Source organism: Arachis hypogaea, chromosome 5 (assembly GCF_003086295.3).
Source record: "Arachis hypogaea cultivar Tifrunner chromosome 5, arahy.Tifrunner.gnm2.J5K5, whole genome shotgun sequence".
Taxonomy (NCBI): domain Eukaryota; kingdom Viridiplantae; phylum Streptophyta; class Magnoliopsida; order Fabales; family Fabaceae; genus Arachis; species Arachis hypogaea.
The window spans coordinates 9,473,631-9,545,719 of NC_092040.1; the positions used below are offsets into that span (position 1 = coordinate 9,473,631).

General features: G+C 34.8%; 7 protein-coding genes across 22 annotated transcripts in view; 2 read left to right on the forward strand and 5 right to left on the reverse strand.

Annotated features, from left to right (window-relative positions):
• Positions 1-10,477: 10,477 nt before the first annotated feature.
• Positions 10,478-21,766, reverse strand: LOC112800642 (histone-lysine N-methyltransferase SUVR5). Of its 16 annotated transcripts, XR_011881774.1 has the most exons (14): positions 21,182-21,427; positions 20,845-20,944; positions 17,824-18,254; positions 16,923-17,225; positions 16,681-16,791; positions 15,869-15,979; positions 12,758-15,601; positions 12,411-12,572; positions 11,842-11,958; positions 11,639-11,742; positions 11,423-11,560; positions 11,236-11,323; positions 10,828-11,123; positions 10,478-10,733 (listed from the first exon to the last, which is right to left on the reverse strand). XR_011881774.1 is itself a non-coding variant. In XM_072236668.1 (13 exons), the coding sequence occupies exons 3-13, from the start codon at positions 18,289-18,291 to the stop codon at positions 11,016-11,018; spliced, it is 4,554 nt and encodes a 1,517-aa protein (XP_072092769.1). In that variant the 5' UTR covers positions 18,292-18,367; positions 20,845-20,944; positions 21,182-21,294; the 3' UTR covers positions 10,742-11,015. The 16 variants fall into 16 exon arrangements, 9 of the variants coding, with proteins under 9 accessions (XP_072092769.1, XP_025698779.1, XP_025698777.1 ...); XR_011881772.1 differs by lacking the exon at positions 20,845-20,944 and having other exon boundaries at positions 10,851-11,123; positions 17,824-18,367; positions 21,182-21,720; XR_011881771.1 differs by lacking the exon at positions 20,845-20,944 and having other exon boundaries at positions 17,824-18,367; positions 21,182-21,696.
• A 5,554-nt stretch (positions 21,767-27,320) lies between these two features.
• LOC112800643 (uncharacterized) lies at positions 27,321-32,199 on the forward strand. The gene is made up of 12 exons (XM_025842996.3): positions 27,321-28,029; positions 28,123-28,204; positions 28,345-28,411; positions 28,657-28,722; positions 28,898-29,014; positions 29,197-29,610; positions 29,870-30,273; positions 30,365-30,464; positions 30,579-30,638; positions 30,732-30,818; positions 30,983-31,111; positions 31,212-32,199. The coding sequence occupies exons 2-12, from the start codon at positions 28,131-28,133 to the stop codon at positions 31,512-31,514; spliced, it is 1,821 nt and encodes a 606-aa protein (XP_025698781.1). The 5' UTR covers positions 27,321-28,029; positions 28,123-28,130; the 3' UTR covers positions 31,515-32,199.
• LOC112800644 (STS14 protein) lies at positions 31,674-32,177 on the reverse strand. The gene has a single exon (XM_025842997.3). It carries the CDS (start codon positions 32,175-32,177, stop codon positions 31,674-31,676), a length of 504 nt encoding a protein of 167 aa, XP_025698782.1.
• An 8,195-nt stretch (positions 32,200-40,394) lies between the features above and the next one.
• Positions 40,395-41,168, reverse strand: LOC114927743 (uncharacterized). The gene has a single exon (XM_029298671.1). The coding sequence runs from the start codon at positions 41,166-41,168 to the stop codon at positions 40,395-40,397; it is 774 nt and encodes a 257-aa protein (XP_029154504.1).
• Positions 41,169-45,153: 3,985 nt separating this feature from the next.
• LOC112800645 (uncharacterized) lies at positions 45,154-57,933 on the reverse strand. Its single transcript, XM_025842998.3, has 5 exons — positions 57,024-57,933; positions 56,314-56,383; positions 55,730-55,799; positions 55,227-55,479; positions 45,154-53,006 (listed from the first exon to the last, which is right to left on the reverse strand). The coding sequence occupies exon 5, from the start codon at positions 50,572-50,574 to the stop codon at positions 48,883-48,885; it is 1,692 nt and encodes a 563-aa protein (XP_025698783.2). The 5' UTR covers positions 50,575-53,006; positions 55,227-55,479; positions 55,730-55,799; positions 56,314-56,383; positions 57,024-57,933; the 3' UTR covers positions 45,154-48,882.
• A 10,900-nt stretch (positions 57,934-68,833) lies between these two features.
• Positions 68,834-69,271, reverse strand: LOC112803237 (uncharacterized). Its single transcript, XM_025846747.1, has one exon. It carries the CDS (start codon positions 69,269-69,271, stop codon positions 68,834-68,836), a length of 438 nt encoding a protein of 145 aa, XP_025702532.1.
• A 776-nt stretch (positions 69,272-70,047) lies between these two features.
• Positions 70,048-72,089, forward strand: part of LOC140184661 (uncharacterized) — a 3,621-nt gene continuing 1,579 nt past the window's right edge. Inside the window, exons 1-2 of the mRNA XM_072236673.1 lie at positions 70,048-70,213; positions 70,952-72,089. The exon at positions 70,952-72,089 is cut by the window's right edge and continues 1,579 nt beyond it. Coding sequence (XP_072092774.1) covers positions 71,132-72,089 — 958 coding nt within the window. The 5' untranslated portion in view covers positions 70,048-70,213; positions 70,952-71,131. The remainder of the gene's footprint in view (positions 70,214-70,951) is intronic.

Genomic DNA, 72,089 nt, shown 5'->3' on the forward strand with positions numbered 1-72,089 from the left:
TCTTTCAAACAAGTCGACTACGCACCCGAGTTGAATACTTGAACCCAAACTTTAAAGAAAATTTGGGCTCAAGTAGGGGCACTGTTCATACCCTGGCCCAATACTAAGGCCCAGGTCCAACTAAAAGGCCTAATCTAAAGGATTAGAGCTTAGCTAAGTACCGGCCTTTACATAAGAAGTCGGTATCAACCACGACTTGGTCAGAAGAGGTCGGATGCGAGATTAGCTGGCAGATGAACACTCATTCGAATGAGTAACCGCCCCTAAAATCTCTCTAACCGCCTCATAAAGCCATATCTTAACCTCCCCATGATAATAGGGACGGTTACCACCCTAAAGATACGGCACTACACCAACGGTGGTTATTGGCTCGCCTCTATAAATACCCTGACACTCCTTCAGGTATCTCTAAGTCCAATACTCTCTAAGACCTGCTTACACCCTTGCTAACTTAGGCATCGGAGTGTCTTTGCAGGTACCACCCCCCATTCCCGCGCGAGCACAAGTCGGACGGAGCCTCCCGAGTTGCGGACACATCCGGAGTTCTCCTCCATCACACACTTGGGCCGCCAAACGCCATTCGTCGTATTAATCTCCGGTTACCTACCGTAACAGTAAGCATCCCCAAATTAATATCTCTCAACCACAGAGTATCTTCTATTTCTAGAGGTTCATTTTGCCATTGTTATCAGTGTTTAAAAAATAGTGTTTAACTTATTAAAAAAATAAAAAATTAATATTTAATTTTAAAAACATAAAAATAAATAATTTTTAAATATTTAAAATTTATTATAAAAAATTAAATAAAAATTAAATATCAAATAATAGATATTATAAAATTCACCTTGTCATTTTTACTAATTGATTTGATTTTATTAAATTCTTAATTAAATAATTACTAAATTAGTAGTAAAAGTTTAAAACTGATTTACTTTAATTCTATATTTTTTTTTGAAACAAAAAAAGTTTAATATACTAAAGTGGAGCAACAAACAACAGAAAAAAACATAAAAATATCAATTTTCGGTCATCTTTAATAATATCATCAACAACTAAAAGGATTAAAATCAATCCATTCCTTGTAGTTCAAAATCGTCCCTCCTTAAATGTCCTCAACATCTGCTTCTCTTTTGTTAAAAATTCTGTCATTTCATTTCAATCAAATATTCTACATCACTGCAAAGAATTTAGTCATTAAAATTTTCTATTCCTCTCTACTATTATGCATGCTAGTCCAATTCTCAAACTGCTCTCTATATTATCATTCAATAAACTTTAAGAAGAATTTGTTATGGAATTTATAGGATTTTCCACTCGACACATTTTATTAAGTTTGTAGTGTTTATATTAATTAATTTTTACCATGGGATCCAATGACAGGAAAAAGAGCCATCCGTTTCATAATCTTTTCCCTCCCTTGTATGTCCTACAATTAATTTTGATAAAGAGATGGAGAAAAGGGACGATTAATTGAGATCTCCTTGTTAAAAATGATTAAGGTATGGAAAACTTTAAAATTTCTTGCCAACTTAAGAAGTTTATTAGAAAATAGAAACTCATCACTTTAGTCTTGCAAATAAATTCTTATGGTTAAGGCTTTTTTTTTTTGGTTGAACAAGAAACTAAAAAAAAAACAAGAAAGAAAAGGAAAAGAGAAACTAAAAAGATACGAGAATAAAGATTCTTAAGAGAGTTTGGAGGTTCCATGCAAATTATTTCGGTAGACACCACCAACACACCATGTTGAGCTAACCAATCAGCTACTTGATTAGTATGTCTGTCAATCAACTCAAAGCAGACTAACCATGTAGAGGAGAGCTTCAATTCAAAAATTTGAACAATTACGTCAAGTTTTGTATGATCATTGATCGATAGAATATATTATGATCAATTAATATTGATTAAAATTATTTAATATATTTAAATATTTATTATATAGTATTACGTTTTTATTATGTTGATGATTTTCTTAGTCCATATTAATACCTTTTTATATTATATCATTTTACATAATTTGAATACACATATACTTGTTTTTCTTTGGATGAAATCAATGTATTTTTCATACTTTTTTTATGCCATTTTTTCTTGTTTTTGATCACTTTTATGAAGTTTTTTACCTTACAAATTAGTCTATCATATCCGTCTTGTGTCTTTCCGAGTCTAATAAATCAAATACCAATGTCATCTATTTCTTACCTATTATCATGGAGAAACTATATATTTTTTGTCACCTTTAGGCAGTTTGTTATCCTCTGACATTTTACCATCTTTTCATAGTTTGCCACTTTTTTGGTAGTTTTCGGGTTGCTCACCATCTTTCTGACAGATTGCCATCTTTTCTGTAGTTTTTTTGCGGTTCATCACTCTTGCAGCAGTTTCGTCTGCATTTTTCTTGTGTTAGTTTCGTCTGCGTTTTTTTTGCAGTAGTTTCGTTTGCACTTTCCTTGCGACAGTTCCATCTATGCTTCTTTGCGACAGTTTTATTTGCACTCCTTTCCGACAGTTCTGTCTGCACTTTCTTTCAGCAATTTATGCAGTTTTTTCCTTTGTTTCATTGTTTTAAATGAGTTTCAAACGTAACTTGAGTTTTTTTTTTGTGACTTAAATGTAACTTGAGTTTGAGGGAATGTTAGAATATATTATGATCAATTTGTATTTATTAGAATTATTTAGCATATCTGAATATTTATTATAAAATATTACATCTTTATTATTTCGATTCTCTTAGCACCTATTAATAATATCCTTTTATATTGTATCATTCCACACAACTTGAATACACCCAAACATTTTCTCTATCATTGTCTCTTACCTTTCTAACAATTATGGGGAATCTTCCTATGGAAAATGAAGGAGAAAGTCTCCGACAAATCTGTTTCACAAATAAGATGAGAACAACCTATCTCATGAGCCGAACAAAGACCACGCTAGATGCCCCAAAGCTCATCTCTCAAATTTCTACCCTGCGGCACAGACTCAGAGGCACCATGCACCCAAGCACCAATACTATTTTTGATAACAAAACCATAATAACCCGTTTCCCCAGAGTCCTCATAAGAACTTTCATCATAGTTCAATTTTAAAAAAATCCTCTTCATGACAAATCTAAATAGTAGATGAAATAATGTTACTATGAATTGGCAATACAGATGTCGCAGAATGAATCTCCTTCGATAACAAACGAGCTCAGAAAGCCACCTCCACTGGAAAGTTAGAGTTGTTGTTGATGACATACTCATTCCAGTCTATTCATATGGCCCAAAGACAAGTCACAAAACACCACTCATCCTCATCCTTACAACCAACCTCCACCCATTTTTTGACATCTTGTAATTGAAAGAAATTACGACCAGAAAAAACTAGAGATCTACCAGACACGAGAAGTTGTCATGCAATTCCTGAGACAATGAATTAAAGACTCAGCGAAAAGAAGGCAACATTGCCAAGTCTTGGAGGTAGTTATATCCGAGTGAAAATGGATAGTATGTAGAGGTAGGAAGCGCATTATACAAGCATAACTAGATCAACAACTTCATCTTTCTTGATACATTTAACTTCCAAACCCAACTCCAACTGACAAAGTCATCCCACCCAATTTTACATTGCAAAAATCATAAATAACCTATAAAGCACGCTCACTTTATTAAGTTGCAGTGTCCGCGTGTCGAACACATTTTGATACGACATTCATCGACACTCGTTCGACACGCATGTCTGTTGTGTTCAACTGTGTCTTGATAAAAAATAAAAAATTATTCTCCGGATACATTTGAACACACCTAAATACCATCATGTGTCAGCGCGCTTAACATTATTTTTAATATGTATTCTTGAAATAAATTCAGAAATAATATATATTATTATTTATTAAAATAACAAAATAATTTAAATATTTTATATAATTAAAAATAATTTAAAAATTTAATTTATGTTCTAATATCAATAAAATATCAAAATATCATTACGATTTATCTAAAAAATAATTTATATTTTATATGTATACGTGTTCTTGTGTCCTATAAGATTTTAAAATTTGAGTGTCGGCGTATCCCGTGTCGTGTCCAGTATCCATGTCAGTATCCGTGCATCATAGTAAATAACCATTTTTAGCCATATAGCATGTCGAGTTAGAACTTGCCCATCTCTACCTAGGGACCTCGTTATGATACAACTCTGGATTATATCTCGAAACTGAGAAAGTATAGGTAAACAATGTAAATGTTGAACAAGGTGAACAACGGTTAAAAAAAAGGTTAAATTAATTATTAAAATCAGATTTTCAATTTATTAGAATAATCAATTTTTGAATTTAAATTATTAGGGTTATATAATGTAACCTTCTCCATCACATCATGTTCCCATTTCATCTCAACCCTCCTCCCCCTCCTCCAACTCACGTTTTCTCCTCCCACCACGCTGTGACGGAAACGGCGCCGTAGCTTCAACCACCGTAAGGTGCAGCATCGTTGAACGCCGTCCACCATCGCGACTTCCTCCTCGCGCGCCACAGCTACACGCCACTTCACGATCCGTAGTAGCGTCACCTGACTACTACAGTCCTTCTCCACTCTGTAATTTGCAACAGCAAAGACGACCACCGTAACCCCTTTCTCTTGCGTTGGCAGTTGCGCCCCCAACCACCGTAGTAACCTCTCTCTCTCGTGATTCGCAGCAGCGCCGCCCGACCACCGTAGCACCTCTCTTCTCGCAATTCATAGTGCTGCTGATCACTGCAGCACCCTCCCTCTCTCTCTTGTTTTCACCTTGTTGTGGTCAACCTATAATATCTTGCATGGTCATTTTAATAGGTATGCGAATGGTTATTTTAATTCTTATGTGGATGATTATTTGATTAAAATGAGTTTAGTTATATACAATTAAAATATGTTGGATGTTCAATTCATTGGGTACGCAGATGATTATTTTTATCTTTAAGTAAATGGTTATCCTTAAGTGCCTATGAGAGTCCTTGTTGACGAATCAGCGGCGACGATGGGGCTGGTTGGTGACCAAGTGATGACGTGAAGAACCCAGTAGGCGACGATGATGTCTAGTGAGGGAGAGAGTGACGCTAGCGAAAGGGCTAGTTGGTGAGGCGGCGATGGCAGATGGGGGTTTGGGGGAGAAGCTGGTGTTTTGGTAAATTAGGGTATAATAGATGGTTAAAATTTTTGAATTATTGAATGGGATTTTTTGATTGGGTAATTTGGGTGGAATATTTTTTTTAGTTTCATTGGACCAAATTTTCAACCCGTTGTTCAGATTTTCTGTTGTCTACTTAGCAGAGGCCCTCAAATTTTCTGTTTCTAACTTTCTATTAAATAACTCTTTTGCATTAGCTAAGGACAACAACAACAAAAAGTCTCACATCAGTCCATAAATTTAGTCTAATAAAATACATAAATGATGCCACAATTTTAATTTTTATTATTTTTAATTATTCTTATCTTTCATAAATTCAATCCAACAAAATATATAAATTATACTCTATTTATATTTATTTTTATAATTTTTCCATCAATCAAAAAATACAATATTCTCCCTCTTTTCTTTTCTCTTTTTTTTTTTCACAATTTTATTAATTTCAGCTCACGAGGAATGATAGAATAAAGATTATTCAAGTGGCAACTCCTATAATGATACACATCTCGAATGCTGAGGTCGGATTCAATAATTTCTATGATATCAATTTTGCTTCCAACCGAACTAGACGGAAGTCAATCATTAAACCAGAATGAACCGTTAATGTTGCCTGTGTCCCAAATGAAGCCATCTATCCTTCAATGTATTCGCACCTTTAGTCAGAGCTTTCCAAATTATCGAATCCGATCCCATAATCTTATTAGTGAAAAGATTATTTTTCTTCAAATATTTGTTAGTAATCACCTGCACCAAGAGCCTATGAGTAAGTTAATTAATCTATTAATTTTTATTTTAAAATTTATTTTCCTTCACTAGCTAGCATACTTTTGTGAAGATAGCATGTGATGGAAGATGTTGAAGAAATAGCTTACAACGGTGAAACATTTCATTGTGGGAAGAAGCTAAAAGGCCTCACCGTAGGGCATAGATATTCAACAACTTTAATTTGACTTGCTTCTTTTGATTTCTTTTATGCAATTAGGCATGGCTGTTCATCAACTTTAGTACAATCATAGAGGGTTGCAATGATTCTGTCTAATTTCTTAAAGAAAGCCATAGATCAGAGGTGATAATTAATAGAGACTAGAGTGATGATAGAATCAACAAATACTATGTTTGGTTACTTTAAGAAATAATTCTTAATTTGTTCTTTTTAAAGACACATACGTATTATTGAAATGAAAACCTTTTCTATATCCATAATGAGCGACCGAACATTATTAATATTAGTTAAATTAGTTGAAGTGCATTAAAATGTCAATTTTGTCACTAATAATAATAATAATAATAATAATAATAATAATAATAATAATAATAATAATAATAATAATAAAGGTTTAGCTAACATATATTTAAAGATACAAGATAAGATTACTATTAATAAAATATTTTAAATATTTTTATTTAATAAATAAAAAACAAATGTATTAAAATTTAATTTTTTTTACTTTTTAAAAAAAATTAATTTATCATCTTAATATGTATTCTTAAAACATAAATTTAATAAACTTTAATAATAACTCTAATAATAATAATAATAATAATAATAATAATAATAATAATAATAATAATAATAATAAAAGCGTCACAAGGAATCAAGTTTTAATTTAATTTAATCACATGCTAGGTGGCCTATGGTGGCGTGGAATTGTTGGGTTTGGCCCACACAAAAATCAGAGCTCCTAATCAATCCTAAGGTAGCTTGCAGGGTACTTATTAGTCCCAAGATTTGGTGTCACTAATTACCAAATTAAAAGCTCTACCATGTGCTACACTAAAGTTGTAGCCCAACTAATTCAGAAATTTGCATTGAACTATACGCACCTAACCAATCATTAATGTCAACAGTACAGTTGACTCATTTTGTGTAGGTCAAGGAAATGGTCACTTGCTCATAAAGACTAAACCACCAATGAATTATATTATAAAAGAAAGAAAATCTTAGGTGAATTATGTCCAACCAAGAATGTAAGCCATGCAATCATCGTTTTTCATAATAATATATCTAATTAAGAAGCTCCTCACCATGAGAAACAATTTGCGAAACATATATTTATAAAATCAGTTTAGTGAAATTTTCATAGGGAAAAATTCTGTATTTATGTATTTTTTTATACAGTTGTTAACCAAATAATTTTTTTCATACGCGCGTTTTCTGTTTCTCATTCGTTTGTCATATACGCGCAACGTAAATTTTCTGTTGCAACGTAAACATCTTCCTCCTCCTCCTCCTCTTCCTCTTTTTTTGTTCGCATTCTTCTTTATTGATCTACATTGTCTTCGTCGTACTTCTCTGGTCGCGTTCATTTTCTCGTTTTCTTATTTTGATCTGGTTACGTTGCATTTGTCTTCTTCCTATTCTTCTTCGTTTTCTTCTTCGATCTGCACTTCTGAATCAAAACAATAAATGACTCAACTTCAAATCAGGAGAGCAATTTGGATTACTCTTCTGAAACGAATCAAATTGACAAAGTTTGGATTATTCAATTTTGAATCGAATTGAATGAAATGCAATTGCTAATTTGAATTGAATTAAATGGACGGAGGTGTACTGAATTGAATTGAATTGAATTGAATTGATAATATGTAAATTGTAGGCAGAGTTATTTGAATTTGATTTTATATAATGGATTATGTTTCGTTCACTCAGTACTGTGTTCGGTTCACCATGAGTACTGTATTCGGTTCACTATGAGTACTGTATTCGGTTCATTCTGCAAAAAGCTGTTTGAATTTGATTTTATATAGTGGATTATGTTTCATTCACTCAGTACTATACAATTGTATTATGTTCGGTTCACTATGAGTACTATATTCGGTTCACCATGAGTATTGTTTTCAATTCACCATGAATACTGTGTTTTCGGTTCATTCTGCACTATTCAAAACTCTTCTTTCTCACCTTCTACTGCTTTTTCACCAGAGAGAGAAGGAGGAAAAGACAAAAAATACAGCAGCAACAACAACAAAAGAATGACGATAAAGAGAAAATATGTGAAAAAGGAGGAACGCGAAAAAAGAGAAGAAGGAGGAACACGAAAAAGAAGACACTCCGTGCATAAACGAGCATGAAAAGAAAAAGAAGAAGAAGAAGCGCAGGATAAGAAGAAGAAGCGTAGGAGAGAAGAAGCGTTGGGCAAGAGCGATTTCGTGTGTGTTAAACACGTGTATTTCACGTTTCATTTAATGATATTAGATTTTTTTAGTATTAAGCCAACTTAATTATATGATTACGTAAATGTGTAGCATCGCCGATTTTTATATTAGTCTTTTGATTAATGATTTTATTACAAACTTTTCTCATAATTAATGAAAAGGTTTATTCCTCTCATTATCCAAATTCCAAAGTTGCATAATACCCCGGTCCCTAACGACTCTGACTTTCTTATCCACTATTTTTGAAATGTTGCTTTCGTTACTATATTATGCTGCACCATGGTCCCTCTGCATACCCTCTGCATACCATAAATCGAATTTTGAAGACGAATGACATCATCAACACGACAAACATGACCAACACCTTTTTTTTTTCTTCCCCGTAGATATTTTGTGGTTGTATAGCACTAGCTAGTGTAGAATACATGCATGCATGGTGTATTAATTTGAAGATGGAAACATATAACATCGATATACCTAAAGGTAAATAATTCGACAAATTAAATGAGCCTGGACATGCACGAAGATTTTTGCAAACATGCATACTTTATAATTTGTAGAGTTTATTAAAACATGTATATTTATAGTACAGTTTAGTGTGTGATCAAAGTTTGACCAAAGGGTTCGGTGTTTTTGAGTGGGTTCAAGAAGATTTTTTTTTTAACTATCCAATTTAATTAATAAAATTACTATTTATACATTAAAATTAGTTATTATATATTTGATGTATAATTATATGTATTATTAACTTATTTTTAATATATATTTTATATTTTAATATTATTTTATACTAATAATTAATTTTAATAGTTAATTTTTATATATACCTAAGATAAACTATTTTTGTATTTTTTTCCTTTAATCCTAATTAATTCAATCGATTTATTAATGGGCTGATTTGGGTAGGTCCTATATATTTAATATTTTAAAAAATATTATATATATAAAAGAGAATTATCTTTTAAGTTAAAAAATTAATATAATTAAATATTTATAAGTTAACTAATATAACAATAATTCAATAAATCTGAATATATATATATATATATATTAAAAATATTCATAAGTTTATGAAAATATCCATAAATCTCAATAGAATAAGGTAAATTAAGTTCTACCGCCATTTTATTTTCTTTAAAAAAAGGGAATACTACTATTTTTTTTAGGAAAACTATATACATATATATATAATATTCTTCTCTTTAATATGTTAGATGAGTTGAGCGAGTTGTATGATGAGTTAGAAAATATTAAACTCACCAATCAATCAACGACAATTTTTCAAACTGAACCAACCTGTAAATTCTAACCAACCATAGATTTCTGGTTGATTGGGCCAAAATTGATAAGTTCCAAAACCAATGGAAACCCGTGGTTTGACCAACTAGTTACTTGTACAATAATAACTTTATTAGTCAGATGGTTATATAAGTCATGAGATGACTCGGATGGCATAATATAATTGACTCGCAAAAACCTAGACTCTCTTTTGGATTTCCAAAGTCAAGGGGGTTTATTCATTTGAACAATGTTAGTTGAGTTATTATCCATTTAGTCATCAGATACCATACAAAAATAATGCGAGAATTATTATTTAGTGTCTGGTGTCCTGCTAAAACGTGAGTTTAGGAAACATTTATCTTTTGGATTAGTGGTAATGTATTTTTCTAATTGAATTCCTGTTGAGTTGCCTTTATTTGTGGGTGTAAGTGATCGTGTTCCAAGTTGCATAGATTGCAATGCTAATGTGCCTTCATCATTAATCCCAATAATTGCACCATTTGGATCGAACTGAATAGGCAAATTGTGATTATTGCTGGAACCATAGCTTAATTGTTTGTCATATCTATGATGGTGCAGATGGAATTGCCATGCATGTGCTCCAATTCCAAATAAATGATAGGCAGATGGAATTCTCATTTTTAGTAAAACATCATGATGAGATTTAATAAGAGAAAATTAAACAAATTCATCCTCTCTCTCTCATTTAATTTAGTCTTTTTTTTGGTGGTCCTACAAGGAGAAACCAAATTCTGCTTCCAATTAGACCTGTATTTATATTTATATTTTATAGGACATGAGCTGAAGTGTTTCGAGCTTATGGCCGTTTCATTACCCCATACATAAAAAAAATGCACGAGTGGCAAATCCCATAGACCCATACATACATAACGTATTGGTGTAAGAATAAGGATTTAATTAAATTTATTCAGATTGTTCTTTAGCTCCGGCCCTGGACAATACAAAATTATGCATATAATATTCTTTTGTAATTTTATATATAATTATATCATTGGAATATTTTAGGTGAATCAGACAAGTATTTTGTGCCTACCATACCATTATACCAACCGGACATTAGGATTTAGGTTCTCATGCATGCATATATCCGGGGCTCTTGGATTCCATGATCATTGAGCAGAATCGGTGAACTATGCAATTTACAGGGAAGATAATTAGATAATTCTTCAAACATATTTAACAAGGAGCAAATTAGGATAAAACAAAACATTGTACTATATTTACATTTCCGCATCAATAATTAGTACCAAGAAATTGTGCCACAGAGATCCCGCTTAAAACAATGCAGTCACATAACAGTTGCCAATCGAAGGAAGAAGCATTGTACAAGGTAATCTCTTAGAAGACATCAACACTAACAGAAGCCTTCAAAGTTAGAGCCTACTTGATGACCGCTGGTTTGTGTTCGTGTCCTAATAAAGGCGTCCCCTGCACTTGGAAGCGCCGCAAAGGCAAGGAGTTCCTTCTCCAGACACAAGCTTATAATGATAGTCATGTGTCAACTCTTCACCCAGAGCAATCTGTCAACAACATACAGAATGAAATGTAAACCATCAAGTACAAGGAATCCCCACAGACAGTGGATCACTTTCGACAAAATAGTAGTTCCTATAGATAGAGGTGACTTCTTACATCCCGACTTGCATAAAGACCGATGTGCGCACGCTCGCAATCCATGCTCTCGACTAAAACTTGGTGATTCACAAGATTCGGCGAGCAGCTACAGTAAAAGCAAATTGTAAGAGGAAACCAAACAGGTGTTTAGGAGGGAGGGGAAAAAAGTGTCTATGGACAAAATTTTGAGGAGCTACATGCTCACCTATGATTGATGAACCTGGACACATTTCCATATTTAGTAGCATCTATTATATAGTGCGCCTGTCCTTCTATCAATCTGCTCATATCGTTAACATGATCATCGATGTCATAGAAATAACTGCAATGTTCTGTGCCATATCTGGAATTGATGTACACCAATTCAGTAAAAGAGAAGGAAAAACAATGGGAAATGAATTGCATTTTCAAGAAATAAAACCTCTTGCGCCTGTTATGTGCCTCCTGAACATCTAAAACCTCTCCAATGTACTCGCATACAAATGTGCCACGTAGGATAGCCTCCCCAGCCCTTACCCCCCATCCCTACAAATAGCATGAGAAATGTCAAATAGTCAATGTGATAAGCCTTACAAAGAATCTGAATCAATCAAATGGATTAGAAAAAGAAATGAAAAAAGTTACCTTATTCTCTGTTTTAAAGACTTCCAACTTGACTCGTACTCCATTCTGTAATATTCTGTTTGGACAGGACTTATTGCATCTGCACCTTCGGTTACACTCATAGACAAGGTAACCTTCCTGAAGTTTTGTATGACAATCCCCACCAAAGGACAAATAAAATAATTATAAATAACTAAAAATGTAACAGACAATAAATAACAGGCAAATATCTGCTGTATACACATGCCACCAAACTATCAAGGGAACTGAAAAGGCAAAGCTATATGATTTTGAAATACACTATATAGGTCATTACCCAAAATTTGAGAGCATGCTGATGTTGACAACAGCTAAAGTCAGCACATATAAAGCAGCTATATCCAAACAAAAATATTTTGGATATTGAAATGATAAAAAGAGAGATTTAGAAACATACAAACCCAGAAATAAGTAAGCAGGAAAAGATACTATGTTCACGGTATAAATGACTACTCAACATACCATCACCAAGCAAAGGCAAACATCAAGAAGTTAATTTTTAGATCAGAATTTTGGATAGAGTGGCAGTCTATAATTGACGAAAGTATTACCTCTAATATTATTCGACCATTCTCGTCATATGGGAACCTGCCACGCATTGGTTTCCCAAATATGTCGTTCGCATCCTCATAGTCATTACCAAAAAGGTATACATGGTCACATGTTTCAGGACAGCATGAAGAATATGAGCAGGAACATCCCAATTGCAGACTCTGCAAATAAAGTAAATATGATAAAGAATATGTTAAATATGCATATTTTACAGTGCGTGCGTGTGTGTGTGGTGTTTTTTTTTTTTTTTTTGGGGGGGGGGGGGGAGGTGTTGAAAGAAGGAATATTAGAAGTTCAACCATGTGTGCCTAGGAAAGTAAATTTCAAGATTCACAGTGAGAACTACCTCCGAATCAAGACTAAGGGATTGATCAAGCATTGCCTTTGTAACATAGGTAAAGCTCTTCCAAGGCATAGCAGAGTCAGTATCTTGATCATTGGAATCATTCTTATTGATAGAATGCAAAAGTTCTTGATCTACTACACAAATCACAGGAGTTGATTCCTTCCCGAAGCTTATATCATCACAAAAGATTGAAGATTTTTGCAGTGACCCTAACTTTAGACCATGTGAATTGATGATGCAATGAAATTCATCCAGTTCCCACTCATCACTTGCATGATCTGATACATTTACAGATTTTGGCCTCACAAAACTATTAGGAAGAGATGATAAGGGAGAGAGCAATGCTTGATCCTTCAAACCATTGCAGCCTCTAGGACAAATAAACCCCTCATGATGCCAATTTACAATAATATTATGCTCAGCACAAAGTTTTGCTGCCTTCAAATATATTCTTTTAGGTAGAATTCCAAATTTCTCCTCAAGTGAGGCTGCAAGACTAACTTTGCAGCAAGCAGTGTGAGCAATTGATAGAATATCAAGATTGTTGGGCCGAGGTTTAGTCTTCTGAATCTCAGAAAATAAAATTTTTGCAACTCCCGAGCACTGATGTTCCACGAATTTACTAATCTTTGATGTTTCAGTTACATGAGGCTGTAAGGATGTTGTCACCTGAGGTTGTAATGATGTTACACGAGGTTGTAAGGACATGTCCCTCATGCCAAGCGATTTTGTTGCTTGGATACCTCTCTTTAGATTAGCATTAGCCCTGTTTCTGATCCTATATGATGCTGCTGCCAAACCTTTTTTAAATTTAGGACGGCTAAGTCTGCCAGATTTTAATCTATATGCATAGTAGCGAACCCCCTTCTTCGCAGGGTGGTTGCTAACTAGATTGGGTCCCATATGGGCAGCTTGGTGATGTCGACCAAGGTCAGGTAACAAATCAAATTTCAACCCACAAAACCTGCAAGTGAACTTCCGCAAGACACCCGGATTCTCAGAATTATTCTCCAAAGGAGCAGAGTTTCCTTGGACATGTTTTACTGGAGAATCTTGACCAGCTCCAGCAGGGAGAGTTTGCCGCTCAGGAGCTTTTGATGGCTTTAAATCAACAGGATGAACTGATAAAACATGCTGCCATAATTGCTCACTGTTTCCGAAATGACTACCACAAGGAATACATTGTAGAAGCATACACTGTTCAACAAACTGCACATGGTGTCGCTCTTGAACATGTGTTTCCAACAGTTTCTTGTTAGTAAAAGAATCCAGACAAATGGCACATGCATAACCCCTAAACAGCCACTGTGCTTCCTTTTTATGACTATCCATCCAATGGTTACCAAGAGCTTGGTCATCACTGAATTCTGCAGAGCATATCTTACACTTAATGGCATTTTCATTATCGATGCTATCAGTGGTTGTGGATGGCAAAACTGGTGGTTCTTCCATGATAGGAGATACATCCAAGTCATCACCGAATCCCCAAATTAGTTTGATTCTAGCCTTCTCAGTATGAACCAACTTTGTAAAGAATTCTCCTACACTAGTATCTTTAGAGGCTTCAGTCAAAGCCCACTGGAATTGAACATCCTTAGGAACTGGGTTTCTTAGTGATAAAATGCTTTTGAACAGCCTGTAGAAAAGCTCACATGCTTTATGCAAATGCACCTTTTGCTCCCACGAGTTGCAGTCCCTCAAAAGTTCTGTGAACACTTCTTTCGATACGATTCTACTCTTCCCATTTCTTGCACGTTTAAGCCAGCTAGGAAGGTGATTTTCACAATACAAGCAATATCGCTTAGGAGCTTCTCTACATGGATTCTTGTCATCAAAGGGAGGAGAACCAATACAGTGCAGACCCTTCGTTGCATCATAATTATCAGGATGTGTGGGATTCTCACCTAAGCTGCTTTTTCTTTGAAAGTAATCATCGCCAATGAATGACACTGGCTCCACTTCCAGTGGGCTTTCAGAATTTACCAACACAATGTCTCTGCAGGTGTTCACTGAACCAGCATAATTTTCTTCAAGTTTCCTTTTCAGTGTACTTTGTGGTGAATGTGAGATCTCTGTTTCATCATGAGGCTTGTGTTTCTTACAGAATAGAAAACCAGGTAGGGCTCGGTGCTTGCATTTTGTACCCAGAACAGTAGTACCTTCACACATAGGAGTATCAACTGGAACCAGCTTCTCAGCTTTTTCCGAGCTGCCCAAAAATCGAGAGGACAAATGTACACAACAATAAACATCACCATCATTTGCCCATCTCACACACTGTCTTCCCTTTGATTCAATATAGGCTATACATTGTCGATTCTTACTACCGGGCTCTACTGATTTTGAAACAGCCATTTCACTCACAGGTGTTAATTCCATTCCTTTGGTATGCAAGCAATCCGAATCGGCAGCCTCAACTACAATTTCATTCCATTTATTGGCCACATTACTAGTTAAATCGTTCGCAGCAGATACCTCCCTAACATCTTCATGTTTACCATTCTCAGCTGCTAATAGGCTCAATGTATCCTGATTCTTAAAGAACCCAAGGTCAGTCTCAAGAGCAACAGACTGATTCACATCTTTCCTTTCCGCTTGCGAAGCATGTGTATCTGCCCGACGAACTTCAAGTTTGGCCCGTTTTCTAGAAACCTGAAGGTTTGCAGCATACGAAGCATCAGGAGTCTGTGGCTGTGTGTCTTTGCTGCAAGATAAGGAAGGTGAAGTTGTAAACCATTTCATTACATCATGCTTCCAGGATTTCCAGTCAGAACCTAACATTGGTTGTGCCGGTGTCCTCCAAAGAGAGTTGACATCATTCCATAAAATAGAATCAGACAATTCCTGAACAATAGGATAAGGAATTCAATCAGCTAAAAATACTGGCAAAACATTGTAATCGATGTTTTAAACAGTTTCTGCATTCATCGTTCCATGTGCATTGACATATGTTCTCAATAAGCACCTTAAAAGAAGTATCATTGAAATTTCTTAAGGCATCCTTCAAGAAATAAAAATGAACACTTTTAATGTTTTACACCTTGTTTTGAAAGAAGTATCCTTTTTCTGGATACAATAATACAAGAATTATTAGCCAATATTACAAGGTACCTCCTTCAGCAGCTCTACAGATTCGGCACTATTCACAATATGACATCTTTCAGCCCAAGAGTGAGAAGAATGCTGTAACCAATCAGCATTTATGTAGGGCTGCAATATGCTCTGTAAGGAAAAAGGTAGGACAATACTTCAGTCACCAAAGAAGTAACTTCTTAAGAAAATTTCTGGCTCGGAGTATAGAATAAATGTATTTGTATAAGGAAATATAAGAATAATAAGATTTAAACATTTTTATAACTGTAACGCAGCTCAACATAAATTGCACTAGCTAAGGAATACATGACTAGAAGGTTTAGATTTCAACTTCAACTATATGTTGGTAATTCAACCATCAATGAAATCTAACAATCACTAACTGAATTATCAAGTACAGGTAATATATGCTCAGGCTCAGCCCAGGAGTTGGTGTCAAATTTAAAAGTGAAGAAGAATAAATGTGCCTCTTTAAGAACAGTACAGAAAGAAAAAAACAAAATCATGCGCAGACAAGTATGAAAGCAGTATTTTTTTGAATCTAAGAGAATGCAATCCATAGAACCATGTAGCAGTAGAAAAATGCCAGGGCCAACAACATATACAAAGTAGCTAATCAGATCCATGTCATAAAGAGTAAACAAAGTTTTTAATGTTGGCTGTTGACAACCTAATACAATAATAAGTTAATAAATATCAACCATTAGCATTTCACCATGTGATTATTTTAGCAGTATTGTCATGCTGAATCAATTTGGTGTAAAGCTCATGTTGAACATTATTAGCCAAAACACCCTAACCATCATAAATCATCAGAAATAGAAGTTTACATTGTGCAGCTTTAGAAGCATTCTTCCAAATTCTGAATAACCAGTACAATGGGAAGCACCCATGGCAAATTCCTTCCAGCCCTTCACATCACGGGCAGTTTCTGTCAGTGCCTACACCCATTGCAAAGAAGTCAAATTAGCGCTTCTATTTTTTATAAAAGTATTCAATTTAGAAATAAAAAGAAAAATCAAGACTACAAAAAGAGAGATGGAGAACAAGAAATAGGACCACCACCACTTACATTTGGATGAAGCTGATCAACAATATTCAGCATTCCAATAGCTAGCTTCTGCATTATAAACCGCCGTGCAATAGTCAAGTCACTTACCATTTTTAATCCTACCCAATGAGTCTTATATGCAATAGGATGGGGAAACTCATCGATTGATCGGACAAGCAGCATATCTGCCCAAGAATAATTCCTTGTGTGTGGAAAAAATATGACAAAATATTTCTTCCGTCCATGAGTTGGTTTTGCTCTCAAAGTTGATAATGGCCGGTCAGCTCTCGCACATCTGATGCCAGTCTGCCACTTTCCTCTCCACTGAAAAATCCGACAAGTCACAATACAATGAATGCAAAATCAGAAAAGCTTGAAGTATGCATGAGCACGTGTTTCACACAAAGGAATTGTGTGATTTTGACAGCTCAAGGACAATTATGATATGGCATTCCAGATCAATCAGATACGTAAAACGAGGATTTTGAGTGACTAATAGTAAAACTTGAGAGAAGCAACAGTAGAGTAATGAGCAACCAACACTCTCATTGTATGGAGAATTATAAACAATCATTAAAAGACTATCTAATTAGAGAATAAACAACTAAAGATTTGACAGCATAATCTACCCCTCAACCGAGCTTAATAGAGGCAAATGAATGAAATCACAATTTAACAAGTTCCCTCAAGCAAGAACGCTTTGGGTGTGGAACAAGGAGAATACACCACGAACACCTACCTATATTGTGCAAAAATACAATTTATTTTATTTGGACAAATAGAAGTGAAAAGATTGAACTTTAGGCCACTTGGTAAAAGAAGTTCTGATATCATACCATTAACCATCTCCACCAAAAACAAACATTAATAGGTAACAGCAAATGAATAGCTTTGTATCTTAACAACAACAAATATGGTTTACCTTGACCCATAATGCCACAGGTTCATCCCCCTCTAGCCACTTGGGTTCAGAAAATGATAAATCTCCTTCCCTGTTGTTTGGTGATTCGCTTTCAATCGTATCCACAACCAAGAGAGAATTTTCAGATGTTAAGCAAGGTTCATTTATCAAATCATCATCAAGATCATCGAGAGCGGAGTCTTCCTTCTGGTCTTCCCCCTGAAAGCCACAACCTGAATCTCTGCTGCATTGAACATCCGAATTAGTCGACAAATGACAGACAGTCCATTTTTCTTCACCTTGCTTTTCTATCTGAGACCCTTCCATTTTGTGTGATAATTCATTCAGTTGACCGTCTCCAAATTTAACTTGTTGACCATTTTCAGGGTAATTAGGTTCTCCCTGATATAAAAAGGCTGTCCCTGGACTCTGTTGAGGACGGTCAGATTCCCCTGTACATTGAACACCAGAACAGGGAAGTACTTCCATGTTACTATTTCGGAAACAGACAGTATTACACGATACACATGCTCACTGATCACTGGTGATTCCCTATCTCACCACCCTGTTCAATTCATTGCATGCAAAACTCAGTTTTGACGTAGTAGTTCATGAGTTGTGGTTGAAAATATCCAAACTAAATGGCAACAATGTGTCAAATAAAAACTGCAAAACCATCATCATGTGATCCACAAAGGTCAAATGTACACAAGTTCATACTGAGTGCCAAAAGACTGTTTCCTGACATTAAGAAAGCCATACTAAAATTTGTCTAGATTAGTCCAAATTCCAAGCAAAACGAAATTAGTAGGCAGGCAAAACTATATGCTAATGAAATTCTATCTATAATTCTCTATGGATTAGAAATGCTGTAGAATCATATAGTAAATATATTTACAGTCCAACTATTAAAATCTAAATTTTTCTACATTATTTTACTTATAGTTTTTCTTAATTTCCCAATACCTCTAGACATAGCTACCACCAGATAAAAACAAATAATTACAGATATAATGTATATTATAAATCATTTAAACTTCAAAGACACAGGACTATAGTGGCAGCTTGTTTTGTGACTAACTAAATACTCTTACCCACATAGCACTAAATACTAATAATAGTAATAGAGTTATACCTTGAAAAGAAACATCTCATATTCATTATACTTTTAGTGTAATAATCAATAATGAATTTTAAGAAACACAAAGATGTTTAGCAATGAAGCCCAATTGTTTTTAAAAACGAGCTGAACAAATGCATCTTAGTTTGTTGAGAAGTTTCAGAAAAAATTACACACGCCTCACTTTTGATGAAATTCAACCCTCTCCTAAAATTTAGGTACTATTATTCTCGGTATTTTTCTATTCTATAAAATGTGACACAGAACACCACTATAAAGATAATACAGAACTCTCCTAAAAGGTGAATTTCACAGTCAATTTCAATGTGATTTGGGCAAATAAAAGGAATTCACAATAAATTTAACCAAACTTTAGGAGGGGTCAGTATAATTTTGCCCAAACTTCATTGGATTCCATGTCATGCTATTTAATTTCAATTTCTTGTTGGAGCTTCAAAACTAGTATTCAAATATAAAGTAGTATGTAAAAGAAAATTATTAATTCGTTCATTACAATATTTGGCGATGGATTGTTTTCACAAGTTCAATATAATTTGATAAATAGAACCAAATAAAATATAGCACAAAATCAAAATTATAATCAAATACAAAAATGTGAAAATATATATATAGTTGACACAATATATGATTATGATTCACTGTTAAGACTCCACTACCCTCCTGTTAAAAAATTAAATAAGGACTTCACTACCCTTCCTCCCACCTGTTGTTTTATTTATATATTTATTACTTTTTTCTCCCGGACCTCAATTAAATGGAAGCGTAAGCAGAGGCTAATCAAGCATGTTCAATCTCTGTTTCAATTAGTTCAATGTGAAATAACAGAACAATCTTTATATGTTCTTCAATTTCAGTCAATCACGTTAAGATACATCCGTACACTAAAACGTGGACAAATCTTTCCATTGGAGATTGAACCATGTTTATCACCCTCATCCCGCCATGCCTAACCCCCATTGCTATCATATGAAAATTTTTAATTTTTGAATAATTTCTGGGATGAAAAAATAAAATAATTCACATCTAACTTCATAACGGATTAGTATTACGGACATTTGAATAATACATAAAATGCGACTAGCTGATTTGAATAAAATTTATCTAGTATTAGCATTAGAAAATTAAATCTTTCAGTTTAAAATCTTAAGGAAATATTAACGGACAAGTTTTATGTATAAATTTGCATATCAAATTAATCGATATATATTTTTACCCAATTATTACACATCCAACAGAAAATGGAACCTTAAAATTCATACGAGAATATGATCCCACAAAAAAACCCGACCAAAGAGAAACGAACAGCAAACATTGGTGATTCTGTGTTGCCAATTAGTAATGTGAACAGAAACAGATAACCAACAATGACCAATTGCATCGTTATCTGTTAATTGTCACAATGTTAATAAAAGGTTTTTTTTTTTTCAAAAAAAAAAAACAAATCCTTTGTGTTTCAATTTTATTTTTCCCAATTAGGGCACGAATCAAATGATGAGATTGAGAGCCACCCAGCAGAAAAAAATCCGTCACAGCAATACATTACTGAGAAGCAGCAAGATAAAGCTTCAAACTTTGAAGCCCGCACACGCAAAATCAGCACAGGAACATGCTCAATTTAAAGTCTAGCTCATAGAAAGGTGAAAACCCTTAATGGCGAAGACCCAATTGAAAAAATGGAACTAAATCGCAGCATTATTATTGTGGTTAGACAGTAACACAAGATGATAAACCCTAAGCACATCCACAGTGTGTGAAATCAATCATACGAAGATGCGGAACTTGGATGTATTATTGTAATTGTAACTAACTGCATGTCTCAAAATTGGAAAATTAAAATTTAAAATTGAGAAATTAAGTGCTGCAGAATCATAAAAAGTAAAATCGGGCATCAGTTATATAACCTCAACATATAATAGAGAGTGCTCCTTAAAACGTTGAACCAAATAGGGGTAAGATCTTCACTCCTGCCATTACTAGTACGTCTTTTTTTTTTTCTGTAACCTATAGATTTTTTTATTTTATTATAATATATATAGACATAGACATATGTTTGTATTAGACATAAGGTGCACAACATGTATAAGGGGGTCGGGGAGTTGAGCTAGCTAGGTCAGACACAAATAAAAATAAAATTGAGACACACAAAAAATGTGACATGAAAATAGAATATACATTGTGTTAGGGAAAATAGAGAGATAAATAAAAGGGAGGTAAGAAAAGGGGCAAGTGGTAATGTACCTTAAGGAAAAGAGTTAGGGAGGGAAGTTTATGCAGTGAGATGAGGGGCACCTTGCGCACTTGCAGAAGGGGGTGGGTGGGTGGTTGAAAATGAAATTGCCTCTCTCTTTTTTCTTCTTTTTTTTTTTAAACAAAAAAAAAATTGGTTTTTATGTGAAGTGAAAAAATGTTGTCTCCCTCTCGCAGCACTATTGGTTAATGGTTAGTGATAGGTAGATGGGGGCATAGAAATATAGATACAGATACAGGGTTCTCTTTATTTTTTAATAAAATATATATATAGCAAGTGTGGCTCTTGATTTTAGGCATGAAAAGAAAGAAAGAGGGGTGGTCAGCTGAGGCCCCGTGCCCAAATTCAAAGACGACTCAATATTTCCATTTTTTTAAGACAAAGGGAGGGAGAAGAATAGAGAAAAGGGTAGTATTGGTAATAACGAAAAAAATGGGTCCTTACCTTAGGGGTAATGGCTGGGTTAGAAGTTGCCAAGTTGGGGCTTCCTTCTGCAGCCGAGAGTGGTGAATTGCAGTCACCTCTCTTCGGATGTGTAATAGAAATACTAATGATTTTTTAGCTAAAATTTAATTAATAATGTAAAGTGTGTAATATATATTATATAATATAATGATAAGTTTGGATGGGGCAAGGGAGAAGCGGAGTGAAGGATAATCAAAGGGAAAGGACAACAAAACGCATGGTCGTAACGATAATGGCAAACCCAACGACGTCGTATCACGACTTCTTTGTTCTAGAATCTAGATCAACATTCGGTGTAATAATTACTTCTTCGATCTGTTAATGGTAAATTATTACAGTATTATTTTTATTAATTATTTTTAATCGTTTTCTTTCTATTACTTTAAATAGTTATTTATTTTCAAGTTTCAACTATTTGGAGGGTATTATGGGAAAATGAACATCTTACCCAATAATCTTCCTGATATACCACAAGTCCACAACACACCACATGACATATCTCATTCATTAGAGATTTTCCAATTCGATCTAATACATTTACTTGATTTTTTTATTTAAAAATTAAATTAATGCTTTTAATTTTTTTTTCAAAGCATTTACCTAACTTTCCTGCAATTTGTGAGTTGGGTTTGGTTGAAGTCCATAGATTGGTGTGGGTTGACCCAACAACGCAATGGATACCTCTAATATAAAGTCTATCGTATTGGTTTTTGTTGGAAGGTATATTTTTGTTTCGTTTTCGGGTATGTCATCTAAATGGGTCAACGCTCTCTTTCATGTTTCTTTTACTAACAAAACAGGACCCTAAAAAAAACTTGCGTCAATAACAAACCAAACATTAGATATAATTTGTTCTTAGCTTTATTATTCCTTTTGCCTTGTTCTAGGAGAAATTACTCAAATTAGTAAATTACTAAAAAGTGAAGCACAATCTGCTAGCTAAAATTACATGTAAATAATATTCAATAATGAATGTAGTTAAATAACGTATTAGTTATTAGTTACAACTTAGATGCATATCATAATTTTGAATTTTGATGTCTAAGTGACAGATACGATAGATGATAAAAATAAAAATAGGTTAGATGACCTATTAAGAGTTTATTTTTTTATTTGATTTGAGATAAAATAAATTTAAATTTAAGGTGTTTTGAACATCTAAATTCATAAATAGATTAAGTCTATTTATTAAAATATAAATAAGTATATAAATAAATTTTTCATAATTAAAAATATTAATTTTTTAAAAATTTGTTATATCTTTTTATAAATACATTTTCATATTTTAAATACTTAAAAATTAAAATATTATTACAAATATTAAATTTAGTATATTACATATAATGATATAAGTAACTTTTTGATAAGAAAATTTTTTTTAATATATGTATATATTTTTCTAAAAAAAGAAAGTACTAGGTATTTTAATAAATTTCACGCTAACCAAACTTAGTATTTTAAAATGAAAAATCTATAACAATACCATACTCAAGTTAATTAATTAACTATATATATTACATATGTAGCTATTACGAACGAAGACTGACGGGGCTATTTCTATCCCAGTGAATCGACATAGTAGAAGTTAAAATCTTTACTGCAGCTATGATTAACTCATGATTTCATTATTATGTAACTTAGTGATATCAAGGTGCATGAATGCATGGTGTTGCCGTCACATGTATGAAAACTACAGTTGCGTAGGTAAGAAAAAAAAGAAAAAAAAAAAAAAAACCTGAATGATGATGTTTTTGCGCCATGTCTACAAAGGATAAAAGCCTGTGGATACAGCAACTTGTCAACAGCACCTTATTAGTTGTTAAAGATATAAATATACATGTTTTTTCTTTTTATCAATTTAAATTTTTAGAAAAGATAATATTATAATATAGTATCAAACTATTATGTTAGTAAGATTTAGAGTTTGATTTTTGATAAATTCTAAAAAATTTTAAAAATAATATAAGACAATTAAAAAAATTGTCTATATAAAAATTAAACAAATACAACAAAAAAAAATCTTACTTAAAAAAGAATATTAAATATATAAATATTTATATTATCTCCTTTTATCAATTTAAAATTTTGAATTTAGATTTTTTAAATTTTAAATTTTTATTTAAAGAGTAAAGTATGATCTTTCACTATTTATTTTATAAGTGGGACAAAAAAAATATAAGAGAGAGACTATTTAAAAATGAATGATCACACGTTACCTTCTAAAATAAAATTCAAAATTTAATGGATCCAAATCCTAAGATTTTATAAGTGATATCATCACATCCGCTTCTTTCAAAATAATCCATATTTGCAAATTACCTATCTCACAATTTGTTCTTGCCACTACTGCCATGTGATCGCTTTTACCTACTACCTTCCTTAATTAAGTTGGAGCAGTTTTGCTTAATTAAGAACACACACATACGAGTTGTCATTCTGCATAAACTAGAAGCTTTAATTATTTGATGAAGTTGAAGAATAGAAAGTATGTGGTAATAAGGAAATAATTATGAAGATCAGAGAATGAAAAGTAGTTAAATTATGGAGGTAGAAGTGGGGACAGATAGAGAAATAGGAGGAAAGATGCTTTAATGATGGTTATATATGATTGGCATTGACTAGCTTGTCCTAACCTCTTTGGAAAGTTCGCCTTTTCTGTCACACAATTCCGATTCTACATTTTAAATAATGTACTAATGTGCCCATATTAATTAGCCTCTTACACAGACATTTAATTTGTACCAAAATGTTATGTAATATGTAATGTAAGTTTTGCTAACTCGAGGCACCATTTTCGGATGAGGACTATTGAGAACCAACCCCACAGGCCCCCTCTTTTCACTGCTACACCAAAATTTTGATTCACATTTTGGATACAATAATGCTTATGATGTGCTCTCTTCCTGGGGCTATTAATTATTTCCCCAACATATTTAAAACTCTGTTTGAATAGTCACTTTCTCTCTTTCTTTTATTTTCATTTTCCATTCCCATATAATATGGCAAGTAGTTGTTACCGCTCTCTGTGTCCTAGATTGTTATATTCCATAAGGCAAGGGAATCATTGTTATTATCATCACTATTAACAAATGCTGCATGCATTTGTGATTCCTGTCATACAGAACAAAAAGAACAAAGACAATGAAATAATAAAGATGCGTCATTTATGTGCATGTGTTTATTTTCTTCACGTATTCAAATTTGTTTCAAAATTCCCATGCATTAATTATGCTATGTATATAGTATTCTATAAACTTCAATTTTTGCAAACACTTCCAAAGAGGAAGTAATTAAGGAGCCATTAATTCCTAAATATCGTATTATTAATTATTACAGATGGTGAAAAAAAGGTAGATAAATACAAAATAATCAAGCACGTAATGATTGTGATCTTTCCAGTAGCTAATGTCACTGTTTGAGACAAAGTACTTCAGTCTCAAAGCTTATACGGTCATATGAAAATCAACTTTAGTTTGCTTTTAACAATGATGTGTTTTCAAAATTATTTTGGTTTGTTCATATGAAAACAAACAAACAAACACTATAAGCTAATGAAATATAGCTGGCAAGTGGCAACAACGACAAACCTATCACATAAATATAGCAAGTACCATTCTTCATACTCGTTTGGAAGCCCTGAGCTTCAAGCTTCCTTTGATTTCAATTATTCTATATAACTTCTAATTTGTCTTCTTTTATCAATTTCATCCAAAAAAAAAAAAGAAAAGAAAAAATAGAGTGTCACAGTCAAATCATTTTTTAACTTAGGTAAAACAATTTTACTATTTAATATTTGCTTTTGCTTGAGTGTTATTAAATCGATAAAAAATATCTTTTTTCAATTAAAAGATTTTTTTATTTTTTAATATATTTAGCAAATTTCTAAGAATAAAAGTAAAAGCACTAGAAAAATAAAAAAATAATTTTTTTGATAAACTATAATTTATATATTTTTTTAAAAGATTTTTTTCTTAAAAAAGATATTTTTTACATACTAAATGAATAAAAAAATATTTTTATCTTATTTTACCCAAACAAAATTGATAGATAAAAAAATCGTTTTACATGAGATATTCAAATATAAAATCACTTTTACTTTTATAAAAAATCTTTTAAAAAAATCATTAAAAACTTTTTTTTTCTAAAAATAACGTCCAAACAAATCCTTAACTATGTATGTTAATATGGTTCAGGGTTCACCTATCTAATCTATCCCTTGGATTTGTAAATTGATTTTATTTAATTAGTTTGTGGAGAATCTTAGTGATATAAAACTATGTGAACTTTTATCTTCATTATAGGGATGCCATAGATTTTTGTAATTTATATTAATCCTCAATTAAAAACTATATATCCTTACATAAATTTTCGATAATTACATGGATCTAGGAAGCATGTTTGTCTGGATTGATTTGAATATTGATCCATTTGCTTGATCTGAAACCTCATAATAAGCATATATAATTATATGCTTAATTTATGTTTAGTATTTGGTCGTTTCTGGCATTGAACATTGGCCTTCTGACTTGTATGCAGTGTATAGTAAGATAAAATAGAAGTTTCATTTGTTTATTTATTGAAACCAGAAACTTTGAGTCTGGATTTAAAGCTTAAAATATCATATCCTTCCAAAGACTACCTCAGCATGCATGTTGTTTTGTAGTTCCTAGCTTCACAGTGCTTTTTTGTCAAATTTGTCACTTATATATTTTAATGTTTCAAAAACTAATAATTACACATAATCTTCTTTATCAGGAAAATAGATAATAAGGTTGTGTGTTTTTCTAATACAGTATCATGCATTTATTATAGTCTCTCTAAACATGTAGCTTGAGTTTCAACATGGTTCTTCCTCGGTGTCATTTATCTTTTCTCTTTTAATCTGTCTCCGCATGTGTGCAACGTTGTTTGTCAGTAGAATTTGTGAGAAGACAATAAGGGAGAAACAGGTTACATTACCTCACTCCAATCCTTTTCTTCTTGTATTGGTTATGCAAAAGGTTAAAGGTCAAATACCCCACCATTAAAATATTATATTATATTTGTGGATTCTTTGACAAACATTAGTCCCTTAAATACTCAAGGACAATATGGGTATCTCCTCTAAAAAGCCATTTTTACAAAGAGAAACAGAAACCCCACAATAACTCTCTATTCCTTTCAAAGTATCCAATGTCCTTTATCCCTTACCTTTCATCCCTTTTGAGGTAACTAAATCCTTGCTTTTCTTTCTTGCAATCCAGTTTTTTGTTACCATCTCACTTGTTCTCTCTTTTTATCTGCCAAAACTATATACTGAAAAAATAGTGTTGAAGTAAGGTTAGATTTGTCTTTTTATTTTTTAGTCTTACAAGTGAATTTTAGACACAGTAGAAGAGACTTGTAGCAATGTAACTGAAAAATAAATGCTACCCCGTTACTACAATCATAGTGTATCTTTTTCAACTAAAAGTGAACTACTATCTGAATTTTGTCCCACATTATATTTTGTCTTGGTTGTGGTTCCATCAAATAATTGGCCTAATTGCTAATATTACGATTAAATTAAGGGATGGATGCAAAATGAGACAAAATGGTGGACGGAAGGTCACCAACTCCCACTTGCTTTCCAACAAGAGAATAGAATGTTGAAAATATGGCCTGCTATTTTACCATTTGTGATTTGCTGACTTATTTGTTTTTCTATTCATTCTGTACACACTAATGTATTATTATAACTTATTATCATATAGTATAGTAATAGAATAAATAATGAATATGCATCTTTATCTTTGTTTATATGTTGAGTCTGCACTTACTTAACAGTCAACTCTAAACAGTTGAGCCTCTCATACCTTGGATCTCTGTAGAGTTTGATAGAGTTAGACTGAGATTTTGGCAACTTTTTGAAGCTTTGACATCTTTTTCCCCTCGTTCATTCACCATTGTCAAAGTTATTATTATTCTATTAAAGCTAAAAAGAGGACTTCATTCTTCAATTAAAGGGCCACTCTCCTTTTAATGCAACGCAAAAAGGCCACCCTTTACAAAGGCTTGTAGTTGTGGCAGCATAGCACTAGCAGTGTCACAACTCTTCACTCTTCAACGACAAGGTTCAGTGGTCAAAAGGGAAATTCTTTTGTTTATCTCCCTTACATCCATGGTTTTTATGAAAAGATATATCTCTTATGTCCCGGAAGATTATGCTAGCAGCAAGTGATCATCATCACTTTGTGGTTACTTCCTGGAAGGAAACTCAACTATGCTGAAATGCAAAGTAGCATGTGAAGTCTTGGCAGTTTAGAATCTATTTAATGGTCTCTGGCAACTAACTTGGCCGATTTAGAATCCATTTGTGAAGTTTGTTGAGAGTTCTTGATTGTTAAGTTCCTTGGTATGATGTTTCCAGTGACTCTCTATTGCTTTTTTTTATCCACCGTTGATTTTGTTGTTTATGTGAATAACTCTTGATTTGGGTGGCTTTCAGTTTTAGATATGGGGATTGAGAGAAGTGGAGAAAACAAAATTCTTGGACTGAGATTCACTTCAAGTCACAAGCGTTCAAAGAGGTATACCTTCTGCTTCATATGCTTCAATTTTTCGCTTCTATTGTTTGTTGCATGGATTGGTGTTCTTCACATACTTGTAAATGTTTACACATGACAACTTGCTTCTATTTTTTAATGTGTTTTCTGTTTCTACATGACAGTCTTCCTGTTAAGAAAGGAGTGGAGGAACATGATAATCAACTTGAGGCATTAGACTCAATGAAGCTGGTATAGTGAACCATTCATGATGCTGAAATAACAATTTTTTTTTTCTTTTTCATTTTTTACATGGAATTGAATTGTGTAAATGGTATATATGATTTGAGATAAAGAGTTAGTTAATCTGTTTGCATTTTGTTGAGACATTAATGATCCGTGACATCATTGGATATAGTCCCCCACATACAACAAATTCTGTTTGAGTAGCAGGACTTTTGTGACTCTTAACAAGTATGGGTTTGATTTGGTTACAGGATATGGGTTACCTCACAGAATGCACTAAAGCTAGAAATGAAGTCCACACTACTCTCAAGCAAGAGGTACAATACAATACCATAATTGTTATTGGTCATGACTCATGACTCATGACTTTACCTTTTTACTGCACTATATAGCCCATTTAGCCATGATCACTTCATCATGCTTCAGTTCAGCTTTTTTCTAGTGACTACTCAGAATATTTCTGTCCTATTTACTCTGTCTATTTCTGTGTAGATTCTACAACTAGAGAGAAGATTACAAGACCAATTTGAAGTTAGATGCACCCTAGAAAAGGCACTTGGATACAGGCCTTCACCTCTTGTTAATGCAAATGATAATACCATGTCCAAGGTAGATTTCTCTTTGTTTCTCTTAATCATATTATCTATAGCTATGAATGATTAATGGAATTATGTTACATGTAATGTTATGCTATTAAGAACATTGACCTTACAAGTGTATATGAGTTTTGTGTCTTTGTTTTCTTTCTGTTTATCAAAACTCTTGTTTACAATGTTATATTGTAACTCCAGCCAGCCACAGAGTTAATCAAGGAGATTGCAGTGTTAGAGTTGGAAGTTGTGTATTTGGAGCAACATCTTCTCTCTTTATACCGTAAAGCTTTTGATCAACACTTATCTTCTGTCTCTCCTTCCACCAAGGAGGAAACTGTGAAGCTTCCTCAAACAACGCCGCAACCTCGGCTCACTCAAGTCTTAACCAAAACAGAATGCTCTGCAGTACAATCAAATAATAGCCATGAGCCTCAGACTCAGGGAAAAGAACACAAAGGAAATCTTCCAGAAGACATGCATATGTACTCTGGAGTTTACCGTTGCCATTCTTCATTGTCACATTATTCAGCATTTACAAGATCATCTCCACCATCAGAACCTTTAACTAAACCTCCCCGTGCCTGTCATTCTCAACCATTGTCCATGATGGAGGTAAATCTAGTATCAAGAATATGCAAACTGTTTTTGTCACAAAACTAGGACAATAGATATAGGGACAAAAGACACAATATTTCTGTATTTTCTTTCCTAAGAAACTTTCATATCCAGCTTGCCACCTTGATCATCAACTTGGTAGAACACTGTCTTGATTATTCTAAACTCTCACATTGTTTTCAAAGAAAAACATGACAATATTGATGGAGTGGAAGCCTTTGGATTTTGACTTTGAGTTGTTTGTAAATTTATACAGTATGGCCAAAGCAATCCACCAAATATAGTTAGTCTGGCAGAACATCTGGGTACGCGAATATCCGATCATGTTCTAGAGACACCTAACAAACTTTCCGAGGACATGATCAAATGCATATCAGCTATATATTGCAAGCTTGCAGACCCTCCATCATTGCATCCCGGCCTTTTGTCTCCCACTTCATCCTTGTCCTCAACCAGTGCCTTCTCCATTGGAGATCAAGGTGACATGTGGAGTCCAAGGTTCAGGAACAATTCCTCCTTCGATGCGCGGTTAGACAATCCATTCCATGTTGAAGGACTCAAGGAGTTCAGTGGACCTTACAGCACCATGGTTGAAGTAACATGGATTTATAGAGAAATTCATAAATCAGGCGATGCTGATAAGTTGCTCCAGCATTTCAGGTGAGCTTATTAAAATATCCAACTAAGTTAATGAATAATGAAGTTCATTATCTTATATTTTCATGCCCTTTAATTTGTAATGTTGTTTCAGGTCACTTATTAGTCGATTAGAAGAAGTAAATCCTGGGAAGTTGAAACATGAAGAGAAGCTAGCTTTCTGGATCAATGTACACAATGCTTTGGTGATGCATGTAATAATAATAATTATCCTCGAAAAGATAAAACTCTTGTTTTCTTGTAATACTCTTCACACATTTGTTCCCTTTGATTTGCTGGTTTATAATGTGTTCATTGGTATTTAATAGGCATTTTTGGCTTATGGAATTCCACAAAACAATGTGAAAAGAACTTTTCTTCTTCTCAAGGTAAATAGTGAAGTTAGTAGGCTAGTAGCATCTTTTATAGTCATTGAAGGATGAAACTCATAACATAACCTTCTGCTTGATTGGCCTTTGCAGGCTGCATATAATGTTGGTGGCTACACTGTTACTGCAGACACAATACAAAACATTATACTCGGATGCCGGATTTCTCGTCCTGGACAGGTTCACCCTATGATCCTAACCTATTAATACGAGTTTAATTTTAATGCACTGATGATATAAAATATATAGAACATGTAGAAGTAGAACCTTTGAATTATAGTTCTTAATCCAATATAGTACTAGTGATTAAGATGGTGCTTCTTAAAACTTGTTTGTTCCTGCAGTGGCTACGTTTGTTCTTTTCTCAAAAGAGCAAATTCAGAAGTGCAGATGGAAGAGTAGGATATGCAATGGAACATCCTGAGCCTCTTTCACACTTTGCACTCTGTTCAGGGAACCATTCTGATCCAGCGGTATTCAACCACTTCTTAGCTCTGAACCTGTGCAATTTATTTACATAACAACCCCATTTTCGATAATTAAATGCTAATCCAAGATTTATATTCATGGCAGGTACGTGTATATACAGCAAAGAGGGTGATTCAAGAGCTAGAAGCAGCAAAGGATGAGTACATTCGAGCTACATTTGGGGTACGGAAGGATAAAAAATTACTACTACCAAAGCTTGTTGAGTCATTCACCAAGGACTTAGAACTATGCCCAAGTCAGGTTATGGAGATGATCCAAGATTCTTTGCCAGAATCCCTTAGAAAGAGTGTGAAGAAATGGCAGGTGGTAAAATCCCGAAAATGCATAGAATGGATTCCACATAACTTCAATTTTCGATATCTCATATCTAAGGACATGCTCAAATGATTAGTTATGTAATGTAATTCTTTTTGTACAAAGTAGACAAGGTAGCAGTGAAGGGTGTGAGTAAATAATGATAATAAAGTGCATGCAGTCGCTAATTCGTCATAAAAAGAAAGAGAAAACGAAATTGATTTTTATTTGGGAATTGAGAATACACGAGGATCAGTAAGGAGACTCTCCAATGACATTTCCAGGGGGATCATAGAAACAAATGGTCAAGCTAGCTTTGTCCTTCACGCAAATGGCTTGGGAGCAACCAAGCTGCACCGTGTTCCTCCACACCACCTGCGTGTAAACGCCGCACTCGTGGTTCGACACGCACGTGTTGCTGCTGTGGTTGTAGAAGTCTTTCTCCTTCACCCACTCCTCCACCGCCGTGCGTGGCGCCACGCCGGCCGCAGATCCCGACCAGAGCTGGTTGCCGCCGTACTTGCTGGCCGTTAAGTTGGCGAACTGGCAGGCCATGTTGTTCCTCTGGTAGCGCACCATTAGGCTGGTGGCGTTGGCCAGCTTGTCGCTCCAGCTGAGAGGTTGAACTCCCACTGCGGCTCTTGCTTCGTTGTGTGCGTCTAAGTACTCCTTCGCTGGCGGTGTCGTTGCTCCTTGGCTTCCGAGAAGGAACATGGCAAGTAGAAGAAGAAGCGAGAACAGAGTATAACGCTGCATTTTTGAATTTAGGATGCAGAGTAGTGTGTGTAGGTGAAAGGAAGTCTTTTCTTAAGGTGTGGATAGAGATGGAGAAGTGGATTTACCATGTTGCCCTTAAACATGGTGCGATGCAAGTAGGCATTGGAGGGTGAACCGCAGCCTTTGACTGGAAGACATTGACATTACTGTTACTGCAAGCTGTATTGCTCTATCATCAATGGATCCATCCACCAATTCAATGTTTTATTTACTTGGCTTTTCTAGTATTTACTTACGGTACATCTAATTTTACTAGAATCTAGAAGGTAGAAACTCATATAAATCATTTTAAAACTAATAGCCGAAGAACCTTAGAAAATAATTTAATTGGTTAAATTATTTAATAACTTTTAGAAAAATTATCGGATAAAGATATTTAAAACATTTATTTTTAAAGATAATTTTTAATAATTAAAATTTTATATATATGTATAATCGATAAAATTATATTATTTTTGTTAAAATTAGGTCAGATAAATTAATTTGACCAAAGCCAACAAACTGTAACTTAAACGGTATAATTTTTTTATATTCATATAGAGATCGTAGGTTTGAGTCTTTTTATTTTTGATAAAAAAATAATTAATTTAACCAAAAAAATAATAACAAAATTTTGAACTATAATTTAACTGATTATATATATTAAATTTTAGTTACTAAAAAATATCTCAAAAAAAATTTAGATTTTTTTTTTAAATAACTCTTTAACTTTTAACTATCAATTTTATGCTATATTAGAATTCTAGTAATAATAGGAGGCAATAGCCAATAGAATTATTCATTAACTGATTTTTAAAGTTTTATTTAATAATTAAAAAACATGTATTAAATAAACATGGTTATGGTAATGATAGTGAAAGTAGGGTTCTTTATCGAAAAGGTAATTTTTTCTTTTTTCTTGTTGTTCTTATATTTTTAGGATTAATGGTCAAATTTGGTTGTCGAAAGACTTTTCAATTGTCATTTTTGTCTCTAAATATTTTTCTTAATCAAATTAATCTCTTAAAAATTTAATATTAATTTCGTTAATTCTTTGGTCAAATATTTAACCCATTCCGTTAACTATTTTTCATGTATAGTATTAAGTAACAATTCAGTAGTGATAAATATGAAGTCATTTTGTGGTTTAGGACGTTATGGTTAGAAACGACGTCATTTTCTATTTTGTCTCCTATTAGTCTATTATTCACCACTTTTCTCCTTCCACTGAAAACAAACGAAACACAAAAGGAAATAAATCACCGGTGACACATAACAGATTGCGACCGCGCTTGGTTGCTGTGGTCTTCTCCTTTCACTCAAAAGAAACAAAAAGTCACCAAACACAAAGAAGACGAAGAAACTCCGATCACCGGAAGTACGGAGGAAGTAATCATCGGCGACGCTGCACAGAGCGTGACTGCTCTTGTTGGTCTGGATCTCTAGGCCACCATTGCGCCGCCGTGGTAGGCGCGGTCTCAAAGAATTAATTCTGATATGGTTATATACGCTCCCTAATTTCATATCACATTACGCTTGTAATTCTTTTCTATTTTATAATTTATCTTTCAATCTATTCTGTGTCACTGTGATTTATTTTTAATATTATTATATTTTATGTATTTCATCCTATAAATTTAAGAAGTTGGAGAGATCCCTGCATTGTTCTATAGGAGTTTTAGGGACGTTATATCCAACTATTTGGTCTTCATAGATGCTAATGCTAATGTCATGCAAATAACAATTCAAAAAGGGATCGTGCTACCTTCATAGTTCAAGATTATAAACAGCTCTTGGAGAGTCATCATCTCTACCATAGTGGTTGCCTTAAAATGATCTTTATTGGAGAATAAGAACTTTTTTGGCAATGACATCAATGTCGAATCGACTTGGCATGCATCTCCATTAAGTGATGGTGGCCCATATGTGCCTTCAAGTAATGAACCCCTTCCATGTCAAATGCAACCTCCTAATTATTTTACCATATCACTAGACCAGCCTTCTTTTGGAAATCACTTATTCTGTTATTCATGTCTTCAACTGTGTGCAATCAACTCCCTTTCATGCAGACTTTCGAATGCTCTAATAATGTCATGACCACTTTTGGGGGAGATTTTACCAATCAAGATGTACCCAAAACACACCCTAATGTAAACATATCTCATTTTACTCTATCCGTAGAGGTAGTTAATGAGTATAATGTGGCATTTTTAGAAGGCATGCATGTTTCATTGGACTAGTTGAAAGTAACAGCTGTGAAAAATGATTCAAATCTTCTGTCAGGTAACACTTTTTCCTCGATTCTATTAGATGCAATTCCTTTAATTTATTCTATTGTTAAGGTTGTTAGTTGTTACATTTTATCAAGCTGAGCTGACCATTATGCAATGGTATGTATGTACTCTGATGAATTTTTTTTTAAAAAAAAAATTGGTTTAATAATCTCATTCTTCATTTCATCTTATACTATGTACTTAATAATTTTTCCTTTATATGTAATAATCTCAACTACTGCCACCCAAATTTGCAGCGAAGATTTTTCCATCTAAGCTTGATAAAGTCAAGGTTAAATATCCTAGCATATTTTTTTGCATGATAAAACTTAGATGGAATTCGAAGAGACCTAACGGTGTATTCATCACAAAGGGTTAGGACAGGTATTACAAAACGAATAAATTAAAAGGGTGGCAATGTTGTTAGATTTAGTGTTGTTACCAATTCTTACTGCGTCAATTTTTCTTTCCTTTTTTTCTATTTTTTTTAGTCTACTGAATGTGTTACTGTTGGGAGTTAAAGGTTGAATGTTGATTGGGAGGCAATTTTAGAAGGATAGATGAAATTGTTATTTTGTTTAGTTCATCTAAAGGGTAGAATTTGCTGAGATGGTGTACTTTATTGATTAAGGCAATGATTGGGGGTTTTGGAATTTTATTGCTGAATTCTGAATAAATTGTTTACAAAAATAAAGGTAACAAAAAATAGAGTGCATTGTGTGATTGACTATTATCATTTTTTATTTGTAGATGGAGGATTATTCCATGACATTTATTTTTTGTTATGGTGAAAAGTTCAAAAAATAAAGATAGTGGATAAAAAAAATTATGATGAATTGGACAACACAAAAGTGTTAATAGGAGTTGAGGAGATATTTTGCACCACTGTAACACCATTCAACAAAATAGATTAATGTCTCTGTAGATTTCGTGATTAAGGATTATATAAATGCGGTCAGAGATTATATATTTTGATGTAATATAATAAACATATTTTATCAGTTTTTATTTGAGCACACAGTTGTTAACATACGTGTTAATTAACACTCCACATGTATAATTGACTAATTGTTGATAGAAACGGTTAGTCTAGAAATAGAAGGACAGACGAGATTAATATTAAATTTTTAGAGACTTAATTTGATTAAAAAGATTATTCAAAGACAAAAATAATGATAGAACAATTTTTTAAAGACTAATTTTACTATTAACTCTATATTTTTAATTAATTAAAATAGCCTAAAAGAAAATATCCTAATGCCAGTAAAACAAAGAAAGAAGAAAAGGAAAAAAGCCTAGTAGTAATAGTAGCTCCTCAGCTTCTCTTTTTTCTCAATAGGCACATGCAACTATTTTGATAGTTTATCTAAAATATTTTTTTATGAGAGATAAACGACCATTTTATATTTGACAATAATTTGTTTATTTAATCTAAATTTTTATATTTAAATATTATATAGAAGGTGAATGTAAAAAATTTAGAATAAAATTTAATTTTTAAATATTTTATTTTAAAAATATTTTTTTCTTTTACAAAAAAAATAATAAAAAGATTTATTGCGTACAATTATTAAATTTTAAAAATAAAATTTTTTTAATTATATTTACAAAAATAATATCAAAATCTGATTTTTAATGTGCTGTTAAAGAATATATATTTAATATTTGATTATTTTATTGTATTTTTAAATTTTTCAAAAATTTATTTGTTATTTTTATGCATTTGGTTATTTTTATTAGTGATATAAATTTTTAAGTATATTTTGTAGATCACAGTTTTTTTATTTTTGTGATTTTTAAAATTTTTCGGGCACTTACTTAGTATTTGTACTTTTTTAAATGAGTTTTATCCGCCATATAGAAGTATTAGTAAATTATTTAACAATCTTGTATGTAGTTCGGATAAGCACCGGCCATCTCATTAATAACAATCAATCAGAACGAAGGAGCCAATTACCAATAATTATAAGGAAACAATATTCAATTGTCCTAATAAAAAGGGTAAAAAATCCAAATAAGCTTAGGAGAGTTCGTAATTACCCAAATCAGTCAAATCAAAAATCCATACCTGAATCCACCAGGACGAATTATTGTATAATTCGAATCAATAAGATTCGAATTATACTCTCAAGTAATTCGAATTGATATAATTCGAATTATGTGCATGCAACGAATTAACGTAATTCGAATTGATATGACTCGAATTATACACATGCAAGACGACGAAGTAATTCAAAACAACTCGTTTCGAATTGTACTTAGGTAATTCGAGTTTTGTTAATTCGAATTACTAGGAGGTTTGCACTTTAGAGGGGTTCGAATCTAGTTGATTCGAATTAGGTGAAAATTGGTTCGCATAGTAATTCGAATCAAGTTGATTCGAATTACAAGGGTTTCGGCTATAAAAGGAGTTCGAACCAAGTTCATTCGAATCACTTTCTCATTCTCCAACCCCACCAAATCCCAGAGAAAAAGACCCACGTCCGGTACGAGTAAGAGGAGAGCGGCTTTTTTTGTCGATGGGGGACGATCCGGGAAGGCTTTATCGTTTGGATGGAGTTGCTCATATCGCCGGTGTGATCAACGACGAGGTTAGTGGCTTATGAAAGCGGTTTATGATAACGGTATTTGTTAATGGTTTTTGATAATGGTTTATGTTACTGTGAGTGGTTTAGGATAGCGGTTTAGGATAGTGGTGTAGGCTAGTGGTTTTTGTTAATGGTTTTTTATAGCGGTTTATTTTAGCGTTAGCGGTTTAAGCAAGCGGTTTAGGCCAGTGATTTTTGTTAGTGGTATTTGAAATTGTTTTTTGTAAGCGGTTTGTGTTAATGGTTTTGGATAGTGGTTTTAGTGATGGTTAGCGGTTTAGGGGCGTGGTTTGAGTTGGTGATGTATGGTAGTGGGTTTTGTTAATGGTTTTTTATAGCGGTTTATTTAAGTGTTAGTAGTTTAAGCAAGCGGGTTAGGTCAGTGGTTTTTGTTAGTGATTTTTGTACTCGGTTTTTGTTAACGGTTTTGGATAGTGATTTTACTGATGGTTAGCGGTTAAGGGTAGTGGTTTACGATAAATGTGAAAATGCATATGTTTTTGTTAATGTTATTTGCATGTGGTTTGAGTGAGCGGTTTGTGTATAAAATGTTGGTCGTTTGTTTCATATATCTTTTACCCATCACGATTTATTTTCTGGTTCCATATGAAATATATTGAATATGTTAGTGGTTTCTGCATCTGTTCTAATTATGCGGTTTATGTACTGGCCAGCCTCGTCGTTGCATATCCAGCGTTAGGCGGCAGCAGGGGATGCGTCTTGATGAGAGGTACGTTCCGTACTTGCAGATGGCCGGATTGTACCATCTTGCGAGACTGAACGACAGATGGTTCCGACTAGACGAGCCCCTAGTCAGCGCATTCGTCGAGAGGTGGCGGCCTGAGACGCACACCTTCCACATGCCGTTTGAAGAGTGCACCATCACGCTTCAGGACGTCGCATACCAGCTGGGGTTGCCAGTCGACGGAGATTACGTTAGTGGTTGCCTGACAGACTTCCACCTTTACATTGAGGGTGGTCGACCTGCTTGGCAGTGGTTCCATGAGTTGCTCGGTGTTTTACCTCCCGAGAACCAGGTGCAGAAATTCGCAGTCAACTGCACCTGGTTTCAGGAGACATTTGCAGAGTGTCCAGACGGGGCTGATGAGGAGACGGTTAGGCGCTTTGCCCGGGCCTATATCATGATGTTATTGGGCACGCAGCTGTTTGCCGACAAGTCCGGCAATCGTATACACATCAGATGGCTACCTTATGTTGCTCGGCTTGAGGAGATGGGTCGCTACAGTTGGGGGTCGGCGGCACTAGCATGGTTGTACAGGTGCATGTGCCAAGTCGCCAACAGACATGTGGTGAAGTTAGCTGGCCCTTTACAGTTACTACAGTCTTGGATCTTCTGGAGGTTTCCCACTCTTAGACCATCTGGGTATGAGGAGATTAGCTGGCCCCTTGCCTCGAGGTACCGTTATTGTTTTGTACTATATATTTTTCTTGTATTTATTTTCGATTATGCAACCAATTTTTATGTTTCTCCTACGCAGATGGTCTGGTTACAATCCTGGGATTAGCAACAAGGGACCTCGGGTACAGATGGCTCGCATGAAGATCGACTTGTTACAGCCTCGGCAGGTAAGTACGCAGAACATATGTGTATCTGAAGTCGTTGTTTCAGTTTATATTGTCTAACATAAGTGTACAAACGTTTTTATGTTGATTTTTTCAGTTCATATGGATGCCTTATAGCGCACTCGACGTCATCCAGGTTGTCCATCCGGAGGTCTTGGAGCCTCGGCATACGATGTTATGGCGGTGCAGGACGTCCCTGATTTATTTTGCGGTTGTCGAGTGGCATCAGGTTGACAGAGTTTTACCTCAGTTTGGTGGCGTTCAGCCCATACCGTCTCCCGCCCTGAACATCGACTTCCTGATGTCGAAGGACGGGAGGGGAGGTGACCGTTGGTTCCCGGCACAGTACGCTGACTGGCATCTTCACTGGCAGGAGCGTGCGGAGCACGTTCTACAGTTTGACATCGTGCCCGACCCCGGTCCGTCACATGATTTCTTGACATGGTGGTATCAGCACGGAAAGAGGTTTCTGTCGTTGGAGATGTTATTGGGGGATCCGAGAGGTATTCCTATTCCAGATGAGGCGACGCAGAGGGGTGCAGGCCGACTTCCAGATATGGACCGGGTCGAGGATGTTCCTGACAGACGTCGTATTGAGCGGAGAGCACGAGTTGGGACACGTCGTAGCCAGCGTGAGTGGAACTGGGTAGATCGGGCTATGGATGCCAGAGACGTCCCAGTTAGGGGTGGGGGGAGAGTTCGTGGTCGTGGAGGCAGGAGGAGGGTGGGTGCTGCTAGACAGGGTGCCCAGATGCCTGGGGGAGGTGATGTTGCGGGGGTTGATAGGGCCCATCAGGGCGGGCATGATGGTGGGTCCCATGGATCTGGTATGGGAGATCCCACGAGTCACACTGATGCTGGGCTTGGTGGTGGAGGTCTTGGAGATTATTTCGTAGGTGTTCCCGGTGATGATCATACCTTTTAGGAGAGTACTCCATGGGTGAGTCCTGGCTCGATGTTTGGAGACTTACTTGCTAGTGATGGCATTGTGGCCGAGTTCAGTGGACCGCATTTCCTTGATGATATCCGGACCATCATGCAGGAGGATGAGACTGCAGCCGGACGGGTTCAGACGACAGGGACACAAGCACCCCTGGATGTAGATCTGAACGAGCCTGCCACGATAGCTCCTGCGCATCCTTTTGCCATGAGTGGGACCCCAACATTGGCCCAGAGTATTGGATCACACTCAGTTGCCGGCCCGTCATCATTCAGACCCGTGCATGTTGCGCCTATGACCCCAAGACAGCCAGTTCCGGATGACAGCGACGAGTCGATTGAGGATGAGGAGCCACTTATACGTAGGGGTTACCGGACACGGGTGCCACGCCGTTGCGGCACTGGATCGCACCTATTTAGATGATTCATGGATAGTGGTGTATGTCATGTTGTTATATTTATATTGTGTACCTTGTTGGTTGGTTATCATTGTTATGGTATGTACTTTGTTATTATGTTATTTGATATTATGTTATGTACTTTGATGTTTTGTTATGTCATTTACTTTGATGTCTTCTACTTTTATGTTATGATTTATAGTTTGATGTTATGTTATTCGTTATCAGTCATCCCATGATATAATGTTGTTTGTTTTAGATATAAATTTCAATCATTTAAAAGACATTCAACAGAAATATTTGGTACGAATAACAAGTTTCATTACACATAGGAAACAACTTAGTTCCAGACAAGTGCTAATACATTAACAAATAAAAACAATTAGAAGACAAGTGCTAATACATTAACAAATAAACACAGACATAGCAAATCTCCTACTGATTTCCAGCAGTCCCGCTGGGGCCTACGGCTTGTGGACAACTACGCCTGGTGTGACCTAGCTGCCTGCAGAGGCCACATCTCTTTGGCCGGTTCGGATCTGTTTCATCCATGTTGGTGCGAATTCTTGTGGATCTAGGACGACCCTCCCTCGCACGCCTCATACTCGGATCCGGTATAACGGTAGGCCCGGCATAAGGTGGCCAGAAACCCTCTGGAATGGGAGGTGTAAATCCCATCTGATAGACACCGAAAACGGAACTAAGGCGATAGACCTCATGGACGTAAGGCTGCCATGTAAGTCGTGAATAAGCACAGCATGCCAGTGCGTGCGGACAGGGAAAATGAAGTGCTTGGAAGTATCCACAATCACAAGTCTTAGACCCTAATGAGACCCTGTACGTACCAAGAGAGAATGAACCTGTCGGAGTCGTCTCAGCAACGGTGTACTCCGAGTTATCCCTGTCGTAAACAGTAACCGTGAAGCACCTGGCTGTCTTCAGGTTGGCCTCGATATACTTTACTAGGTATTGACTGAATTGTTGTCCAGTACCCATCTGAGCCTCTGCCTCCCTACCCTTACGGACAAATAGCTCTGCTAGCCTTCCGTATGTGGCCTTCACCAGCGAGCAAACAGGGAGGTTTCTTACCCCCTTCAGGATTGAGTTGACACATTCCGAAATATTAGTTGTCATGTGCCCGAATCTCCGACCCTCATCACAGTACTGTGTCCACAACGAATACTCGATTCGGTTCGCCCAGTCACACATTGCCGGATTCTCAGAGCGGAGAATGTCAAACCAGTAGTCGAACTCCACTTCGGTCTTCGCATATGCGGCGTTAACAAGAAGCCTCCGGGCATCTTTTCCTTTGAACGTCAAGGCAAAATTCGCTACAACGTGTCAAATGCAGAACGCCCGGTACGCAGCCGGGGGTAGCCATCCCCCATCCGGAGCCTCAAGGGCTGCCTTGATGCCGTTATGCCTATCTGAAATAACTAACAGACCCGGCTGAGGTGTCATGTGCTCTCGGATGTGGGAAAGAAAGAAAGACCATGACTCAGCATTCTCACCCTCAACTAATGCAAATGCCACGGGGAGGATGTTCGAGTTTCTGTCCTGTGCAATGGCGACTAGCAATGTTCCACCATACTTCCCATATAGATGGGTGCCATCAATACTAACCAAAGGCTTGCAATGACGGAATGCCTGGATACAAGGGGGGAAAGTCCAGAACAGCCTATGAAAATAAACCTGCGACTCGTCAACCTGTCCCCCAACTCGAACAGGGCAAGTCCTGAGGACGGCTACAGTGCCAGGCATCGTCAGCTGAACTCCTAAAACCCACCTAGGGAGCTCATTGTACGACTCGTCCCAGTCCCCATATATGACGGCAACGGCCTTCTGCTTCGCCATCCATACCCTCCTGTACGTTGGCCTGAACCCAAAGTGTGCGGCCGTGGCATTTTGAAGCACCTTGATGTTCACAGCTGCATCAGCCCTAACCATCGGCATAATGAAGGTGGATATCACATGGTAGTCCAGACTCCTATGGTCGCTGGAGATGGAGCTGGCGAGACATGTATGCGGTCCGTTGTATCGCTTCACTTCCCAGATACCCTTCCGCTGTCGGAGACTCAACCGAATCAGCCATGTGCACCCATTCCCAAACTCAGAACACTTTCCCACATACCTGCGGTAGTCAGACTATACGACCTTGTACTGGACCCCTCGACGGATACTGTACGTCTTCACACTCAACAGCGCCTCATCTTTATCCTGAAATTGTTGGCCAACTTGGAATTCGTTCATACCGGCAGACCCCTCGGTATCTCTAGCGCCAAATCCTGAGGGCTGCAGAGCATTTTTGTCCTGCCGCATGGCATCCAGGTCCAACGACGAAAAATGGGGTGGATACTGCTGTGTGCCGGAACTAGATCCACCTGTAGCCCTTCTCGGAATAGTAGTTCCAACATCATCGCCGCTTTCATCAGCGATCATATCCGGCTCCACGTCATCGTCATCTGGATCATCAAACAAACCATCACCAAAGCCGGCCGGTGTGGGACAATGTACCTCGGTGGAAATATGTTCCCCATACCGAACCTCGTCTCCAACATTGCCGCTCAGATCAACGGCAAATGAAGGGGACGCAACAGGCTGCATCGGTGGCTCATACACAGGAGTAGAGGATGAAGCAACAGCAGGTCTCGAGCTCGAGCCGGCAACCACGGCTATAGTATTGGCATTCCGGTTCGAACCACCCGAGCTGGATACCACATCAACCAACTTTGCCAACAACTCTGGTGTCCTTACCTCGGGAAACTGCCTACGACAAAGAAACATAACCTGCAAGTCCTCGTCACTACCGATTGTGGAACAATCAAACTTCACGGTGTCATGGAGCACCGCTGTTGGAATGCGGTAGAAAAACTTCTTGACCCTTTTAACTCCTTCGAGACCAAGCTTCTCTAGCACAGAGCTAACAAGAGCATCGTAGGTGGTTGTTGGCGTCACGATAATACATAGGGGATCCTTATCAGTGAACTTCACGCCGGACCGAGTTTTTCTCTTAATCGACCCTCTGTAATGTACCAGCACTAGAAAACTCTCCGCACTAGCCATCTCCCCTCTTTGTTGAGAGCATCATGAGTTCACATCATATATATACAGCTCCGGTTCGCACTATATATATATAATTCGAAACAATTTGTTTCGAATTATGATGTATCACACGCTAACATACTAATTCGAATTAACTAAATTCGAATTAGTTAAGTGTAATTCGAAACAAGTTGTTTCGAATTACTTTATTTTGTTTCCTTCCTAGTAATTCGAATTAACTCAATTCGAATTACTTTAACTCGTTGCATGCACATAATTCGAATTATATCAATTCGAATTACTTGAGAGTATAATTCGAATCTTATTGATTCGAATTATATTATAATTCGTTCTGGTGGATTCAGGTGTGGATTTTTGATTTGGCTGATTTGGGTAATTTCGAGCTCTCCTTGGCTTATTTTAGTCTTTTACCCTAATAAAAATGAGACTATTGTGGATAGTCTTTTAAGTTATATTAGTGAAGTGTCCCTGCGATGCACTGGTATGATAAGTATAATAAATGCATTATAATATAATTGTATAATAAAGTTGTGAATAAAACAATTTAATATTAAAGTCTTGTAAAAAATTTAATAATAAAATTAAAATTTTAATAAACAAATTATTACCTTAATATAACAAAAAATATTTGTTATGTCATTTACTAACAAATTTATAAAAAATGACGAAATTTTATTAATAAAAAATTACAATACAGTGCAATATAATTATGACCATATTTAGATAACAAACTTTCAAACGTTATATTATTTGAAGATAAATGATATTATTAATGAAACTAAAAAAAGTAACATTCAAACAATCAGTAAGATTCTCTACTAAATAAAAAAGTCACACACTAAAAAAATAATAAAATAAATATTATTTGAATTATACTATTTAAAATTATTTTTAAATGCAAAATTACTAAAACAGACATTAATTTAAATAAATTTTTTATATTATCCTATCATTTTAATTTAGATATTTAAATAATCTTATTAATTAATTTTATAATAAAATTTATATTTATTTATTAAAATAAAAATAACACATAAAAATTAGCAAAATATATTTTATATTAAAAATAAGAAATATAAATTATATATAAGAGTATCTAATCAAATATGTTACATTTTTTCTTAAATTTTAAGTATTAACGTAAAAATGTTAATTTAGTATTTTTTTTTACATCATATTTTTGTTCTAATACTCTCAATAATCTTATTTTTAATATTATTTTAAAATTCAACGTTTATGATTTTATTAATAATTATGATTAATTTTTTATTTAATTTATCTTTTTTTAATGGGATTGGTGGACGAAATTGTGATCACTACAACTTCGCACAACTAACCAGCAAGTGTACTGGGTCGTCCAAGTAATAAACCTTACGCGAGTAAGGGTCGATCCCACAGAGATTGTTGGTATGAAGCAAGCTATGGTCACCTTGTAAATCTTAGTCAGGCAAACTCAAATGGATATGGGTGATTTACGAATAAAACACAAAGATAAAGATAGAGATACTTATGCAATTCATTGGTGGGAATTTCAGATAAGCGTATGGAGATGCTTGTCCCTTCCGTCTCTCTGCTTTCCTACTGTCTTCATCCAATCCTTCTTACTCCTTTCCATGGCAAGCTTAAGCAAGGGTTTCACCGTTGTCAGTGGCTACCTCCCATCCTCTCAGTGGAAATGTTCAACGCACCCTGTCACGGCACGGCTATCCATCTGTCGGTTCTCGATCAGGCCGGAATAGAATCCAGTGATTCTTTTGCGTCTGTCACTAACGCCCCGCCTTCAGGAGTTTGAAGCACGTCATAGTCATTCAATCATTGAATCCTACTCAGAATACCACAGACAAGGTTAGACCTTCCGGATTCTCTTGAATGCCGCCATCAGTTCTAGCCTATACCACGAAGACGCTGATCTCACGGAATGGCTGGCTCGGTTGTCAGGCAAGCACTCGGTTGTCAGGCGATCAACCATGCAGCGTGTATTAGGAATCCAAGAGATATCCACCCAATCTAAGGTAGAACGGAGGTGGTTGTCAGTCACACGTTCATAGGTGAGAATGATGATGAGTGTCACGGATCATCACATTCATCAAGTTGAAGAACAAGTGGTATCTTAGAACAAGAACAAGCGGAATTGAATAGAAGAACAATAGTAATTGCATTAATACTCGAGGTACAGCAGAGCTCCACACCTTAATCTATGGTGTGTAGAAACTCCACCGTTGAAAATACATAAGTGATAGTGTGATCATTGGTTTCGGCCCCAGAGAGGGAACCAGAAGAACCAAGATGAAAATACAATAGTAAAAGGTCCTACTTATAGAAAACTAGTAGCCTAGGGTTTACAGAGATGAGTAAATGTCATAAAAATCCACTTCCGGGCCCACTTGGTGTGTGCTTGGGCTGAGCATTGAAGCATTTTCGTGTAGAGACTCTTCTTGGAGTTAAACACCGGCTTTGGTGCCAGTTTGGGCGTTTAACTCCCATCCTTGTGCCAGTTCCGGCGTTTAACGCTGGGATTTCTGAGGGTGACTTTGAACGCCGGTTTGGGCCATCAAATCTTGGGCAAAGTATGGACTATCATATATTGCTGGAAAGCCCAGGATGTCTACTTTCCAACGCCGTTGAGAGCGCGCCAATTGGGCTTCTGTAGCTCCAGAAAATCCACTTCGAGTGCAGGGAGGTCAGAATCCAACAGCATCTGCAGTCCTTTTCAGTCTCTGAATCAGATTTTTGCTCAGGTCCCCCAATTTCAGCCAGAAAATACCTGAAATCACAGAAAAACACACAAACTCATAGTAAAGTCCAGAAAAGTGAATTTTAACTAAAAACTAATAAAAATATACTAAAAACTAACTAGGTCATACTAAAAATATACTAAAAACAATGCCAAAAAGCGTACAAATTATCCGCTCATCACAACACCAAACTTAAATTGTTACTTGTCCCCAAGCAACTGAAAATCAAATAAGATAAAAAGAAGAGAATATACTATAGACTCCAAATTATCAATGAAACTTAGCTCCAATTAGATGAGCGGGACTAGTAGCTTTTTGCCTCTGAACAGTTTTGGCATCTCACTTTATCCTTTGAAATTCAGAATGATTGGCTTCTTTAGGAACTCAGAATCCAGATAGTGTTATTGATTCTCCTAGTTAAGTATGATGATTCTTGAACACAGCTACTTCATGAGTCTGCCGTGGCCCAAAGCACTCTGTCTTCCAGTATTACCACCGGATACATACATGCCACAGACACATAATTGGGTGAACCTTTTCAGATTGTGACTCAGCTTTGCTAGAGTCCCCAATTAGAGGTGTCCAGGGTTCTTAAGCACACTCTTTTTACCTTGGATCACAACTTTATTTCTTTCTTTTTCTCTTTTTTTTTTCGTTTTCTTTTCTCCCTTTTTTTCGTTTTTCTCCTTCTCTTTTTTCTTTTTTTTTGTATTCACTGCTTTTTCTTGCTTCAAGAATCGTTTTTATGATTTTTCAGATCCTCAGTAACATGTCTCATTTTTCATCATTCTTTCAAGAGCCAACAATTTTTAACATTCATGAACAACAAATTCAAAAGACATATGCACTGTTCAAGCATACATTCAGAAAACAAAAAGTATTGTCACCACATCAAAATAATTAAGCTAGTTTTAAAGATGAATTCGAAATCCTGTACTTCTTGTTCTTTTGTAATAAAAACATTTTTCATTTAAGAGAGGTGATGGATTCAAAGGACATTCATAACTTTAAGGCATAGACACTAAGACACTAATGATCACAAGACACAAACATGGACAAACATAAGCACTAAAATTCGAAAAACAGGAAAATAAAGAACAAGGAAATTAAAGAACGGGTCCACCATAGTGATGGCGGCTTGTTCTTCCTCTTGAAAATCTTATGGAGTGTTTGAGCTCCTCAATGTCTCTTCCTTGTCTTTGTTGCTCCTCTCTTATGATTCTTTGATCTTCTCTAATTTCATGGAGGAGAACAGAGTGTTCTTGGTGTTCCACACTTAGTTGTCCCATGTTGGAACTCAATTCTCCTAGGGAGGTGTTTAGTTGCTCCCAATAGTTTTGTGGAGGAAAGTGCATCCCTTTAGGCATCTCAGGGATTTGATGATGAGAGGGGTCTCTTGTTTGCTCCATCCTCTTCTTAGTGATGGGCTTGTCCTCATCAATGGGGATGTCTCCCTCTATGTCAACTCCAACTGAATAACAGAGGTGACAAATGAGATGAGGAAAGGCTAACCTTGCCAAGGTAAAGGACTTGTCCGCCACCTTATAGAGTTCTTGAGCTATAAACTCATGAACTTCTATTTCTTCTCTAATCATGATGCTATGAATCATGATAGCCCGGTCTATAGTAACTTCAGACCGGTTGCTAGTGGGAATGATTGAGCATTGGATAAACTCCAACCATCCTCTAGCCACGGGTTTGAGGTCATGCCTTCTCAATTGAACCGGCTTCCCTCTTGAATCTCTCTTCCATTGGGCGCCCTCTTCACAAATGACTGTGAGGACTTGGTCTAACCTTTGATCAAAGTTGACCCTTCTAGTGTAAGGATGTTCATCTCCTTGCATCATGGGCAAGTTGAATGCCAACCTTACATTTTCCGGACTAAAAACCAAGTATTTCCCCCAAACCATAGTAAGCCAATTCTTTGGATCCGGGTTCACACTTTGGTCATGGTTCTTGGTGATCCATGCATTGGCATAGAACTCTTAAACCATCAAGATTCCGACTTGTTGAATGGGGTTGGTAAGAACTTCCCAACCTCTTCTTCGGATCTCATGTCGGATCTCCGGATATTCACTCTTTTTGAGTGAAAAAGGGACCTCGGGGATCACCTTCTTCAAGGCCACAACTTCATAGAAGTGGTCTTGATGCACCCTTGAGATGAATCTTTCCATCTCCCATGACTCGGAGGTGGAAGCTTTTGCCTTCCCTTTCCTCTTTCTAGAGGTTTCTCCGGCCTTGGATGCCATAAATGGTTATGGAAAAATAAAAAGCAATGCTTTTACCACACCAAACTTAAAAGGTTTGCTCATCCTCGAGCAAAAGAAGAAAGAAGAGAGTAGAAGGAGAAGAAATGAGGAAGAAGGGAGTGGCTTTGTGTTCGGCCAAAAGGGGGAGAAGTGGTGTTTAGGTTGTGTGAAAATGAAGGAGTGAAGAAGGGTTTATATAGGAGTGGGGGAGGGGTAGGGTTCGGTCAAGTGAGGGTGGGTTTGGGTGGGAAAGTGGTTTGAATTTGAATGGTGAGGTAGGTGGGGTTTTATGAAGGATGGATGTGAGTGGTGAAGAGAAAGATGGGATTTGATAGGTGAAGGGTTTTTGGGGAAGAGGTGTTGAGGTGATTGGTGAATGGGTGAAGAAGAGAGAGAGTGGTGGGGTAGGTGGGGATCCTGTGGGGTCCACAGATCCTGAGGTGTCAAGGAAAAGTCATCCCTGCACCAAATGGCAAGCAAAATTGCGTTTTGAGCCAATTCTGGCGTTAAACGCCGGGTTGGTGCCCATTTCTGGCATTTAACGCCAAGTTCTTGCCCTTTTTTGGCGTTTAACGCCAGTCTGGTGCCCCTTTCTGGCGTTAAACGCCCAGAATGGTGCCAGACTGGGCGTTAAACGCCCAACAGCTAGCCTCACTGGCGTTTAAACGCCAGCAAGCTCTCCTCCAGGGTGTGCTGTTTTTCTTTCTGTTTTTCATTCTGTTTTTGCTTTTTTCATTGATTTTGTGACTTCTCATGATCATCAACCTACAAGAGACATAAAATAACAAAAGAGAATAGATAAAATATAACATTGGGTTGCCTCCCAACAAGCGCTTCTTTAATGTCAGTAGCTTGACAGAGGGCTCTCATGTAGCCTCACAGATACTCAGAGCAATGTTGGAACCTCCCAACACCAAACTTAGAGTTTGAATGTGGGGGTTCAACACCAAACTTAGAGTTTGGTTGTGGCCTCCCAACACCAAACTTAGAGTTTGACTGTGGGGGCTCTGTTTGGCTCTGTTTTGAGAGAAGCTCTTCATGCTTCCTCTCCATGGTGATAGAGGGATATCCTTGAGCCTCAAACACAAAGGATTCCTCATTCACTTGAATGATCAATTCTCCTCTATCAACATCAATCACAGCCCTTGCTGTGGCTAGGAAGGGTCTGCCAAGGATGATGGATTCATCCATGCACTTCCCAGTCTCTAGGACTATGAAATCAGCAGGGATGTAATGGTCTTCAACTTTTACCAGAACATCCTCTACAAGTCCATAGGCTTGTTTTCTTGAATTGTCTGCCATCTCTAGTGAGATTTTTGCAGCTTGCACCTCAAAGATCCCTAACTTCTCCATTATAGAGAGAGGCATGAGGTTTACACTTGACCCTAGGTCACACAAGGCCTTCTTGAAGGTCATGGTGCCAATGGTGCAAGGTATTGAAAACTTCCCAGGATCCTGTCTCTTTTGAGGCGGTTTCTGCCTAGACAAGTCATCCAGTTCTTTGGTGAGCAAAGGGAGTTCATCCTCCCAAGTCTCATTTCCAAATAACTTGTCATTTAGCTTCATGATTGCTCCAAGGTATTTAGCAACTTGCTCTTCAGTGACATACTCATCCTCTTCAGAGGAAGAATACTCATCAGAGCTCATGAATGGCAGAAGTAAGTCCAATGGAATCTCTATGGTCTCATTTTGAGCCTCAGATTCCCATGGTTCCTCATTGGGGAACTCATTGGAGGCCAGTGGACGTCCATTGAGGTCTTCCTCAGTGGCGTTCATTGCCTCTCCCTCCTCTCCAAATTCGGCCATGTTGATGGCTTTGCACTCTCCTTTTGGATTTTCTTCTGTATTGCTTGGAAGAGTACTAGGAGGGAGTTCAGTAATTTTCTTGCTCAGCTGACCCACTTGTGCCTCCAAATTTCTAATGGAGGACCTTGTTTCAGTCATGAAACTTTGAGTGGTTTTGATTAGATCAGAGACCATGGTTGCTAAGTTAGAGTTATTCTGCTTAGAACTCTCTGTCTGTTGCTGAGAAGATGATGGAAAAGGCTTGCTATTGCTAAACCTGTTTCTTCCACCATTATTGTTGAAACCTTGTTGAGGTCTCTGTTGATCCTTCCATGAAAAATTTGGATGATTTCTCCATGAAGGATTGTAGGTGTTTCCATAGGGTTCTCCCATGTAATTCACCTCTTCCATTGAAGGGTTCTCAGGATCATAAGCTTCTTCCTCAGATGAAGCTTCCTTAGTACTGCTTGGTGCATTTTGCATCCCAGACAGACTTTGAGAAATCAAATTGACTTGCTGAGTCAATATTTTATTCTGAGCCAATATGGCATTCAGAGTGTCAATCTCAAGGACACCTTTCTTCTGACTAGTCCCATTGTTCACAGGATTCCTTTTAGAAGTGTACATGAATTGGTTATTTGCAACCATTTCAATCAGCTCTTGAGCTTCTGTAGGCGTCTTCTTCAGATGAAGAGATCCTCCAGCAGAGCTATCCAAAGACATCTTGGACAGTTCAGAGAGACCATCATAGAAAATACCTATGATGCTCCATTCAGAAAGCATATCAGAGGGACACTTTCTAATTAATTGTTTGTATCTTTCCCAAGCTTCATAGAGGGATTCTCCTTCCTTCTATCTGAAGGTTTGGACTTCCACTCTAAGCTTACTCAATTTTTGAGGTGGAAAGAACTTTGCCAAGAAGGCATTGACTAGCTTTTCCCAAGAGTTCAGGCTTTCTTTAGGTTGTGAGTCCAACCATGTCCTAGCTCTGTCTCTTACAGCAAAAGGGAATAGCATAAGTCTGTAGACCTCAGGGTCAACCCCATTAGTCTTGACAGTGTCACAGATTTGCAAGAATTCAGCTAAGAACTGATGAGGATCTTCCAATGGAAGTCCATGGAACTTGCAATTCTGTTGCATTAGAGAAACTAATTGAGGCTTAAGCTCAAAGTTGTTTGCTCCAATGGCAGGGATAGAGATGCTTCTCCAATAGAAGTCGGGAGTAGGTGCAGTAAAGTCACCCAGCACCTTCCTTGCATTGTTGGCATTGTTGTTGTTTTCGGCTGCCATGTGTTCTTCTTCTTTGAAGAATTCAGTTAGGTCCTCTACAGAGAGTTGTGCCTTAGCTTCTCTTAGCTTTCGCTGCAAGGTCCTTTCAGGTTCAGGATCAGCCTCAACAAGAATGCTTTTGTCTTTTCTCCTGCTCATATGAAAGAGAAGAGAACAAGAAAATGTGGAATCCTCTATGTCACAGTATAGAGATTCCTTGAGGTGTCAGAGGAAAAGAAAAATAGAAGGCAGAAGTAGAAAATTCGAACTTATCAAAGAAGATGGAGTTCGAATCTTGCATTAAGGAATAGTGTTAGTCCATAAATAGAAGGATGTGAGAAGAGGAGAAGTAATTTTCGAAAATTAAGTCAAAGATTTTGAAAACATTTTGAAAAACCTTAATTGATTTTCGAAAACCAAGAGTGGAAAAGAAATCAAGTGATTTTTGAAAAAAGATTTTGAAATTAGAAATTTATTACTTGGACGAAATTGTGATCACTACAACTTCGCACAACTAACCAGCAAGTGTACTGGGTCGTCCAAGTAATAAACCTTACGCGAGTAAGGGTCGATCCCACAGAGATTGTTGGTATGAAGCAAGCTATGGTCACCTTGTAAATCTTAGTCAGGCAAACTCAAATGGATATGGGTGATTTACGAATAAAACACAAAGATAAAGATAGAGATACTTATGCAATTCATTGGTGGGAATTTTAGATAAGCGTATGGAGATGCTTGTCCCTTCCGTCTCTCTGCTTTCCTACTGTCTTCATCCAATCCTTCTTACTCCTTTCCATGGCAAGCTTAAGCAAGGGTTTCACCGTTGTCAGTGGCTACCTCCCATCCTCTCAGTGGAAATGTTCAACGCACCCTGTCACGGCACGGCTATCCATCTGTCGGTTCTCGATCAGGCCGGAATAGAATCCAGTGCTTCTTTTGCGTCTGTCACTAACGCCCCGCCTTCAGGAGTTTGAAGCACGTCACAGTCATTCAATCATTGAATCCTACTCAGAATACCACAGACAAGGTTAGACCTTCCGGATTCTCTTGAATGCCGCCATCAGTTCTAGCCTATACCACGAAGACTCTGATCTCACGGAATGGCTGGCTCGGTTGTCAGGCGAGCACTCGGTTGTCAGGCGATCAACCATGCAGCGTGTATCAGGAATCCAAGAGATATCCACCCAATCTAAGGTAGAACGGAGGTGGTTGTCAGTCACACGTTCATAGGTGAGAATGATGATGAGTGTCACGGATCATCACATTCATCAAGTTGAAGAACAAGTGGTATCTTAGAACAAGAACAAGCGGAATTGAATAGAAGAACAATAGTAATTGCATTAATACTCGAGGTACAGCAGAGCTCCACACCTTAATCTATGGTGTGTAGAAACTCCACCGTTGAAAATACATAAGTGATAGTGTGATCATTGGTTTCGGCCCCAGAGAGGGAACCAGAAGAACCAAGATGAAAATACAATAGTAAAAGGTCCTACTTATAGAAAACTAGTAGCCTAGGGTTTACAGAGATGAGTAAACGTCATAAAAATCCACTTCCGGGCCCACTTGGTGTGTGCTTGGGCTGAGCATTGAAGCATTTTCGTGTAGAGACTCTTCTTGGAGTTAAACGCCGGCTTTGGTGCCAGTTTGGGCGTTTAACTCCCATCCTTGTGCCAGTTCCGGCGTTTAACGCTGGGATTTTTGAGGGTGACTTTGAACGCCGGTTTGGGCCATCAAATCTTGGGCAAAGTATGGACTATCATATATTTCTGGAAAGCCCAGGATGTCTACTTTCCAACGCCGTTGAGAGCGCGCCAATTGGGCGTCTGTAGCTCCAAAAAATCCACTTCGAGTGCAGGGAGGTCAGAATCCAACAGCATCTGCAGTCCTTTTCAGTCTCTGAATCAGATTTTTGCTCAGGTCCCCCAATTTCAGCCAGAAAATACCTGAAATCACAGAAAAACACACAAACTCATAGTAAAGTCCAGAAAAGTGAATTTTAACTAAAAACTAATAAAAATATACTAAAAACTAACTAGGTCATACTAAAAACATACTAAAAACAATGCCAAAAAGCGTACAAATTATCCGCTCATCAGGGATCATAATCTATATTATAAAAAAAATACAATAAAAAATTATATATACCAGAATTATAATTATAAAAAAAACTAAAAATAATAAAATTAAATATTTATCTTATTAGTGATGAAACAAATCTAAAAGTTCTTGATGATGTGTTTTATATAATATATTTTTAGTTCTCTTAGTACTCTTTTTTAATATCCTATAGTTTTTACTATTATGATTATTTATGGTTAATTTTTTGTTTAATTTACTTTACCTAATGGGATCAATAAATCATATTATAAAAAGATAATAATAAATATAATATACAAAAATTACAATTATAAAGATATATAATGTCAAATAAAAATTTAATAAAAAATAAAAATAATAAATAATAGAAAAAAAGAACTCATATAAACAGAAATAATAAGAATTTTATAGATAATACAATAACATGTCTAAAGAATAAAATTGGTAAAGAAAAATAAATATTTAGTGTAAATGGCTAAAAGCCCGTTAGTGAAACGCATAAGCAAGAAATTGTTACTTCTTCTAAATGTGATTTTGAATGCAAAATCACTTTTACGTTTGTTAAGCAAAAAATTAACCCAACAAAAACGTGTTTTTTCTCTTTGTACGGGTTTGCCAAACATTTTATATATCGTTGTTATGCTCTCTGCTTTCATAATCTCATTGCATGTTCTCTTTTTAGCGATCTGCTCTCTTCCGTCGCTTCTTCCTTCGTATCCATCACTACAGCATTGAAAATCACCACAAACTCCACCGCACCTACTGCGACCACCACCGCCATAGCATGGTCCACCACCGCCATAGCATGGTCCACCACCGCCGCAACCCTACCACCAGCGATAGCGTTGCCTCCACTGCGATGGCTCCCCTAAAGGTTGGAGCCATCAGGTACAATGACATTCTCTATCTTGGTGCATACACTAACTCTATAATCTCTACTTCCGACTTAAATTAGGAACAATAAGAATTATAAGAAGAAAATGAATAAGAACTACTGAAAAAGAAGAAGATATACAAAAACAGAATTAGTGAACGGAGAAAAAAAGAAAAGAAACTAAAGATGAAGAAGTAGAAGTTAAGAACCAAAAAAGAGGAGGAAGAGATAAAAATGAAAACAGAGAATGAAGAGAATTCCTTTTTTAATTTTAATTTTGTATTCAAATTTTAAAATTTTAGGCGTGTGTACATGTAAATTGTAAAGCAAGTGAGAAAGGGAATAAAATATCAGATACAATCATAAAAAGTGTGGTGTAATGAAATTGGTTTGATGTTGGAGTGTAATATAAATGTCATGATGATTAAAGGTAATAAAATTTTGGTAGATAAATAGTCATAAAAAATGTGGTGTAATAAAATTGGTTTGATATAGGAATGTAATATAAAACGTGATGATGATTAAAGGCATTGAAATTTTGGTAGATGAATATGTATAATAGAAATTGAGAATAAACTTGATAGATGACACGTAGGAATTCTACTATGAGAATAACCTTCTTTTCAATGTATGTTATAGGATATATTTTAAAGATTATATATATACATACAACTATTCATTGTAGATAACTTATTTCACAAACCATGAAATAATTAATTATTTGGATATATCTGTTTGGGTTCAGCTTTATAATAACTTGCGTGTAATATTAACCAAATGGAATAATTTGTAGGTTTGGCCAGAAAAAAAGTCAAAGAAATAAAGTATAAAAATGTCAGTAATATAATAATGAACTTAAGCAATAAATAATTATTGGTTAGAAGTTGTGAAATGCAATCATAACTTCTTATGCAAACGTGTAGGTGTCAGGTTCTGTAAAGGATAAATGGTCATCATTATACACATCAAATGTAATTAAAAATAAAAGAAGATCAATTTATTATTTTGATGGTTCAATTATTTCACTGTGATTTTTTGAGAATTTGAATTTATCTCTTGAAGGGTGCAAGGTGTAACAATCTCAGAATGCTTTATAGTTTAAACGAGTGAAAGGTGAAACATTCAATCTTTTGCAATAATTGACCAAAAAAAGAAAAAAAAACATTAAAAATTTACATAGATAATAAAATACCTTTTTAATATCAGTTTCAAGATCTTCCTTTCAATGGTAGAGTGTTGGAATCCCATATCTCGGCCATAGAGAACTTCATTTACCGACCTGGATTCTCCCGCCGCTTTGTCCTCTGTATCCATCACCACAGCATCAGCGACGAAGACGACATCCCTTGCAGTGGCTGCGACCACCACCAAAATCATACCATCATCCACCACCAAAATAGAATTCTAGGCCTACATGCTTCAAATGGATTCCACCTGACTGATACCTACAGCATCACAGCATTTCATTTACTCATCATAATTTTCAAATTATTCAGGTTGTTTAAATTAAGACCGCTTTAAACAACTTTCTCTAATTCAACGCAGGGGATTAAAAATTACCAATACATGAAAAAAGACCGTTTAATTTTAAAACTTAATTCATGTTTAGTCGGAAGAAAAGTAAAAACACTTCTAAGTGTATTGTTCATGATCCATCAACAGATATTCTAAACATAGTAGATTAATACAACATACATTTCTGTGTCGCGGACTGCTAGGAGGTTCAACAGCATTTTCCATTTTTGGTTTGTGACTAAGAATTATCCTGCAAAATATCACTTGTAAGAAAAAGAAAATTTTGGCTATGTTCATTGATACATTGCATACAGAACTGTGCAATTGGAAACTTACATGACCAAAATACACCAAATTTAAGTTTATCACAGTTTTACAGTCAAAAAGAAAAAGAGGGAAAAATCATACCTCTTAGGCCACACTACAGTGATAAACTAAAATAAGGGTTTCTAGGTAAGTTTATATCATTCTTTTGAAATGATGGCACAACAATTAAACATGAATTTTGATTATACATACATAAATAGCTCACATAAATGAAAATGCAAGGACAATGTGTTAAGCTGAATGAAAAAATCACAAAAAAGAAAAAACAAAAATTGTCAAATTCCAATGAAAAACACTACAAAAATAAGATCTGGAATTGATTATGATCCAGAAAAGGAAACAGAGGAGCAGCAACACAAACACAAAACACATTGTCAAGGTTCATTAAAAGGATTAAATCAAACAGAAGAAACAAAAGAAAAGAAAAAGAAACTAACCTCTTTGGCACCCAATTTGAACTGTTTCATAAAATGTCGAAGAAACCAAATTGAATAGTTATTATTGTGCCTGCAACAAAAATAACAGAGCACCATTGTAACTCAACCCATCATCAAAGACATCCCAATTCACCATCAACGCAATCCACAAATAGTTACTGACCTCGAAAGAGACCTCAATAACGGCTAAAACAACAACAAAATTGAAAAAAGGATTCCAACAAATACAGAACACAAAACGTACTCAATGCATCAAAGCTCAATGTTTTAATAACTAATTATATAGGAGAAAAAATAAAAAAAAATCATAGTCAAATTTCTCATCAAATATTAGAAAGCAACGTAATTTACCCAATATTTATAAAAATTAACAGGAGGGCCATATTGATATTTTCATAAAAGAAAAAATGAATGTGTAGGAATTCAGATTTCAATTTTCATAAATCAAGATTACTGTTAAAATAGTAAAGAATAAATGGTCATCATTATACACATCAAATGTAATTGAAAATAAAAGAAATCAATTTATTGCTTTCATGGTTCAATTATTCCACTGTGATTTTTTGAGAATTTGAATTTATCTCTTAGAGAGTGTAAGGTGTAACAATCTCAGAATGCTTTATAGTTTAAATGAGTGAAAGGTGAAACATTCAATCTTTTGCAATAATTGACCAAAAAAAAATTAAAATTTTACATAGATAATAAAATACCTTTTTAATATCAGTTTCAAGATCTTCCTTTCAATGTTAGAGTGTTGGATTCCCATATCTCGGCCATAAAGGACTTCATTTACCAACCTGGATTCTCCCGCCGCTTTATCCTCTGTATCCATCACCACAGCATTAGCGATGAAGACGACATCCCTTGCAGTGGCTGCGACCACCACTAAAACCATACCATCATCCACCACCAAAATAGCAACCACCGCAACCACTGCCATAAATCAACCACTCCAGATTGGGTTACCTCAACAACGACAAATCTCCTGAAGCTTGGAGCCATCACGAATAGCGTAAAATCCTCCACATCCGCTCTATCACAAACTCTATAATATCCACTTCCAACTTAGATTAGAAGCATAAGAAGAATAAGAAGAGGAATTAAAGCGAAAGGAAAAGATGAAGTGAAAAAAAAAAGAGGTATTGAAGAAGAAGAAAAAAGATCAAAGAAGAATATGAAGAGAGAAAAGGGGAGACAGCTAATAGAGAGAGAACGTAAATAATGGGAATGAATTTTTTTTTCCAAATTTATTTTGAATTCAAAATTTAAAATACTACCGAACTGTGGCGGACAAACCCAAAACAATATGAGAAACGCCATGTAAAAATTTCACTATGAATATAACCTTGTTTTCAAGGAATGTTATAGAATTAGTGGTTGTTGATTCACTGGTGACTAGTGAGGATAATCTGTTATAGTAATATTTCTCTGAGAAGTCAATGACCATTTATAGTAAATTGTTTAGATTGATTCACTATGCGCGAGGAACTCCCGGATTTAGATCACATCAGTCATCAAAGGAAAAGAAGTCAATGAACCTTTACTACCACTAATAAATAATGAATACAACCTACACTCATAGTCATAGACACTAATTAAAATAAAAATGTTAGACTAACTATTTTTTTTAAATTAAGTTAAATTTATATACAAGTATTTTTTATGTTTTTATTTTTTTTCTTTTTTTTATTTTTATTATTATCATTATTATTTTTTTTATTTTTTTTATTTTCTCTTTTTTCTTTATTTTTTTATTATTTTTTATTATTTAATATTTTTTTTCTTCCTCCTTCTCTTCTACAATTTATCTTTATCTTTTTTTCTTCCACATTTTTATAATTTTTTTTACTTCATCATCTTAATAAAAATTTGTATCACAGTTAAAAAATTTCAATGTCAAAATTAAAAAAGTTTTTGTATCACGATTAAAAAAATTTGATGCTATTTCTAATAAATTCTACATAATTCAAAAGATAATTTATAACTCTTCTTATTTCACTCTCTTAACAAAAATATATATCATAATTAAAAATTTTCAGCGTCAAAATTAAAAAAAAAAATCCGTGTCACGATTAAAATGTTTTACTGCTATTTTTTTAAATTTTACACAATTCAAAATTTTTCTCCTCCTATCTTTTATCATTATTATCTTTTTTTTCTTCATCTGATCTTTTTTTGTTTCACCTCCATATCATTCTTTTTGGTTTACCCTCATCACAAAAATAAAAACAAAGACAAAAAAAACTGTAATTACCACCAGAAGAAAAAAAAGAGAGAAAAAAAACCCAACAATAATAGCAGTAATAAAAAAGACAATAAAAAAATATGCAAAAAAAAAGTGTGTATTATGTGAGTAATTTTATTAGATTTAGACAAATTCAATTAAATTTTAATTAATAAAAATATTTGAATATATTATTATATCAACAAAAATATTTGGGGCTATAATTTGAAAACTATACATAATCATAATTTGTTTTTGTTTTTATTTTTTTATTCATTAAATATTACAAAAATAAATACATAATATTAAATATAATAAATATATAATCATAAATATTATACATATAAAATTATAAAGACTAAATTAAATAAAATTATTTTAAATTATTATCTCTCTAATATTACCTAAATCAAATGACACATAATAACTTGCACTTCTTTTTGCTTTTATTTTTCCTCTCCATGGGTCATGCCGTCATGGGATGACTTGTTAATTTTTGTTAGCTTTTTGTTTTTGATAAGTGTTAGGAATGTTAATATGGGATAAGAATGAACCCACATGAATTAATCGAATAGTTGCTTCATTCATCCGTCTTCATAACATATTGTTTTCCTTTTACCTTTAGATGTTTATATAGGATCCACATAAAAGTATGCAATTTAGAAATTTAATGGCTAACAAGCGAAGTAAAGGCAGGGGAAATTTCGTCCTCTTTGAAGATGGAAGTCTTAATCATAAAAAGATTGTCTCTTGAAGTTGTTGCTTGTTGGGACTCTCTGTTATTAGGACCATTGGTTTCTTTTCAAGATGTAACTATCAGAGTCAGTTCAGGAAGCAAGGTAGACCACGGGCCCGAATCTTCACCGAAAGTCAGTGGGTTAGATTCCCACCACACCGGATTTCTACACATAAAACAAGAGCAATCCTATATCCATTATTTCGTGAAAATTTCAAGTATATATTTTTATTTATATTAGATTATTTGTACCCAAATATCACACAACGTTATACTTTGAAATTGACTATTCAAACTTGAAACAACTAATTCAAATAAAAAGCCAGTTTCACACCTCTAAAGGGGCGACCTAGAATCTCGGACAAGTTGGTTAACACTAATTGTCAATAAATACAGACCTACGCTAGCTATAGAGGATTATCATATACAACATGATGAATTTAGAAAATTCTAAATTAATATTTGTGATGATTAAACATTATTAATATAATTGATTGTAAAATTAATTTTAGATTAAATGTTAATTAAAATAATTTTGTAATGTAAGTTTATATTGGGCCAGATTAAGTTATTATTACTACAAGTCTAAATGAATACTTTTCTATTTGCTCAATGCATGAACCAAAAATTTATCAGAAAAGCAAATGTTATTATTGGGCCAGAATTAAATGTTGTTGCAACTAAGCCTAATTTTATTTTTGATAAAAATTCCTCATGCATGATCCGAAAACAGATGGAAAAGAAAAGCAAATGTTATTATTTGTTCATGGCGGAAATAATTGGGCTAATTTTAGTCATTATTAATACAAGCCCAAAATTGTTCCACATAGTCCGAATCCATGAAGCAAAGAAAACAAAGCTTTAATGCTTCCAACAGATCCAAGCATTTTCACCATGTGATGGATTCCAAAATTCATTACATTGTCATTTACTGCATGGGAACTATGAGAGAGAAAACAAGACACTTGATTTAATTGTAGCACTTATGGCTACACGCTACTCAGCAAGGAAAGAATCATTTTATTTAATTTCATTCTCTTTCCTAATTCAATGCTTTTCAAATTTCCATCTTCTCTCTCTATTTGCTTCTCTTCTTTTCGGTTATTACCCAAGAAACAATGGAAGCTATGTTCAGCTACCAAAAGAAAGAAGAAGTTGCATGCATCAAGACCATCAAACTAATGATGGTAAAAAAAAACATAACAAAATAAAAGTATGCGGCTAAGATTATCACCAAAGTGGTAAGATTTGGTGAGGTAATCTCGAGCTCTTCATACTCAAAAAAGATAGAAGAAGATTCGACCAGCAAGGAAGAGATCCTTGGAGCATGGCTTGTCTCTGATTTTGCTCAACCACCACATGAAGTAGATAGAGTGGCGAAGTGATGGAAGAGGCAGAGATTGGAGCAGATGAAGCCATCATCATCATGAAGCATCAAGGGCCAGAAATCCATCTTGGAGAGCAAGCCAAGGATGGAGCACTCGGATTGATGAAGAGTGATGACCAAGGAAGAACTAGAGGTATTTGCATGTTGGGTTTTGCATGAGTTACCTCTTCTCTCTCTGTGGCTGAACCGGTTTTGTTTTGAAGGAAAAGAAGTTAAGCTTGGTTTTGTTTCAACTGTGAAGGCTTCTCTTCTCTATAAAAGGAGTGAACAGTCACGGTTTGATTCAAGGGAGAAAGTTTGAGAGTGCAAGGCACAGAAGTCTCATAGCTACCTAAGCTTACAGATTTTCTTCTCCTTCAATGTATTCTATTTAGTATTTTTCTGTTTAATTTTGTCATGTCTTGAGTCTCATGGAAAAAAAGCAAACAGTGAGATTTGTATGAAAAAGTCATAGAGTGAAAAAAGGCAGAGAGTGCAAAATTAAAAGAAAAAAGCCATAGATGTCTTAAAGTTCCTTTGTTCATCTATGTTGTGTTTCATGATTCTGTGGGAATCTCCTTGTAAGTTGGGTTAGCACTTTACAGTTTGTAATATGGATGATTATAGTGAAATTTCATCATTGTTGTGATGGAGACTGGATGTAGGCTGCATTGCACTTAGCAGCTGAACCAGGATATATCTGGGTGTAATCTTTTCTCTCTACTACTCCATTTTTGTTTCTGCTGTACAGGAGATAAAATAAAAAATACCTCGTGCCAAGTGACGAGATAAAAGTAAAAAGTCTCGCGGATAGGGACGAGACAAAAACAGAAAAGTCTCCTCAAAGACCAGAAAGTGTAATAAAAAAAGGGGCTAAGATTCAACCCCCCTTCTCTTAGCCACTGAAACCATCAAACCCTAACAAAAGATCATTCAGATTTTAAGTTTAAAAGTATTTCAAGGTTAAGACACTATTTAAGCGTTGGAGTCCTTTTTATTTGCAAGTTTTTTTACATTGATCGAATTAACGAGGAATCAGTGGCAGAACACACAGAAGAAAAGTGCCACAAGAGCTCCATTCGGTGTGGACGAGCTATACCTTGGACTCCAGTTCTAAGCCAGAATATTTGGTGTCCACTATGGGCCAAATCTTTTGAATAACTCCGCGTCGATTTTTTATTGCTTTTTTGCAGGACTATGGCCGATGATGCCGTACCTCCTCCTCACACTCATGACAAGTTAGTGGCCATAAATATTGCTCTTCAAGCCAAAGTAAAAAAAAAACCGGCTAACCTCTTAGATGATAGAACTAACGGAAACAAAGACGACGGTGATAGGAAGAATTCTGATAAGGAAAACAATGACCAAGACCAATTAGAGACAAACACGACAATGGATGCAAAACCTCTAAAACAGTCAAGAAAGAAAAAAACCCTTTCTCGAAGGAGATAATGGACTTTCAAATATCGAAGAACTTCATGCTCCCACCAACTTTAAAGCTATATGAAGGGATCGGCGACCCCAAAATACATGTCACAAAATTCGAGTCTATGATATTTTTAAATCGCATCTCTGACCCAATTTTATGTCGTTCTTTTCTTATATTTTTGGACGAAGCTGCTTTACTCTAGTTTTCTAGTTTGCCTGCAGGTTCAATCACTAGTTTCGATAAGTTTACCGAATTATTTACTAATTACTTTGCAGCATCAAAGATCTATGTGCATGATTCTGACTATCTAAGCACCATTAAACAAGGCTAGTTTGAGAGTCTGAAAGATTACATGACAAAATTCGCCAACGTGGCAATGAATATTCCCAACCTCAGCCCTGACGTACACCTATATGCCTTGAAAAGTGGCCTTCGACCTCGAAAGTTCCAAGAAAGGATTGCCAAATAGTAATTGAAGAAATTGAAGAAATTGAAGAACTCAGGGAGGCTAGGTGGGCCGAGAAGTAAACGCCTATAGGGACAAGGACAAGCATGGGATGCCAAATCAAACGAAGGAACAAAAGAAACCATTCAAATTGACACCCAAATTTAATTTGACTCATCGCACAATTCAATACGAAAAGAGAAGACATCCTTAAAGAAATCCTTCATGCAAAAATCATAAAATCACCCAACAAAGCCAAAACTTACCTGGATCAGAAATATGTGAATAAGAGCAAGCATTGTGCGTTTCACCAAACGTATGGACACACAATTGACGAATGTGTGATAGCCAAAGATCTGCTGGAATGACTAGCATGGCAAGGATTATTGGACAAGTACGTTAATGGCCGAATACAACAAGACACAACAAGCTCGGCAACAATGGACAATCCCAACATAAATTCATCTCTAAACAATAAGGAAGAATGGCCTGCCTCAAGTCAACCTCTCTCAACGAGGAAGATTATTAACTATATATTAGGGGACTTTGCATGTGGAGGCGAGACTAACTCGGCCAGAAAGAGAAGTTATAGAACCATGTTAGCTCTGCAAGGGGGTCAACACAACAACCAACCTTTTCCATTCCAGGCATTACTTTCACAAGTTCGGATTTTTAGTCACAAAGCCATAACCTTGATGATTCCATGGTAATATCTGTAACTACGGGAGAACTAACAATTCGAAAGGTCCTCATGGACCCAGGAAGCAGTACCGATGTGTTATTCCTATCCATCTTCAAAAGATGCAGCTAAGAGAGAAAAAAATTATAACCTTCTTCCGGCGATCTAGTCAACTTCTCTGGAAAAAGGGTACCAATAGGAGGTTATGTATGGGTGATAACAAATCTAGGGGAGTATCCTCGCTCAAACTTTAGATATACAATACTTAGTAGTTGATTGCATTAGTCCATATAACATCATATTAGGCAGACTCTCCTTAAATTCTTTTGGAGCCATTGTCTCTACAATTCATTTGTGCGTAAAGTTTTAGGTACGGGATGGAGTAGTCACAATTGTTAATTCTGATCGCAAAGAAGCAAGACAATGCTACAATGCAAGACTTAAAATTGGTAATATGGTGGCTGGTGGGATTTTCAAACAACCACGAATGGATGCTTCTGCATTATTTTCAGTGTTCTCAGAACCAATAATAAATTGGTTATCAAATCAAAGTAATCGATCAATTAAGAATGTTAACGGAGCAGGACAGAAGTGAGGATGTCTTTCTGTTTTTTATTTTCGTTTTTAAATTTGTTCTCGATTTTCATTTTCATTTTCTGGCGTGGAAGAGTATTGGTCTCCATCCTCATTTTTTATAGGGTCTCATTTTTTGCAAGGATCCTATTTCTCATCTCTCTGTCTGATTAATTATTAATTTCCATAAAATTTTGTTTTATACAAAAAGTCTAAACGAGAATATGGTGAACAAGATGGTGATTTCTTTCAAAATATTACAGTGGGGACACTATGACGAATCAGAGCACAGAATAATGAATGAAGTGGGAGACACTGCAGAAGAGAGGAGAATGGACATAACGACAGAGTTGTGAAAAGGAACGCCACGAATATAGAAAATGATGCAGTCATGGTGTGTGTGTGTGTGTATATATATATATATATATATATATATATATATATATATATATATATATATATATATATATATAACACATGTAAAATGACTAAAAACATATATAAGAAAAAAAAACTATTAAGGACAATTAAGTAAATTTATGAATTTCGAAGATTAATGAAACGGGACGGGGATCTCCACTCGAGTCCCCACGCTTGTCTCGGGAGAATTTTGCTCTCCGTCTTCATCCCCACAAGAAAAATTTCCACAATCGAATCTTCATTTGGAGCAGTCTCCGCACAAATTTTTGCGTCTCATAAAATTTTGTCATCTCCACGAAACAATCAGTTAATTAATCAAATAAGTTTAATTTTTAATAATTAGTTAATTTACAATAATAAAATAAAAAATATTATATATATAAATATATTATTTTATTATATTTAATTTAATTTAAATTAAATTTTATTTAAATCTATAAATTTTTTAATTTTTTATTTTTCTGTTTCTAAGATATTGATTATTTCACCTTTCAAAATACTGATATGATAATATATTTGTAAGTTATAATATAAAACTTTGATTTGGTGAAATTTTTATTTTTTAAAAAATAATTTATAAAAATTAGTTTTGAAAAATAGGATAAAGTATTAAATTAAAGGGACGATTCAAATAAAAATATTTATTTTATTTTTTGTTAAAAATATTTTTGTATTGCATATTAATTGGTTTTTAACTAATTTATTCGGTGTTTCTGCGTCAGATATTATTATATCTCTCAAAATATTTTTTTTTAAAAAAACAATAAAAAAATATTTAGATTGGATTAAAACCATAAAAAGTAATAAATTAACTATTAGATTTTTTCTGAAATTGTTTATATAAAAAAATGTCACACTCAACAAAATATATATATATATAATTTTTTAAAAATAAAATTTATCATACGAGTTATATCAATAACAAGATTTAAATCTCAATAATTTTTTGCAAAAAAAATAATAACTAGTTTATATTTGTGCGATATATAAAATAATTATTATATTATTATTATATTAAAGATTTAAATTTACTAATTTAAATTTATTTTTATTTTTAATATAAGCATTAAAAATAAATAAAATTTTTATAACTAGATATCATGTAACAAAATATATATATAATATTAATTAATTTTTAAAAATTCTTAAAAATAGTTTCTTTTAGTTTAGTCAGATAACTATTTATTAAAGTGGACAGACTAATTAATTTCTTCTCATATATATTTTTTTAAAGACAATAAAAATAATTGATTAAGACATTGGTTGAGATAATTAAAATTACTATTTCATTAAATTTTAATTTAAAGAGAAATCTTAGTTAATTTTGATATATAAATTTTGATTTTGAAAGCATTGATAAAAATTATGTTGAATTTTGATTTATTTTACTCTCATTTAAATTAATCACTATATAGGTTAAAGTTCAATTTTAAAGTTATACTCGAACTTTAATATGGTTTTTAAAATTTTAATTTAATTAAATAAAAAAATATTTATATTTATGTGACATATAAATAATTACCATATTATTATTATTACATTATATATATATATATATATATATATCGGCAAAAACAGTCCAACTTATTTAAAATATAATTTTCTTCTAATATTTGATTAAATTGTTCTTGTATTCAATACTCTTTTTATTGTTGGGACTTCCTCTTAGCTAAAAGTATTATCATTATAAATATTTTAAATACTATTGTTAGAGGTGTTCGCAGATTGGATATGGCCAAAATTTTGATGTGATCTGCACTAAACTCATCAGATCAGATTCGATATCCGCACATTTTATTTTTGAATCGGATATTAAATATATCCGTAATATAAAAAATATTAAAAAATTATTTCTATAAAAAAAATCAATAAATTTTTTTTACTCTTTTAAACATATTTACTCCTATCTTATTAGAGTTTAGATCAGATTCAATCCAATCCAATCATCTTACAGATCGGATCATATCCACAAATTACAAACTTGATACGGATAAATACCATGAATTTGTGGATATAATGCGATCTATAAACACCTTTAACTACTGCTATAAGTTCGTTGCTGCAAAAGTATATTTTTTATTATAAACCATTATTAGATCTTAATTATCATTAAAAGCCTTAATTGTCAATAAAGAGATAATACTTATATTAGTTTCTGACGACGACTATGCTTGTACTTTCTAGTGATTATTTGATATGACAATTGAAACTTTTTTACCTTGATTTTTTTTTCATAAAACACTTAAAATCCTAGTGTGAATCACGGATACCAAGTTAAAATATCAAACTAAGTAAATTGAAATTTTAAAAATTAGATTGAAATTCGAATGTAATTTCAAAATAGAACTTTAACTTATGCAGTGATTAATTTAAATGAGAAAAAAAACAAAATTCAATATAGTTTTTATCAATGCTTTTAAATTCAAAATTTCTATACCAAAATTAACTAAGATTTCTCTTTAAATTAAAATTTTAATAAATCAGTAATTTTAATTATCTCAACTAATGCCTCAATTAATTAATTTTATCATCTTAAAAAAAATTGTATATGAAAAGAAATTAATTAGTTTATCCATTTTAATAAATAGTTATTTGACTAAAATAAAAGAAATTATTTTTTCAAATTTTTTAAAAATAAATTAATATTATATATTTTGTTACATGACATCTAGTTATAAAAATTTTATTTATTTCTAATACTTATATTAAAAATGAAAACAAATTTAAATTAGTAAATTTTAATCTATGATGTCATAATACTATAGTAATTATTTTATATATCGCACGAATATAAACTAGTTATTTTTTTGCAAAAATTTTATCAGGCTTGAGACTTATTATTGATATAATTCGTATGATAAATTTTACTTTAAAAAATTATATATATTGATGAATGTGACATATTTTTTTATATAAACAATTTCAGAAAAAATCTAATAATTAATCTATTATCTTTTTGGTTTTAATCCAATCTAAATGTTTGTTATTATTTTTGAAAAGAAATTTTTTTAAAGAATTTAATAATATGTGACGAAGAATACCAAATAAGTTATACAAAAATCAATTAAAATGTAATACGAAAATATCTTTAACAAAAGATGAAATATGCATCTTTATTTGAGTCGTCCCCTTAAATTAATTCCTTACGTTTGGACTTAATCCTGTTTTAATTCTTAAAATTAAAGTATCTTATTTAAAATAAAAAATCATTTAACTTTAATATAGTTCTACCGTGAGTTCAAGATTAAATAATTAATAGAATGTCTTGCGTTACAGTAGTACAAGAACAATGTCGATAATTTGGAAAAGATGTACAAGTTCGAGAGGTACAGAATAGCAATGGATGCATCTCTGCGAGCCGCTAACCTTAACTCAAGCACATGGAGAACATTGTCGGGAACTCGCTTTCCGTGAAAAAGTTCCCCAGCGATAACGAGGACAAAGCCATTGTCACCTCTATCACAGAACTCCCTTCGGTTACCGAAGAGGTTGGTTATGAGTTTTTCAGATTTGGAAACTAAGCTTCGTTGATGATTTAACTTTAACTTCAACAGTGAAGTTAAATAAAACTTTTTTGGATTTAAATAGAATATTTTAAATTTTAGAGATCAAAACAGGATTAGACTGAAACATAACAGACCAATTTTACCCTAAAAAAAACTTTTTAAAAATTTTTGTATTTATATTTGATAAATTAAATTAAAAATAATTTTTAATAAGCATGAACAACAAAAAATATTTAGTAAAATAATTTTTAAAATTTAAAAATACTATAATAAATATTAATATAAGTATCAAATTTAGATATTAATTAATGAATAAGATTATATTAGATTTTTTAATTTTGATAAGTACAAATTAATTTTTAAATTTTGTTCTTAATTTTTAAATATTACAAATATAAGTATATGATTTTTTATAAGAAAATAGCTCAAAAACTAACAATTTTATTAAAATTTAGTCAATATTTAATTATAAAAAAATATAATTTTATACTATTAAAAATAATAATAATAATTAATTAATAACTATAAATCATAAAATATACTAATTTCTTAATACTACTATTTTTTTTAATTTATCAAATACAAACACAAAACAGTTGCTGTACTTCAAAAAACTTTTCCAAACAAACAAAGTCTAAGTATACACTTAACCATATTCAATCATGTTGTTAATTCTAGAAAATTCAGCGGCGGAATCAGATTATGCAGCATCGACGAGTCGTTAATTTATGGCAGCATCAACAAGAAACGTTCAGCAACGTATTTAACAGCCAGGTTGTATTATGCAGTTATGTACAGCCGAATACTACTACTTGGGCTTGGGCCCACTTGCTACAATATTCAGCCAGCTACATCGTACGCTCATTCATGCTGATGTTGCCAGTGCGATTTTCTATATGAAAAAAGGGAGCTAGTATTATTTATATAAACACTACATCTTATATCATTCATTTTATACAAAATTCACAATACAAGATAAATAAATGGTATAAGATGTTCAGACAAAAGAGTTTAAAGGATCAAATGTGAAGAATTAAGTACCTAATTAATAATTAATTTAATATGGACTGCATCAATTACATGGGTATGGAAACATATACAGAAAGAAATGGAATAGAGCCAAAGCGAAGCTCGCGCGTTAATTAACGCCGTTGAACAGAGTTGGTGGTGGCGGCGGCGAGTGCAGAACTCGCTTTAACGGCGAGATCACAGAGGAGAGGCAGAGTTAACGGCTCACGAGATTTGGAGGCGGGAACGAGGAAGTAGATTCGGCCAGGGAGAAGGTCCTCGTCGTCGGGAACGCGTGGCATGCACGTGCCTACATGCAATGACTCTGAGTTGCAGAGGAAGCAACCGGGAGTCTCTGAAACCACGTGGCTGGCTGGGATTGGGCGGGGGTACTCCCTGATCCCTTTACCCTCCATGTCCATCACCATGATGCTCGACGGTCTCCGGAAAGATTCGAAAACTCCTGCGTCGCGGCGTTTGCTGGCGGTTAGCGATGATGACGAAGGTGCCTTTGTTTTTGACGGTGTGGTCGGAAACTTGGAGTGAGAATGAGAAGACGCACAAGCACCCATTGGAGATGTATGATGTTTATGACTTAATGAGTTCGTAACTTCACCACTTGCTTCTACCTTTTTATTGCGGCTTCCTTTTTAAAAAAATATTAAAAAATTATCGAAATTTATTATTTTTATTATTATTAATTAATTATTAATATTTAAAAATATAAAATAAAATAAATTATTAGGCTGAAAAATTAAATAAATAATTACATAATGATAAAAATAAACAAATTTTAATCATTTTTAATATTTTTTAATTTTTTATTATTTAATTTGTTTTGTAGTGTGGGTTGTGGATCTAGTTTGTTCTATGGTGCGTGCGTCCAAAGATTAGGTTGCAAAATGTAACTGGGTCAGGGTCTCTCACTTATATATATTGACATAACACAAGTGCATTATGTAGTAGACTTTAGCAATTGATAATCAAATGTGAATACTATATACTTAATATAGCGATATGTACATATGAGATGAGTTGTCCCTATCGTGTGTGCGCGTGCGTCCTCGCTCTGATGTGCCTTCAAGATTAATCGTTATCAATTCCACAAACAAGATTAAAAAGAGAAACGGCAGATACACCTAACATTATTATGTGTACTGTAGAATGTGGATGGTTGATTTTGTTTTTCAGTATTTCAAAATGTAATCTCGTGTGTGTGTGTGCTGCTTTCCCGCAGATACAGATTGAGAATACTATTTGTTTTGTTAGTATTAAACTATGGGATTTTTTGTGGGACACTAGTTGAGGTTATTTTTATTAAAAACAAGCAAGAGGGTGCACTTTGTAAGGAACCTAATCCGTGAGGTTGCTGGTTTTGCACCTTATGAGAAGCGTATTACTGAGTTGGAAAGGATAAGAGGGCGCTCAAATAAAGTTGCTAAGAGAAAGCTTGGAACCCACAAGCGTGCTAAGAAGAAGAGAGAGGAGATGTCCACCGTTCTCCGCAAGATGAGGTTAACGCCATCTTCTTTTTTTTCTCTGTCTTATGCTTACTATATCTACAATTTGCTCATTGATGATGATGATGATATATCAAACTATATAACAATATTCTTCCAAAATAACATCAAGGAGATTGAGAATTATTATTTTAAAAAAGATGAGTGATACATAAAGTATTAGTATACCAAAAATGTCGAGTAAAATTAATTTAAAAACAAATATATTGTTACTATATCTAAAATTGTATACTAAGAATGTTATGAGATGTATCCATACAAAGCATGTAATTAAAAATGTCAGCAAATTTGTGATAATAGATAAGGATGATGATTATAGATTAAAGAAGCACACAGACACTATGTAACATGTATAATAGTCCCACAGTGGGACATCGGTAGAGAGAAAATGAGGGTTGATATGAATGACAGTCATCGGTATAAGGGCTCGTATATCTGCATCTTTGAGACCAGAGCATGATTAGTAGTGATATGACTAGTAAACATCGGTTACGAGTTATAGCTTGGAAACGCATAATCTTCAATTATAACCGACCTTTTTGAAGGACAGCATTAATCTCTAATTGATAACGTCGGATATGCAATCAATCCTTTCCTCAGGCGTTACAACCTCGTCCACATGGGTATAAAGGGACGAGGAAACAACCAAAGGTAAGATCATCTTTTTATGAAAGAAGAATATTCATACACTTATATCACTCTGCTGACTTAAGCATCGGAGTGCCTTTGCAGGTACTCAACCTCCCCGCTCTAGTCAACCGACGTATACCACACTTTTCAGGGAAGGATCACCGACCTTCGTCAAGAGCCGAGTTATACCTCCATTCGCTCAGGCAAGAACAGATTGGCGCTAGAAGGAGGGCCTCGTGTGAAATTCCCTTTCGCGAGCCCTTGAAACCCTAACATTTGACGATGGCCGATGCCCCTACCCCCACCCCGTCCGAGCTTCTCCGGATGGTAATTGAGCTCCAGCAGGCGAATCAACGTATGGCTGAAGCAAACCAACGCATGACAGAAGAAAACCAAAGAATGCAACAACAGATTCAACAATTGGCTAACGCCCGACTGGAACATAACAATGATCGTCGTGAGCGGCAGGAAAATGATGACCAACGGTCCGAACCGACTCATGTCTCAGAGACACCTCAACACGATGACGCTGATCATCGAAACGAGGAGGCAATACCCGAGGACGAGAATGACCAGCCCGACAACTCGGCAGGACCTTTTACGGCTGACATTATGAATTTTCAATTGCCCAGACAATTCACGCTGCCGACAACGCTAACTCCCTACGACGGGCTAGGGGATCCTAAGCAGCACATTAAAAAATTCCGATCTATTATGATTGTCAATGGGGCATCCGACCCCATTTTATGTCGTTGTTTTCCTTCCTTTTTAGATGGACCCGCACTTGACTGGTTTTGCTCTTTGCCTGCAGATTCTATTTCCCGCTTCCAGGAGCTAGCAAAGCAGTTTGAAGAACATTTTGCAGCGTCAGCAATTTACCTGCACGATTCTGACTATCTGAATACAATCAAGCAGGGTCCGCAAGAAAGTCTGAAGGATTATATTACCCGCTTCACAAAAATCGCCATGCGAATTCCTGATTTACATCCAGAGGTCCACTTGCATGCAATTAAAAGCGGCCTCCGACCTGGCAAATTCCAGGAAACTATTGCAGTAGCCAAGCCAAAGACTCTGGCCGAGTTTAGGGAGAAAGCCAAGGGGCAAATAGACATCGAAGAGCTTCGACAAGCGCGACGAGCAGAGAAGTCCGCGTTCATGAAAGACGATGACAAACCTCGGGAGAGCAAGAAAAATTTCAAACCCGTGCCGCGTTACGAGTCTTACACTCAGTTCAACACAA

What these genes read in the sequence shown, in the direction of transcription:
- LOC112800643 (XM_025842996.3), top strand. Translation starts at nt 28,131, where the DNA reads ATGGGGATTGAGAGAAGTGGAGAAAACAAAATTCTTGGACTGAGATTC. An exon ending in CATTAGACTCAATGAAGCTG is followed by an intron (nt 28,412 to 28,656) that starts GTATAGTGAACC and finishes ATTTGGTTACAG; the next exon opens with GATATGGGTTACCTCACAGA. An exon ending in GAACTTTTCTTCTTCTCAAG is followed by an intron (nt 30,639 to 30,731) that starts GTAAATAGTGAA and finishes TGGCCTTTGCAG; the next exon opens with GCTGCATATAATGTTGGTGG.
- LOC112800645 (XM_025842998.3), bottom strand. Translation starts at nt 50,574, where the DNA reads ATGCTTTCTGAATGGAGCATCATAGGTATTTTCTATGATGGTCTCTCT.
- LOC112803237 (XM_025846747.1), bottom strand. Translation starts at nt 69,271, where the DNA reads ATGGGTGCTTGTGCGTCTTCTCATTCTCACTCCAAGTTTCCGACCACA.
- LOC112800644 (XM_025842997.3), bottom strand. Translation starts at nt 32,177, where the DNA reads ATGCAGCGTTATACTCTGTTCTCGCTTCTTCTTCTACTTGCCATGTTC.
- LOC112800642 (XM_025842992.3), bottom strand. Translation starts at nt 18,291, where the DNA reads ATGGAAGTACTTCCCTGTTCTGGTGTTCAATGTACAGGGGAATCTGAC. An exon ending in CTGTGGCATTATGGGTCAAG is followed by an intron (nt 17,226 to 17,823) that starts GTAAACCATATT and finishes CGGATTTTTCAG; the next exon opens with TGGAGAGGAAAGTGGCAGAC. An exon ending in CCCTTAGTCTTGATTCGGAG is followed by an intron (nt 12,573 to 12,757) that starts GTAGTTCTCACT and finishes CTTTATTTGCAG; the next exon opens with AGTCTGCAATTGGGATGTTC.
- LOC114927743 (XM_029298671.1), bottom strand. Translation starts at nt 41,168, where the DNA reads ATGTGTGACTGGGCGAACCGAATCGAGTATTCGTTGTGGACACAGTAC.